Source organism: Podarcis liolepis, assembly GCF_965112155.1.
Source record: "Podarcis liolepis genome assembly, chromosome: 4".
Lineage (NCBI taxonomy): Eukaryota > Metazoa > Chordata > Lepidosauria > Squamata > Lacertidae > Podarcis > Podarcis liolepis.
This window is the reverse complement of record NC_139558.1, coordinates 89573162-89626081: the sequence shown is the minus strand read 5'-3', so window position 1 is coordinate 89626081 and position 52920 is coordinate 89573162. Positions and strand designations below refer to the sequence as shown.

The 52920-nt window shown below is 46.8% G+C and overlaps 1 protein-coding gene and 1 long non-coding RNA gene across 3 annotated transcripts; both read right to left on the bottom strand.

Annotated features, from left to right (window-relative positions):
* Positions 1 to 243: 243 nt before the first annotated feature.
* On the bottom strand, positions 244 to 51780 carry SMCO4 (single-pass membrane protein with coiled-coil domains 4). Of its 2 annotated transcripts, none has more exons than XM_083500094.1 (2): positions 51669 to 51780; positions 244 to 1138 (listed from the first exon to the last, which is right to left on the bottom strand). In XM_083500094.1, exon 2 carries the CDS (start codon positions 992 to 994, stop codon positions 815 to 817), a length of 180 nt encoding a protein of 59 aa, XP_083356220.1. In that variant the 5' UTR covers positions 995 to 1138; positions 51669 to 51780; the 3' UTR covers positions 244 to 814. The 2 variants fall into 2 exon arrangements, with proteins under 2 accessions (XP_083356220.1, XP_083356219.1); XM_083500093.1 differs by lacking the exon at positions 51669 to 51780 and adding an exon at positions 51511 to 51662.
* Positions 26708 to 27210, bottom strand: LOC310705534. Its single transcript, XR_014525377.1, has 2 exons — positions 27092 to 27210; positions 26708 to 27032 (listed from the first exon to the last, which is right to left on the bottom strand). It is a non-coding gene; the product is annotated as an uncharacterized lncRNA (long non-coding RNA).
* Positions 51781 to 52920: the final 1140 nt, after the last annotated feature.

The following is a 52920-nucleotide window of genomic DNA, read 5'->3' as shown; positions in this document are numbered from 1 at the left end:
GACCACTTTCCAAAATGCTATTTCTTATTGCTTCTCAAACCATTCCAGCCACCACTTAAAGCTACGGTTATCACTGATTACAAGCAGTTTTGCAGGGACACCCTCAAAATCTTAAAACTATCTTAACACCAGTTTAGCCTCACGGGGAAGCCTTCTGTTTGCCTTCTGACGTGCGTTTGATGGAAAACGTTACATAACGGAGCTGGGTTTTGTGTTTTTTGAGGGTCAGGTAAAAAAGGAAGCTTTTATGCAAGACTCATCTTCTTTATTCCAAAAATAAATATATGTGTATATATATATATATTAGTCAAAGTTTTCCAAATGCCATTATAACATTCTGAAAGGGGGCTGGGGGGGGCAGTTTCGTTTCTTTGGAAAGTTGCGAAGCCAACGTACAACGACTCACGGTAACAACACTAGCAATGTTGCCGACAAATTGATAGGCTCAAACTCGATTTATAGAAATTTTCGAAAGCAACAGTGACCCGCCCGCCCCCCCTTATGACGAAAGGGTTCAAAAATGGGGAGGGGTCCCTGCGCTCCCCCCTCAAAGTCAAAAAGGCACATGAGCTGGGCGAGAAAAATTATTTTGTGCCATGGTGGCAAATACGTTCTGTGTTTACTGTGGAGTTTGGTTCAAGTCAAAGAAAGAAGATTCCTTTTTTCTGCAAAAGGATTATTATTATTATTATGAACTCGGAGATAGAGAAAAGGCTCTCTTTCTCTTCCTCCTTTCGGGGACTTTTCATTTTGGTTTGGTTTTGGCATTGGGCAGAAGAGGAGGCAAAAGTTGTGGCGGAGTTCGACAGCCGCATCATTCCGTTGTGTTTGGGCGGGTCGCCACGTACACAAAGACCACGATCAAAAGCACGACCACGGCCAGCGTAGGGAGCACCACAGTTGTGACCTGCTGTCGTGCTTCTTGCATGGCTTGTTTTCGCTCCTTTTTGTCTCTCGACGTCTCTTTTTTGGGCTTGCCTTTCAGCTGTCTCATTCTCCTCCTCCTCCGGGACTTGCCGTCAATCAGCCAAAACGAACAAACGTAAATCAAGGTTGTGCCGGGATGTGAACAAAGAAGCGCCTCTTAGAGCCAAAAGTTCTTTCCCTCCCAATTTTGAGGAATTATTGTATTTAAAACCTGGAAAAGAAACAGAAGAGAAAAAATTATTCTTAGGCAAGGACGGGAGTAGCTGCTGAACAAAGTTTTTTAAAAATTTCATTACGGTTTTCACAATACAATATCTGGAACAGATAGAATCAAAAGACAAGAAAGAGGGGAAAGAAAGAAAACAGAGGAAAAGAAGAACGGAGAGATAAGAAACATTAAAGATAAAAGGGGGGACTTCTGCTTTTCCATCTGCCGGTTACATTAGAAAATGATTATTTAAGATATTCAGTCCATCCATCTTTTCTACTTTCTGTTTAACTACAGTCAAAGTGCCATTCACTTCTTCTTCCACCGAGAAGCCCAAGAGGGAATCCCAAATTTTTCTTGTTATTAATTAGTTTATGTTAGTTCCCGGCACCGTTCCTCCATATTGGATAATAGTAGGTTCTTCCATCCATTGTGTTGGACAAGGAGTAAATGCTTTTATAGGCAAGAGTGGTGTACCTCAGGCCCAGATGCTGAATGCGGCCCTCAAAGCTGCTCTGTCTGGCCCTTGGAACTACCCCCCCAGTTCACATCCCACAAAGGCCCTGCACATTCCACAAGTGTCCCAGGGGAGGTCGCAACCATATAAAACACAGCATTACAATCACAACTAGACTGATTTTTTTTTCTACAGGAAGGTTGGGCAGACGTGAGGGTTGTGGAGATCAACATGAACCCTGAGTCACGTGAAAACTAGTGGCTTGGGAAGTAAGGGCAGAGAACCAGAATTAAGAAACTGAGCACATGTTCATCCCGAGAATTTGTTTTCTGCACCCAAACCAAGCTCATAATCGTTTAACACACAGAAAAATCTACTCCGGGTTTCCCATCCTCATGCCCCCCAAAATATTTCTTGGTTTTAGCAGCATAACTCTCGGGGAGGAAAGAGGGTAGACTTTTTGGTGCTCCTGTTGAACAACAGGGAGACAAAAGAAAGCCTTGCAACTTTGGAGCGTTTTCATTCATTAACCGTCTGCATTGCTTGCGTTCAGATTTTAAATTTCCTTTGCCTATACATCACTTATGAGCCACCTTCTCCCCCTAGGTGCACTCCTGGGACTACAACTCCCATCAGTCCCAGCCAGCAGAATTATGGGAGTTGCAGTATACAACATCAGGCTGGCAAAGGCTGGCTTTGTACAATATGCAAAACAAACAACTTACTTTATTTTGTAAAATAACGCTGGCTTTGTAAAATAAGTAAAAGTAAATAAAACCTGTCTTCCCAGATTATTATTATTATCCTACCCCGCCCATCTGGCTGGGTTTCCCCAGCCACTCTGGGCAGCTTCCAGTAAAATATAAAAACATAATAAAACGTCACAATAAAAAACTTCCTGATACAGTGGTACCTCAGGTTAAGTACTTAATTCGTTCCGGAGGTCTGTACTTAACCTGAAACTGTTCTTAACCTGCAGCACCACTTTAGCTAATGGGGCCTCCTGCTGCCGCTGTGCCGCCGGAGCACAAATTTCTGTTCACATCCTGAAGCAAAGTTCTTAACCTGAAGCACTATTTCTGGGTTAGCAGAGTCTGTAACCTGAAGCATATGCCACCTGAAGCGTATGTAACCTGAGGTACCACTGTACATGACTTTTCTTTTTAAGGAAATCATAGGAGCCCTGTGCTCCTTGCACCCGAATCCTCCCCCCCCCAACATTGTTGTGAATACCTAGAATAGCTCAAGAGCTTCTACCCAAAGCATTCCTAAAAAGCCAGGCCGTCTCTCTGGGAAACCAAGGCCCAGACAGCCTTAACAATGCTCTCCTTGTGGAAAAATTACAGCACTTCATCATGCGGCAGACACTTCTCCAAGGCCACCAAAGTTGTGGCCGAGTTTAATTCAGCTACAAGGCAGGACCCCATTCATTCCAGGCAGCCGGACAAACAAGATAACACCAGCTAAGGGCTTGATGGCAATAAGGAGAATTAAGTGTCCTGTCGATAACGGGGCCCTCGGCTGCCATCTTGAACAACAGGTCCCAGCCAGAGGTCCACAGCCTTCTGCTTATATGCAAGGCAGACAGTGCGAGGAGGAAACATGGATCTTTTCTCACTGCGTTCAGACCCAAGGGGTGCATTCATCATCTCTGCAAGGCAGCAGGAGCAAGAATCAAAGGGCTTTCTGTGGACGGCTCAAAACCCTACCTCCGAGAATTAAAGCTCGCTGCGAAAGAATGGTCACGCCTGGAGTTTCAAGAGAACAGGCTTTGTCAGGAAAATTTCACAGATGTAGACAGGGGATCGGGTATTCATTGGCCCACAGGTTCACACGGCATCCATAATTGTGTATCTGCAGAATGCACCATTGTACGCCCCACAATTTTCAGAAGTGTGTGGCCAAACAGATATATCGCGAGCTGTTCACGCACAGAATGGGTTCTCGGGACCCCATTGCAGAATGGGGACCCCTGGCAGTCCAAATTGCGGTGTTGAACAGTGTTGTGGTTTGGATCTGCAGCTTGCGGTTGGCTGTGAGAGCTTGCTCCCCACTCTCTTCTCCCCAAAGTGCCGGGTTTTGCAGTGCGTTGTTTTCAAAATTATGGAGCAGCATCAAAACAGCGAGGGAGGCCAAACGGAAGTGTTGTAAAGGAGTAAGCCAGGGGTCAGCAAACATTTTCAGCAGGGGGCCGGTCCACTGTCCCTCAGACCTTGTGGGGAGCCGGACTATATTTTGGAGGGGGGGAAATGAACGAATTCCTATGCCCCACAAATAACCCAGAGATGCATTTTAAATAAAAGGACACATTCTACTCATGTAAAAACACGCTGATTCCTGGACCGTCCGCGGACCGGGTTGAGAAGGCGATTGGGCCGGATCTGGCCCTCAGGCCTTAGTTTGTCTACCCATGGAGTAAGCAAATGTTCTGGACTCATATGGGGAAAGAACATACCAGGAAATAATCCCCACAATACAAAGCAAGCTCCTTCTGTCAGTGTTGGCAAGCTCTCCACATCTTCTGGGCTGGGTGCACCACCACCACCACCTTCTTCTTCTTCTTCTTCTTCTTCTTCTTCTTCTTCTTCTTCTTCTTCTTCTTCTATCACTCGTAGCCGAGTAAGATTGTCTTCCATGAACAAAGTCTTAACAGTGTGTCCATAAGTGACTATGGAGGCCAATTCTGGATCCACACGTCTTTCCACAGTGGGGACATAGGTTTCCAGGCAAGAGCTGATCACGGTGAGGGTTTGCCAAGCGTGCCTTCCTCTTCGCACCATTCTCCCTTTCATCTTGAGTTCAAGCACCTTCAAAGCCCATGACAGCTTTGGTAAAGGCTGTTCTCCAACTGGGGCGCTCGCAGGCAAGTGTTTCCCAGTTGTCTGTGTAAGGTCCACCACCACCAGGGAGCCGATCCCTTCAGAGCCTCTTGCCATACCAAACTTGGAATGTTTACAGCGCAGCACGTACAGGTGTCTATGCTCGTTCCTGTATCAAACAGGTATGCATTCTCCCTTCCTCTCAGTCTTGGAATGGAGAAGGGGTTTGTCCTCAGTTCAACCAAGGGTTTTGGAGGGAACTGTGCGTACTGTCAAAATTCCTCTATCTTTTCCCCACCCCTGGCAGCATATTATGGGAGACAGTGTCACTCTTACCACCAGCGGATGCCTGATGGTTGCGCAGAAATCTACACCAGGTGAGAGAATATGGCTGAATTACTTTTCTTTTCAAAAAATCATTGTTTTAGAGAAAGCTTCTTTAAAACAAAAAACAAATCTCAGTTGGCGCATGGCTGTTATCTAGACAGCAGAAAGCAAACCAAGGGATGGAAAGGAGGGATCTGCGTGAGGAAAAGAGACCGTGAAAGGATCTGCTTCGTAAGTAGAGCGAAGCCAGTTTCTGTGGAGTTTGCACACATGTGCACCAAGACTTGCAATATGGTTGTTCCCAGTCAGCTGCGGTGTTGCTATACTTATTTTGCAATGTATGGAAACACAACACAAGCTTAATGTGAGTCCACAGTGTGATGCAGCAGCAAAAAAAAAGCTAATGTTATTCTAGGCTGCATCTAGTGTCCAGATCAAGGGAAGTAATAGTACCACTCTATTCTGCCTTGGTCAGACCACACTTGGAATACTGTGTCCAGTTCTGGGCACCATAATTTAAGAAGGATATTCACAAGCTGGAATGTGTTTAGAGGAGGGTCAAGGATCTGAAAACCAGTCCTTATGAGAAACGCTTCAAGGAGCTGCGTATGTTTAGATTGGAAAAGAGGCGACTGAGAGGAGATAGCCTTCTTCAAATATCTTAAGGGCTGTCAAATGGAGGAGGGAGCATGCGTGTTTTCTCCTGTTCTGGAGGGTAGGACTCGAACCAATGGCTTCAAGTTGCAAGAAAGGAGATTCCAACTAAACATTCGGAACAACTTTTGACAGTAAGAGCTGTTTTGCAGTGGAACGGACTCCCTCGTGAGGTTGTGGATTCTCCTTCTTTGGAGGTTTCTAAGCTGAGGTTGGATGGCCACCCACCATGCATGCTTGAGCTGAGATTCCTGAACTGCTGGGGGTTGGACTAGATGACCCTGGGGTCCCTTCCAACTCTAAGACTCTATGATTCCAACACACATAGTGGAAATCAGATTGGAGAAGAAAATGAAGCAGTCAAAACATAGGAACAGAAGACGACAACTTAGATTGCTCCATCAAGCTTAGAGTCTCAGACTGGGAACATTTCCTATTCCTACTTTGGAGATATCAAAGACTGAACCTGGGGTCTTCTACATGCAAGCCAGATGTTCTAGCACTAAGCTATGGACCTTCCTATGTACACTGGGGGGAAACCTGCCTTATGCAGCTCAGTACTGTCTACAGTACACCAATGTCTCTCTAACTTGAGGTCCATAACTTGAGGTCTTTCCCTCCAGAACTACTGGAGCACCCAAGACCATGCATAGAATTTGCCATCATAAGACCTAGTGGTGGTCACCAACTTGGAAGGCTTTAGAAAGAGGGTTATAAGCCCCACACAATAGGGATGCGGGTGGCGCTGTGGGTTAAACCACAGAACCTAGGACTTGCCGATCAGAAGGTCGTGGTTCGAATCCCCGCGACAGGGTGAGCTCCCGTTGCTTGGTCCCTGCTCCTGCCAACCTAGCAGTTTGAAAGCATGTCAAAGTGCAAGTAGATAAATAGGTACCGCTCTGGTGGGAAGGTAAATGGCATTTCCGTGTGCTGCACTGGTTTACCAGAAGCGGCTTAGTCATGCTGGCCACATGACCGAAGCTGTACACCGGCTCCCTTGGCCAATAAAACTAGATGAGCGCCGCAACCCCAGAGTCCTGGACCTAATGGTCAGGGGTCCCTTTACCTTTTAAGTCCCACAATGGATGAAATTCACCACTTTTGAACGTATTGCAAAGTGCCAATAAGCCCTGGAATTGTCAGAATGGCAGCTTTTTTGGTGTGTCTTGTCTCTTATAAGGTTGGTGGTGATGAAGCCTACTTCTAAGCTAGACGTTCCTTCGCTTTATTAAGTGCTCACAACCCAGAAAGGAACTTTTGATGCCAGCGGCTCCATTTTATCCCCAAAGCTGGCTCAGTCTACAAGCAAATGCTGAAAGGAAATACATGACCAGGAAAATAAAGAACTGTCCTTGAGTAGTTCCACTAAGCATTTTTAAAAGACCAGATACTTGTAATTTTCAAGACACTGCATTGAAAGCTACTGAACTTTTTCTTTCTTTCTTTAAAAAAAAAAAACTTAAACATTCTTGTTTATCAAGGTCAGTAGGGTTTGGATTTAAAAAATATATCTGAAGCATCATTTAAAAATAATGTACTGAAGAATTATACCTACAAGAGGTGGGGGTAGGAAAACCTATTCTCAAAAGCCATTTATGTTGTGCCCTTTCACATTTGGTTCAGGTGTAATAATAATGCACCACACTTAACAAAGGGAATTTGTAAGAATAATAATTTTATGCTTTATATGCTGCCCATCTGACCGGGTTGCCCCAGCCACTGTGAGCTGCTACCAACAAATTATAAAACCACAGTAAAACAACAACCATTAAAAGTTGACACATGACTCGGACTACAAGAATTTGCTGAAATGGCGCAGTTAAGAAATACCCTGAGAGGCAACTCAAAACAAAAATTTATGGAAAAATGGGATAGATATAGAACGTATGTTCAAAAATACAGGAAAGGTTTGCTATCTATGCTAGCATTTGACTGACGTTGGAGTGACACTGAGTTGAGAAATAAGACTAAGAGCACATGTTGATACAGGAATGAATTAGATAATATGTAAAGAAATATACAATAATAAGAGTACATTCACTTGTAAAAAAGGAATATACAACAGGAAAGACAGGAAGTCTAGTGTGTATATGATTTGGGGGGGTTGTTTTTGTTTTTCCTCTTTGTTCTTTTTTTTGTTTCATTTTCTTTCTAGGTATATAAAATTTGTATATAATTTTTGTATACATGTTGGAAATTATATTATAGTAAGTCCTGTAATGTAATATAACAACGTTTACCGATGTAATCTAAGAATGTTAACAAATAAATAAAATGCAAATTTTTTTAAAAAAAGTTGACACATGATACAGATGTCTACGGAAAGTCCTATAATTGTTTATCTCCTTGACATCTGGTGGGAGGGGGTTTCACAGGGAGGGTGCCACCACCGAGAAGGCCCTCTCCCTGATTCCCTGTCACTTCGCTTCTTGCAGTGAGGGAACCACAAAGGAAGTAGGAGGGAGCGGAGGACCCCATAACACACTCCCCAATTCCTAAAAATGGCTGAGTGGCTGTTAGTATTCTGTCTGCACTGCAACACAGAGCAGAAACTTTCCTCTAGTGCAAGAAGATAAATTTTCTAGCATATCACAGAAATTTCCGGCAGCCCATTACATACCACTGAAGTATTATGATCTGTTCGTCCCCTCCACCCTCCCCGGTTCCGTTATTTTCAAGGGTAAAAAGCTTTTAGTTATATGCACGGCAATTCTAAGAGTATTAGGAGAGCACATGAAATTGCCATCCTTCAGACGGGAGATAGGTATCCCCCCCCCACCGCCCCCGCCAAATTACAGGCCTAAATCAAAATTGACCTGCCATTAACAAAAACATCGCTTTTTACAGTTAAGTGCGGTTCGGAAAGTTTCCGGGCTTTCCGATTGCATTTGGAAGAAATGAAAATAATCTCCACATTCTGCCAGAATGACAGGAAGTAAAAAAAAAGAAAGAAAGAAAAAGGGAGGAAAAAGCTATTTCAATGAGGTTTTAATAATTCCAAGTGTCTCGGGACTGCCTTGTAGGTGACATCTCTTCTATAGCAGGGGATGAAGGAAGAATATATTTTTTTGCCCTGATCACTGCCTGCGGCCATCACATATGCAGTAACCCTACTTAGCATTCACATTACAGCTTTCTGGCTGCTCAAAGTACTTTCACATATATTATCTCAATTACCCTTACAACGCCCCTGTAAGGTATGCCAGGTAAGCCGCTATTATAGTGGTCTGCATATTACAGGTGGGGGAGAAAGAGGCTGCGAAGCAGTTACCGTATTTTTTGCTCTATAAGACACACCCACCCATAAGATGCACCTAGTTTTTAGAGGAGGAAAACAAGGGGGGGGGGAAATCTCTCCATCTCTGCGCAGCACCATTCGCTCCACAAGACGCACACACATTTCCCCATACTTTTTAGGAGAAAAAAGTGTGTCTTATGGAGCAAAAAATACGGTAGCTTGTAATATCCATGAGTCGCCATTCTTTTTTAGTTGGGACCTCGCTCCTTTTCCATTTTTGGGCTAACAAAACACGGGCTGCAGTGGTGGCATTCATAAATAGCCTTTTTTGACACCTGGGAATTTCTATCTGAATTATCCCCAACGAAAAGGACTCTGGGGGTTTTTGGGGGGGGGGTTGGGGTTGGAAAAGTACATTTAAACATTTTTTTCCAATTCATTATACATTATTTCCCAATACTCTTTTAAAAGTCCACAGGGGTCATCTAGTCCAACCCCACCCCCTGCAACCCAGGAATCTTTTTCCTCCAAGGAAATACTCCATGGCGTATGTGGTTCCTCTCTGCTGTTGAAACTGTCTGTTTACAGGGAACAGTTTGAGAATGGCACAGGGAAGGAGCCACTCTAAGAAAACCTTTTTTCTGTTGAGTATGGCAAAATTCCGCCCGGACGCCATTTTTGACAGATGGATCCCAGCTCTATCCAGGAAATTCTGGACGTATGACAGAACCTAGTACAGTGGTACCTCGGATTAAGAACTTAATTCGTTCTGGAGGTCCGTTCTTAACCTGAAACTGTTCTTAACCTGAGGTACCACTTTAGCTAATGGGGCCTCCTCCTGCTGCCACGCTGCTGGAGCACGATTTCTGTTCTCATCCTGAAGTAAAGTTCTTAACCCGAGGTATTATTTCTGGGTTAGCGGAGTCTGTAACCTGAAGCGTCTGTAACCCGAGGTACCACTGTATTATGAAAAGTGAAAAGCAATAGAACTTTCCCGCTCTTTCCTTCCCAGTTTGAACAAGCAGAGTTAGGTTTATGGTAAGCAAAATTTGTCAGGAAAAAAAGCACAGGACTGCTCCTATCCCCACCCTACTCTCTACATGGATCCAACAGAACAGTGTTAGAAATTAGCCAGGTGCCAGGCGCGTTTTGCATCTGGCAGGGTGTCCAATTGCGACCATGTGGAGATCTCTGAATGCCAAGTAGGCGACTGACATCTCCACCTGGCTGGCCGCTCCAGCTTTCTTAAGCAGGTAAGCCAGCCATCCCCCAAATGTGGCCCTCCAGCTATTTTGGGACTACAATTCCCATCACCCGTGACCACTGGTCCGGTTAGCTAGGGATGATGGGAGTTGTATTCCCAAAACATCTGGAGGGCCGAGTTTGGGGGTGCCTGAGGTAAGCAGAAGAGCTTATTTTCATGGCATTTATCTCCCAGCTTTTTCTCCAAGGAGTCCATGGTTCACCCCCTCCTCAGTTAATCCCTACAACGGCCCTGTGAGGTTAACAAGCTACGACTGGCTCCAAGGTCACCCAGGGAGCTTCCTGACTGAGTGGGGATTTGAACCCAGGTCCTGGTCTGATACTCTAACCATTACAGCACCCGGGTTCCCTAGCCTAGAGTACTTCTGCTCTGGGGCAGCTACAGATAAAACAAATATGGGGAAAGCAAAACGTCCCTCAGAGAAGGATCTGAAATATTTTCCTTGAAGTCTGACTTTGTTTTATTCTGGACTGTTTTATTTGATGTTTTAAAGCAAAGCTCTCCAAACTTTTCATGTCGGTGACGCACTTTGTAGACACGCATCATTTCGTGGTGCGGTAATTTCAGTTTTACCAGCAAAACGGAGATTAAACTAGCCCCTACTAGCAACACAAGGTTGGGAAAGCTCTGTTTTAATGCATTGCAAACCACTTTGATATTATGTTCTTTAAAATATAAAGCGGTATAGAAATGAACTGAACAATAACAACACTGTGATAAATTTCATTTATTAGAACACCTAGGCATTCCGCTGTAGCGACGGTAACCTAGGTTTAAAGTGCCATTTGGTTATTCCCTTATAAATCTGAAATGTGGTTATTGGCTAATAAATCTGAAACTGCCTGTGAAATGTGGGAAAGGGCTTCTGAATGCTTCAGGTATGGTCAGCCACATGAAACAGAACCAAATTTCTCCACCCTGACCTACATTTCTAACCCCCATTGAATTCTCACTGGTTGACTGGATGCATGTATTGAAGGCATGCTGTGATTTCTTTCTAAGGAATAATTTAATAACTTATAACTATGTATGTCTCACGATTAATCTCAAGGCCACCCTTTATCAACTCCTGCAAATTAGGCTCTCTTCCTTTTTTTTAAAAAAAGAAGCTTGCAGACAAACGGAACTTGCCAGAAAGCCGGCATTATCTGATAAAACCTTTGCATGTATTATCGAGGGTCCGAAGGCCTCTTGAGCAACGTATATCGTTTACAAATCCAAAGAACAGACAATAATCCGCTAATCAAACACAGAGATTTATGGGCTCACAGGCAGGGCATCAAAATAAGTCTCCAAGTAGGGATTTATAGGGGATGAATTTGCAATCCCCAACTGCCACAATTATAAAAAGGAAATTTCCATAAAATTTGGGGCTAGACGTTATTTAACGCCTGCAAAATCAGGGCAGATCAATAATGTAAGAAGTGTGCCTTGAGGAATGCAGAATACGGTAACTGCTTGTGGTCACATTTTTTTTAAAAAAAATCCCATATTTGGGGAGTTGAGGAGAAGAATATTATAGAAATAACAGGGAACCTTCTAACTATTCAAATATGTCTACAGCAGTTTCATAAAAAATATAACAAGGCAGCCTGTAACATAAAGCATAACATTTCAGTAACATAAATAAAAACATCAATAAACGTTAGTTGGTTCAAAGGGGGGGGGTCATGCTTCAAAGCCCTGTCTAAATAATACAGTTTTCAAAAGATATATAAAAGAAGGCAGGGATTAACTCTGGCCATACTTCCACTGGCAAGGAGTTCCACCTGCCACAAAAACAGGATCACCAAAAGTGCCCCATCAGAAGATCTCAGCGACTGAGGTGGAGCCCTAAAGAATCAGGTAACTCTTGAGATACTTTGGGTCCACGTTGCAGAATTAGTTATAGAATTGGAAGGAACCACGGGGTTCAATGCAGAAACCTTTTGCCTCGGTGTGGGGCTTGAACCCACGACCTTGAGATTTGTGAATTATACACAAGGAAATGGAACCTGGTCCAGAAGCCTATTGGGGGCCGGCACAGGTCTCTCAGCAACGGAGTGACGTGTCGCCAGTAAGCTGTTCATCAGTTACAGCTTCCAAGGGCAGCCCTACACAGTGTGTGTTACAGTAATCAAGTCTTGAAGCAACCAATGCATGGACCACGAAGATCAGGCAAGCCTGGACAAGGAATGGTTGCAGCTGGCAGGCCGGCGGAAGTTGGGAGAAGGCACTTCTTGACACAGAGGTCATTTGGGCCTCTAGTCACCAAATTGGATCAAGGAGCCCCCACCTCCCCAAGCTGTGAACCAAGAAGAGACTGGTGGATCAGCCCAGTGGCCTATCTGGTCCAGGATCCTGCGCTCACAGTGGCCAGAAAGATGCCACTGGGAAGCCCAAAACCAGGACTTTCATAAAACCATAGAATTGTAGAGTTGAAAGGAACTCCAAGGGTCATCCAGCCCAACCCCGTGCAATGAAGGGATCTCAGCTAAAATTTGCAGTTCCAAGCCACTGGCATTCAGATGCATACAGTGGTACCTCAGGTTAAGGACTTAATTCGTTCCGGAGGTCCGTTCTTAACCTGAAACTGTTCTTAACATGAAGCACCACTTTAGCTAATGGGGCCTCCCGCTGCTGCTGCCGCCACACCACCAGAGCACAATTTCTGTTCTCATCCTGAAGCAAAGCTCTTAACCCGAGGTACTATTTCTGGGTTAGCGGAGTCTGTAACCTGAAGCGTCTGTAACCCAAGGTACCACTGTACTGACTTCAACAGCTGAGGGGGAGCATAGCCCTCGTGGCTCATTCTGAATTCCGTGGTGATGCTGCTACGAGATCTGAAACGCTTGTCGGAAAGACGACATTGGCATGGGCTTGGAGACTGCCAGACTAGAATTGGCAAGTAGAACATTAAAAAGACCTTTCAGACTCCTTAAAAGATCTAAGGAGATGGCTAAAATTGAGCTGCACCGTTGAATTTGTGAAATAGATTTACCTTGCGAGCTTGCAGCTCTGTGATACCTTTCAGAGAAAAAAGGAACTCTCCGTTCCAACTGGGAATTTATTTGTGGAGCGTCAAGCTACTTCTGCGAAGCTTTCTTTCAACATCATTCCTTTTCTGCTCTGCAATGCAATGCACTCTGCAAATATGTTTTATTTGAAACGCATAGTGTGTGCATTGGTTCAAAGCACTGTTGTCATATTGCAGTTTGTTTTTTTAATTAACCCCCCCCCCCAAATCTTAGGGATGCCTTACTGTAATTCAACACGGATATCGTCTCTGTGATACAGCACTTGTGCGAAAAATTATGACATGGCTTACTCGCAAAATATGCAGGTTCCAATCCCTGGTGTCCCCAGGTATGGTTGGAAAAGACACCTTTGTCTGGAATTTCAGGACTGCTGCTACCAGTCAGTGCAAACAATATTTAGCTAGATTGCCTCCGTATAGTGCAGCTTCCTGGTGTTCCTATGCATTCTGATGAACGCACTGAAATAACCTTGCACAAGCCTAAGTGTGTGAAACACATTCACCATCAAATCTTTACCCAAGTCCAATGCAGAAACCGTACAGGACAGGTGCATCATCCAACCTCTGCTTAAAATCCTGCAAGGGAGGGGAGTCTACCACTACTGTTGTTGCCATACGACGACTTTTAAATTGTAAGCTCCTTGGGGCAGGAACCGGCAGACCGATGGGCCTATACAGAAAAATAATAACATGCCTTCCCTCTGTTCTGGACCCAGGCTAGGATGCAAGCAATTGCTCACCGTTCCACCCAAATCCCAGCACACCTGGTGCACGCATAGATCTCTACAGTCACGACCTGCACAGTCCTCGACCCCTGTGGGTTTTGGGGGACCCTTTAATAAATGGGGGGGGGCATTTTTTTCAAAAAACATCCCCCTATGTGTTCAAAAAACCCCTCTTTGGCCTATCTTTCCCCATCCCAGTTCTCCCACTCTGCACATTCACACGCAAGACACCTGTTCAAAAAACAGGGCAACGATCCTAAAAGCATGTTACTTCGCAACAAGCCACTCTGCTCTTCTAAAGGGGGAATGATGCGTAAGTCATGCGCTAATGATGTGCGCAGTTTCTACACAAATGCCACTTCTATGTAGAAAAACAGGTGCAGAGAAGCCACGAGGGACGTCTAAATGAGAATGGATATTGTTTGTTCCCTTGGAGACTGAGCCACTTCTACTGGAAATTCCTAAATGTGATGCTCGGAAGTCGTTAGAATGCGGAAGCCTGACAATCTATACTTTTTTAGGCTTCGGTGCAATTTTGCGCCAAATTAAAACCGCACGGCTTCATGGACAGCAGGCAGGGGGGGTGCAGATACCGTTGAGGGCAGGTTTAGCTTGGCTTTTAAACATTTTCCTTTCCTATATACCCCACAAAACCCTATGCATTTAAGGCGGGGGGGGGAGGTGTGCTTTAAGGGGGGGGGCTGCAAAGGAAAGGAAAACCATTTGCACTTTGCGATCGACCTGTGATGATTAAGTCTAAATCGCAAGGCATCACATTGACACCCACTACACGATGCAAACACAACTGGGGATCGCGTGTTTGTTCAGTGCTTCCCAGTTTAAAATCTACAACAACTGTGAAGGATTTTTTTGAAAACAGAGCAATTTGTCTCGATAGTGCAGTTATTTGCTCAAATTCACTCAGTGTCTCAAAAATAAGGGGGGGACGATGATCAACCACCAAAATACCACCAAACCACTGCACTTAACAAAAGACACTTAAACCCCTTACTGACAGAAAAAAAGGGGTGGTGGAAGAGACATGCCATCATTTAAAAGTATTTGTCTGCATAAAATGAGAATAGTGTGACCTGCCAAATAATTACACAATCATCTGCACTTGACCAATATATGGTAGGCAGGACTCAGGGGTCAGGAATCTTTTGCCCAACGTGGGGCTCAAACCGACAACCCCGATATTAAGAGTCCCATGCTCTACCAACTGAGCTACTACTACTAATAAATAATAATACATTTTATTTACACCCCCCCCCCAGCCACAGCCAGACTCAGGGCAGCTAACACCAGTAAAATTACAGTAAAAACTTAATGGGGGGGACGGGACCTCAGTTTAAAATACAGGTTAAAATGCAATTTAAAATGCAGCCTCATTTTAAAGGTAGCCCATAGATCAAAACCATAAGGGGAGGGAAACATAAGGGTCAGACTGAGTCCAAACCAAAGGTCAGGCGGAACAGCTCTGTCTTGCAGGCCCTGCGGAAAGATGTCAAGTCCCGCAGGGCCCTAGTCTCTTGTGACAGAGCATTCCACCAAGTCGGGGCCAGTACTGAAAAGACCCTGGCCCTAGTTGAGACCAATCTAACCACCTTGCAACTTGGGACCTCCAAAATGTTGTCATTTCTGGACCTTAAGGTCCTCCACGGGGCATACCAGGAGAGGTGGTCCCGTAGATACTACACAATGTACCAGTGGTCTGACTCCCTCCCTATAGGGCAGCTCCCTATGTTCCTGATTCCCTCTGAGGTTTTATAAGCCACAAGGAGGAATCTGAAAGCCTGCAGCCTCTCATCCGCTCCATCCTTGTCCACCTGCAGACCAGCTGAGCTGAGCTGATTATTGGTTGGGCTACTCGTGAGCAAGCTGCTGGCCCAGCAGCTTCCGCCTCACCCAAACAAAGACAACTGTTGTCCCAACAGCATTTATAGAAGCGGGCAAGGCATGCATGCAAACTGTAGCACATAGCTGGAGATCTGGATAACACACTTGATGGAAATGGGCATTGGAGATAAGGGAACAAACAGCCTAGACAATAATGCCCGTCTGTTTCCACATATCTGCAAAAATGCACACACACTCTTTCACAGCTATACCAGTTCTTTCATCCTATGCAATGCAGCATCTGTGCAAGGAATTTGTTGGCCTCGTTTGCCTTCATGGTTTTGCAAAAAGGGGGGAAAGCACAGATAAAGAACCATCGGCGTTTTTGATTCTGATCTCAGTTGGTCATTAAAATCCTGGCACAGCTATTCCCTTTCAGGCTCTGGACTTGGCAGGACCAGGCCCACAGCAGAAACGGGTTGTTAATTCTAAAACCACAAAACCAAAGGGGATTCTGGCATGGAAGAAAAGCAGTACGAAAACAAGCCCCAGGACTTTAGGCCAAGAGAGCCAGCAAAAGAGCTCTTGGGCTGTCCACCTTCTCCCCTGCCCTGCCTTTCTCTTGCTGCACACCACCCCAAACTCCCAAAATCCTATTCTACATAAATTCCGGTCAACAGATGCACATTTTAAGAAACTGCCCACTGCCAATTTAATCCAGGCAGCATGAAAAGAGTTGGACTCAGAGAACCAACTTAAGATGACCATCTATTTTTTGTGGGGTGGGTTGCGTGACTGCCCCAAGCTAATTATTTTATCCAAACCAACTGCACAGGTTGGTGAAACCGCTCCTGGATTGCACCACTGCCAACTGCAGGGCACAGAGTTTGCAAGCTTGAAGGCTTCCCCATGAAAAATGCACTAGAGAAGCCTTTCCTTACAGCCAAAAGGAACTAACCTGTTGCTCTCTGGATGACGTTTGAGTCCACCACCCGCCAGCCCCAGCCAGGTCATGAATGATGGGGAATTGAGTCGTGTATTTACTGCATTATGTGCCGACCTCCCTCCCAAAGGAGCCCAGGGTAGCAGGCAACAAGTGATAAAACAACTGTAAAAACCTCTTCAAAGCAATTCCAATACAGTTGCGGTCTGGGAAAGAGGTCAACTCATAAAAGCTGGCTGGAAGAGAGAGCTCTGCAGTCAACGGTGAAAACACAACCAAGACTATGTCTGCCTGATTTTCAAGGAGAGGGAATTGCAAAGGGTAGGTGGGTACCACAATGCTAGAGGCCCAACTCCGGGTATAAGGGCACCTGTTAAAAAGCAGAGACATCACCTTGCCAACAAAGGTCCGTATAGTTAAAGCCATGGTTTCCCCAGTAGTGATGTATGGAAGTGAGAGCTGGACCATAAAGAAGGCTGATTGCCGAAGAATTAATGCTTTTGAATTATGGTGCTGGAGGAGACTCTTGAGAGTCCCATGGACTGCAAGAAGATCAAACCTCTCCATTCTGAAGGAAATCAGCCCTGAGTGCTCACTAGAAGGACAGATCCTGAAGCTGAGGCTCCAATACCTTGGCCATCCCATGAGAAGAGAAGACTCCCTGGAAAAGACCCTGATGTTGGGAAAGATGGAGGGCACAAGGAGAAGGGGACGACAGAGGACGAGATGGTTGGACAGTGTTCTCGAAGCTACTAGCATGAGTTTGACCAAACTGCGGGAGGCAGTGGAAGACAGGAGTGCCTGGCGTGCTCTGGTCCATGGGGTCACGAAGAGTCAGACACAACTAAACAACTAAACAACAACAAGAGCACAATGACCGATTAGGTATAAAAGGGGTGAGACAACCTTTTAGGTATCCTAGTCCCAAATTGTGTACCAAAACCAGCACCTTGAACTTAGCCTGGTACCTAACTGGCAACTCAAATTGTCCAAAACATCTGCCTTATGGGGAAGATGTTCCCAACCTCCTTGATGATATTGGTTTCTGAAATCACTCTCTCTGCTGACATGCCAAGGGAAAAGGGTACACTGCGCAGTGTTAGAAACTCAGATATATAAGTTAGTCACCAAATGGCACCTTAAACCTAGGTTGCAGTCGCCAAAACAGAATGTCTACGCACCTTTTTAAAATAAAAATAATTAAATCAGTGAGGTTTATTAATTCTATTTTTATTATTCGTTTCATTTCTATGCCTCTTTGTATTTTAAAGAAAAAGTTTCAAGGTGGTCTACAACACATTCAAACATCAAATAAAACGATCCAGAATAAAACCAATTCCAAGCTTCAAGGAAAATATTTCGGCTCCTTCTCTATGACATTTTGCTTTCCCCGTATTTATTTGCCTACTTAATTTATAGTATAGACCTGGGAGATCAGGGTTCGAATCCCCACTCAGTCAGGACCTTGGAGCCAGTCGCAGCCTCCTAACCAGGCATAGGCAACCTCGGCCCTCCAGATGTTTTGAGACTACAATTCCCATCATCCCTGACCACTGGTCCTGTTAGCTAGGGATCATGGGAGTTGTAGTCCCAAAACATCTGGAGGGCCGAGGTTGCCTATGCCTGCTCTTAACGTACCTCACAGGGCTGTTGTAAGGATTAACGGGGGGGGGGGGGGTTGAACCATGGATTCCCTGGAGAAAAAGGTGGGAGATGCCGTATTTTTTGCTCTATAAGACGCACCAGACCACAAGACGCACCTAGTTTTTGGAGGAGGAAAACAAGAAGAAAAAATATTCTGAAGCCAGAACAACAAGAGGGATCCCTGTGCAGCGAAAGCAGGGATCCCTCTTGCTGTTCTGGCTTCTGCGAAAGCTGTGCAGCCTGCATTCGCTCCATAAGACGCACACACATTTCCCCTTACTTTTTAGGAGGGGAAAAGTGAGTCTTATAGAGCAAAAAATACGGTAAATGCAAGGAATAAGCTCTTCTGCTTACCTGTTTAAGAAAGCTGGGGGAACCAGCCAGGTGGAAATACATAACATCCAGAGATCTCCACAGTCGCAACTGGTCCTGCGCCGGTTGCAAAACACGCCTGTCTAATATCGAACACTGTACACGATGGAGGAGAATCTCATCCTTATTAATTCAAGTTTTATTTACCATGCACTCACGCCAAGGACAGCTCAGCACCATCTATGGATAAGGACTTTTGGAGACTGGCGCAGAAATGCAGGCCACCTGATTCCTGCTCCACACATAACAGGCTGGCGAGAGCAGAACTGAACAAGAAGAACGGTTAGATTCACCTGGATAGGAGTTTCCTCTGTGAGCAGACGGAGGAATTCAGCCCTAATTACCAAGCGATGCCTAGGCAGCTGCCTGCAGGGAGCTTCCCGACTGGAAGGAAAGCTTGTTTGATTAGTCTCTTCCAGCTTGTCAGATTGGCAGGGGAGATGTTGGGGTTTAGCTTTATTAAGGAGGAAGAGGTGAAGCTCATCTTTCTCCCCTGCCCCGAGCCTGTGTGGAAAGGACCTAATAAAAGTGTTTCTTTGGTTTAAGGCAAATTAAGCAGCCAATTTATCAGCAGGAAAGTAATGCAACTTCAAAGGCTGCAAATAGGTGTTTTTTGTTTCGTTTTTATACATGCCTATTATTGTATCGGCTGGTAAGGATGCTGATAATAAATGGGATCAGAGCAGGTGTGGAGGCCAGGGGCTTAAATTTACCCTTCCACACCTGTTGGATTCTGTTAATTACCAGTTCCACACATTATTAGACAGACAGACAGAGCAGGTTACATATATATCACACCTTAGGTTGCATATATATCACACGGCCTAGGACCCTCGTACCTACAGGACCGCCTCTCCCGGTATGCCCCACGGAGAGCCTCAAGGTCCATAAATAGCAACACCCTAGTGGTCCCAGGCCCTAAGGAAGTTAGATTAGCTTCACCCAGAGCCAGGGCCTTTTCAACACTGGCTCCGGCCTGGTGGAACGCTCTGCGTCATGAGACCAGGGCCCTGCAGGATCTGATTTCTTTCCGCAGGGCATGTAAGACAGAGTTGTTCTGCCTGGCCTTTGGCTTGGAGCCAATTTGATTCCCTCCCCCTCTTTCTTTTTTCTTTCTCCTCCTGTGATGAGGCTGCATTTTAATATTTTAATGTTTCAATATTTTAATGTTGTATTTTAATCTTGTTTTTAAGTTGTATTCATTCAACTTGTTTTTATTATTGCTTTTATTATTGCTTGTTAGCTGCCCTGAGCCCAGCCTTGGCTGGGGAGGGCGGGGTATAAATAATAATAATAATAATAATAATAATAATAATAATAATAATAATAATAATAATAAATTATTATTATTATTATTATTATTATTATTATTATTATTATTATTATTACCTTAGATCAGGATTTCCCAAACTTGGGTCTCCAGCTGTTTTTGGACTACAAGTCCAATCATCCCTGGCCTTGCTAGCTAGGGATGATGGGACTTGTAGTCCAAAAGCAGCTGGAGATAAAAGTTTGGGAAGCCCAGCTTTAGATGAGGCATTGGCAAACCCCGGCCCTCCAGATGTTTGGGACCACAATTCCCATCATCCCTGACCACTGGTCCTGTTAGCTAGGGGATGATGGGAATTGTAGTCCCAAACATCTGGAGGGCTAGAGTTTGCCTATGCCTGCTTCAGATACATCATGTGTAGCTTGGCTCTAAGCATCACTGACCCGGGAAAGAGAGCTGGGTCTCTGGGTTTGACATTTTATTATACGGGCTCGAAGCCACCCAGAGTGGCTGGGGAAACCCAGCCAGATGGGTGGGGTATAAATACTACTGTTATTGTCACTATTATTATATGAGCGAGGGACGTGAGTGGCGCTGTGGGTTAAACCACAGAGCCTAGGGCTTGCCGATCCAAAGGTCGGCGGTTCAAATCCCCGCAACGGGGTGAGCTCCCATTGCTTGGTCCCTGGCTCCTGCCAACCTAGCAGTTCGAAAGCACATCAAAGTGCAAGTAGATAAATAGGTACCGCTCCGGTGGGAAGGTAAACGGCATTTCCGTGCACTGCTCTGGTTCGCCAGAAGCGGCTTAGTCATGCTGGCCACATGACCCAGAAGCTGTACGCCGGCTCCCTCGGCCAATAAAGCGAGATGAGCGCCGCAACCCCAGAGTCGGCCACGACTGGACCTAATGGTCAGGGGTCTCTTTACCTTTACTTATTATATGAGCATCAGTGGGTGGTACCCAGTGCTGTCGTTCCGCTTGAGCATCAGAACTGCCCCCTTCTCTCCCTTGCAGCCCCCCCCCCTGCAAACCCCTCAAAATCTGCTCCAGAGGGTATGGGGACCCTGCAAAGTAGATTTTGGGGGCCTGCAGGGGGAGGAGAGGGAGCCCCGCCATGCAAGTGAAACTCCACACATACAGCACTGGAGACATGCCAATGCTTTAAAACTGGCTGGAGTGTTTCCAACCATGTCAACAGGTATACAGACCTCCACCTGTGCAACAAGATTTTCTTTCTTACTCTCTTCTCCCCTTGCCCCCTGCCCCACAAATCTGCTCCAGAGGTTTGGGGGATCCTCCAGCCCAGAACAGATGGGGGGGGCCACTGGGAGAGAAAAAAAGGGGGAGGTGGCCAATCAAATCCCTGCCAGTCTCTCTTAATCCTACACATAAAGACAGCATAGAACAAAATAAAAAACACCCCAAAAACTGAAACCGAATCCCCTTTGCTGAAGTTCATTCCTTTTTCTCAGAAGAAGAAAAAATAAGCAAGCAGCAGGACTCTGCCTGGTATAGACAGGTAAGGCAGAGACATAATTGCCCTTTAATAATAACGACAGGAGGCTTGGAACAAAATCCCGCAGCTCATTCTTCCGTCCGCCCTGTCGCTGTACCAATGAAAGAAAATTACCTCCCACTGGCTGTGCAGCAACGGCTCCTCGGCTCACAGATATTGAGACAGCTTTTGCCAACCTGGCTGTGCGCCAGGCGTTTCGGACTACAACTCCCACTGGTAGAGGGTGGTGGGAGTTCTAGCTCGGAGCCTCTGGAAGGAACCCTGTCGGCTACTCCAAACCTAAGGCATATCTTGCATGTGTATGTTAAGGCCATTAAAAGTGTTTTTGGACTACAATTCCCATCATCCCTGGTCCTGCTAGCTAGGGATGATGGGACTTGTAGTCCAAAAGCAGCTGGAAACACAAGTTTGGCAAACCCTGCACTAATGCAACTTCAGAGGAGCACATCGTTGGTTCCACATCATTCCTGGAATGCAACAATACATTCTCCAGGCCTCTTAACCTTTAAGGCAGGCACGGGGGACCTTTGTTGCTGAACTACAATTCCCATCATCCCTGGCCATTGGCTATGCTTGCCAGGCATGATGGAAGTTGTAGTTCAGCAATATCCAGAGGGACAAAGTTTCCCACAGTTGACCTAAGGATTTCTGCTCTGCTTTCTCACAGCATCACACTTGAATCACTTCACGGCCTGCGGCGACTTTTCTTGTTTCTATTCCGGCACAATCCTCGTTATAAGGAAAAACAAGGGCGCATTTATTAAGAGCTATAAATCCCCAGCACTTCAAAGGCTAAGCCAAGGCTGACAGGAAACATCTTCCTTGGGCTAGTGTGTCTTCCAAAAGCTTTGCGGCTTCAACCGCTGCGCCAGATATAGAACTCTCCCTCAACCTTGCCTTGCAAACTGGTTATATATCGAGGTGAAGGGAAATAATATTTTTAGTTCCTCGGGTGCTTGTGTCAAGGGCTGGAGCTACCTGGCACAGGGAACACTTCAAACCCTGCCAAATACAATGATATATTTAAAGGCAGATATATAGACTGACCTACAGCGAACATGAGGCCTGCGCGACTGATTTATCCTGAATTTGAATGAAGAGACTCTTAACGGATGCGGTTCTCTGGTGCAAAAAAGACTGAGCTATGGATAGTTGGTTGCTGAGGGAATCTGTTGCCAGGATTGGAATTTCCAGGTGGAATCCTGTGCTTGATAGGGAAGAGGCATCAGAACAGCTCCATCCAATTGGCTTCATGTATGGAAATGAGGCTGCCTTTCTCCTCCTTTTTTAAAATGCAATAGATCTTCCGCATCACACACGCACGTTTCTGATCTGGCTCTCTGTGGCAACGTGCTAAAAAGTAAGCTGCTTTTAGATAGTGCAGTTATCTGAAATGGCTGCAATCGTCACCCAGGTGGGAGTACCAATATGCCTTCTAAAAAAATAAAATTAAAAAATCCAAATCAATAGGTTCTTGCACAGCAAATGTATTTGGAAAGGGTGGGGAGTGTAACAACAACAACAACAACATTCCACCCATCATTTGTGATCACTCTCCAACAACACGCTGGACACGGCCTCGGTCCAGTATATCTGAAGGAGCGTCTCCACCCCCTTCGTTCTGCCCGGACATTGAGGTCCAGCGCCCAGGGCCTTCTGGTGATTCCCTCACTGCGAGAAGCCAAGCTACAGGGAACCAGGCAGAGGGCCTTCTCGGTAGTGGCACCCGCCCTGGGGAACACCCTCCCACCAGATGTCAAAAAGAAGAAGAACTACCAGACTTTTAGAAGACATCTGAAGGCAACCCTGTTTAGGGAAGCTATTAATGTTTGATGCATTACTGTATTTTAATATTTTGTTGGAAGCCGCCCAGAGTGGCCGGGGAAGCCCAGCCAGATGTTCAGGGTATAAATTATTATTGTTGTTGTTGTTACTGTTATTTAGTTGACTAGAGCTGGTTCCTCTACTGAAGTGGAAAAGCAAGCAAAAGTCAGTGTGCCAATATTTCACCTGATCAAAATTATCCCGCAGCTAACACTTAAGACTTTCATCATTTCCAGGTCACACCCAGATTAGATTACTATAGCATGCGCTCAGTCGCAGGGCTATGTTCAGGCGCTGCAGCCAGTGTTTTTTTTCAGCCAGAGCGCACCAGAACGCAGTCGCGGCACCTCACTGGTGGGTGCCATTGCAAGCAGGTGCTTCCCCCATCCGCTTCTTGCCTTTACGTACTTCTGAGAAGCCCAAAACGAACACTCCAGTCAAAACGGGCAGCGTGTGTGAGTCTACACTTTTTCAAGATCAAGGACTCCACTTCGCTCCTGGCTGCTCCTTTCCAAGCTACAGGACGGGGCCAATTCATATTTCCTTTTCTTCCACCCGTCTCCTGTGTAGCGGCGGTGGGCCTGAAGCTTTCTAGCCAAGCCTCTGCTGTTGCATGTGTGCGCACTGGCGCAATGGCCATTCTGAGCTGCCCATGCCATCCGCCCAATCTAAGAGAATGAGAGAGTCGGGGATGCATTGATTTGGCCTTCACAAGAACCAGGGGCGACTTCCAAACCTGCTAGGCGGTGAACATGGCTGTTGTCAAACCGGCATCTGTTCAAGGTCTGCCCCAAATCGGCCACCGGCTTACTGCAACAACTTCACAGTGGGTTCCTGCACCTGTTTTTTCTTGAAAAACAGCACTGGCTGAGGTGTATTGATCCAGTTTTGTTCAACACACCACTGGCTTTCAGTTCATTTCCAAGAACTGGTTACTATCCACAAATCCCTAAACGGCTTGGCACCAGGATATCTAAAGGACCACTTCTCCTTCATATGAGCTTTCCTACTCACTGCAGTTTTCCCAGTAGGGATGTATGGAAGTGAGAGCTGGACCATAAAGAAGGCTGATCGCCGAAGAATTGATGCTTTTGAATTATGGTGCTGGAGGAGACTCTTGAGAGTCCCATGGACTGCAAGAAGATCAAACCTCTCCATTCTGAAGGAAATCAGCCCTGAGTGCTCACTGGAAGGACAGATCCTGAAGCTGAGGCTCCAATACTTTGCCTACCTCATGAGAAGAGAAGACTCCCTGGAAAAGACCCTGATGTTGGGAAAGATGGAGGGCACAAGGAAAAGGGGACGACAGAGGACGAGATGGTTGGACAGTGTTCTCGAAGCGACCAGCATGAGATTGACCAAACTGGAAGTGGCAGTGGAAGACAGGAGTGCCTGGCGTGCTCTGGTCCATAGGGTCATAAAGAGTTAGACACGACTAAACAACTAAACAACAACCCACTGCATTCTGCATTTGAGACTTTTATTGTTGCCTTCAGAGGCACAGTGGGCTGGGACTCAGAACAGGGCCTGTTCTGTTGTGAGACCCAAGATGGTTCAACTTCCTTCCTCGCAAGATCCAGCTAGCTTCAGCCTTGATGGTTTTTGGGCAGGTTTACTATTCTGCCGGGACACGGGTGGCGCTGTGGGTTAAACCACAGAGCCTAGGGCTTGCCGATCAGAAGGTCGGCAGTTCGAATCCCCACGATGGAGTGAGCTCCTGTTGCTCGGTCCCTGCTCCTGCCAACCTAGCAGTTCGAAAGCATGTCAAAGTGCAAGTAGATAAATAGGTACCACTCCGGTGGGAAGGTAAACAGCGTTTCTGTGCGCTGCTCTGGTTCGCCAGAAGCGGCTTAGTCATGCTGGCCACATGACCCGGAAGCTGTACGCCGGCTCCCTCAGCCAGTAAAGCGAGATGAGCGCCGCAACCCCAGAGTCGGCCACGACTGGACCTAATGGTCGGGGTCCCTTGACCTTTACCTTTTACTATTCTGCCAGGCATTTGATCTGAATCAAATTTCTGTTCTCCTTCTGAGTGTGTATTAAATGGCTCTATCATAATGCCGTGTGTGTGTGTGAGAGTGTGTGTGTGTGTGTGTGTTTATCTTTGTTTATAATTGAAAGACAACAGAGGGACTTTTGGGGGCTGAACAAAAAAAAGGAGATATTATAAACAAAGGAAACAATTAAAATTCCAACAGAACTTATTTCTAAGGGCGAGTCATGACACCTGTCAGCTTATTACTCAATAAATATCCACAAGTGATATCCCGAATATGTGAAAATAGCTACTACAGGCAGATTTTGAATATCACGACTATCACAGGCTATGACTCACGGCTTTCAGAACACATTTTAAAACAGAAGGTAGGTTAGGAACTCTGGGCGATTTGAAGTAGGCTGGCAAGGACCTGATTCCAAACTGCTTCGCAACGAGAACAATAGCACTTCCTCCAATTATTCAGCCGAGATGGAGAAAGCTCTGGCGAGGAAGTTTTTGTGTAGAAAGGATTGCGAAGTTCAGTTCTGGTCCTCAAAAGAAATTCCTGGGCTCCGGGTTCTTTGATGCTGAGAGCATGTCTTTTCCACAGCTGGCTCAGGTAAGATCCCACGAGCCTGACAGCTGCCGCTCTCCCCTGCTCAAAAAAACATCCATACCTACAAAGCACGCGAAATAACACAAATAAAAGGCGCAAGGCTCTTCCAAGCAAGCGGCAATTTGCATGCACAGCTACACCTTGTTGCGCTACATGCACATGTGAAATCAGTTCCCCGTAACTACCTCTTGGCTCCACAAAAGCATATCCGGGTCTTTTCCAGTTCGTACTTTTGAAAGCCAGCACTGCAGAGATGACGCGCCGAGCGCGGGACGACTTGAGACGGCAAACACTTGCTCTCGCCTAGCCCTCCATAAATCAGGACTGACAACAGTAGATTATTACTCATTCAGCGTAGAGCATTCTTGGGGCCCGGGGAGTGCTGGCATCCTTCCAAGAGCTGGTGAACGTTGGTTCATATACATGTAAATGCTTTATTTTTCTCCGCATAGGCAATTTCACAAAATGAAACACCAAATTAGAGAAAAGCCTGGTATGTGTGTGTTTATAAAAGGATCTCATCCCTTCTCCACCCCCCTGTTCCCCCCAACACCCCCCCCACCCAGATTCAACAGGGAAAAGTCACCACTTCCTTTGATAGAAAGACAATTTTGCTGTGGAAACATGAAAGCATTCCGTATAAATATTAATCATGGGCACTGTTCTGGAGTTAAAGGAGGACAGGCTTATCCCAGGCTCCTGTGGCGATTTCAGCTGCCCAGTGTATACTGATGAGGTTTTCCGACGCAGGGAGCCAGCGTTCTAAATTAAGGTGCTTTTCAGCAAAAAAAAGCAGCCACCAGCATCGGGGGGTGGGTTAAGGTCCATAAATCCCACTTGCAAAACAAAACGCCATGGCGCCCTCCGGTTTCTGTCTGCCCCTCTCATTTTTCTACAACTGCATTTTTTATTTTTTGGGAAGGTTGCCTGTTTTAAGGGATGCTGCTTGCTTTTTGGGTCTGTTTCATCTGTTTTCAAGTGTGGTATAGTAGATGTGTTGCCTGTTTGGAGGCAAGGCTTCTGAGCACCACCCGCTTTTCCTTCTGCGGAATGGGTATTTTTTTTGGGGGGGGGTGCCCACAACTCATTCCACATGCAAACCGTGTGCTTTGTCCCACAGAGCTAGGATCCCTTCCCAAAAGGGCAGCTCCAGCTAAACAGAACAGGGCTGGTCCAAGGCATTTTGATACCTGAGGTGAAAGATACCAACGCCCAACTATCTGGAGCAAACTGGACGGACATCTGGACCTTACTTCAACACTGGTGGCAAGACAACATCCTCTGCTTGTGAGGCATGGGGCAAGCTATGTGACACATACACACCAACCCCTCACCTGCGCTTCTCCCCTCCTGCATTCGCCACCTGAGGCGCCTCGTTCGACCCACTGTTAGGACTGGCCTTGCCAGAACGAAGGAAACAGCAGTCTTCTAGCTGTTGCTCCAGATTAGCAACCCACAGCCGCATGTGCACCCACGCATTTAAAGTGTGTAGCTTTCCTGCAAAGAATCCTGGGAACTGCAGTTTGTAAAGGGTGCTGGGAACTGTAGCTCCGTGAGGGGGAAACTACAGTTCCCATGATTCTTTGGGGGGGGGAATCCTCTTGCACGAGTGTTAGTACTCGCCCTACTAATGCAATAATTTATTTGAATACTGCCCTTAGTTGTTTGCCCGATTTTTCACTTTAACTTTTCCCAAAGAGGGCCAGATTTGATGAAGTGAACATACGTGAGGGCCGACTAAGGTTGCTGAGCTTTTTTTTAGGATTGAACTTCTTGAGCTTTTGGGGGGATTTAACCCCAATAAATACCGTATTTTTCGCTCTATAACACGCACCTGACCATAACACGCACATCGTTTTTAGAGGAGGAAAACAAGGGAAAAAATATTCTGAATGAAACAGTGGACGTATCATTTTTGTGATTCATGCTGTGGCCACAGACATGTGATCTGATGGTGAATTTGGGGTGACCCAATGCAAAAATCCTGAGAATCCCTGTGGATCCATGCTTTGTAACCACGTTTTTGCACCATTGCAGCCCCAGGCAACAGTGGGTGCGTGATTTGGGGGGGGGGACAGGCTGTAGCCATGGACATGCTATGTGCTCTGATGGTGAATTTTGGCTGACCCAATGCAAAGATCCTGAGGATCCCTGTGGATCCATGCTTTGTAACCACGTTTTTGCACCATTGCAGCCCCAGGCAACAATGGGTGTGTGATTTTTTTGGGGGGGGACAGGCTGTAGCCATGGACATGCTGTGTGCTCTGATGGTGAATTTGGGGTGACCCAATGCAAAGATCCTGAGGATCCATGTGGATCCATGCTTTGTAACCACATTTTAAGTGGGGAGGGAAGGAAAAACACAGAAGGCTAAGAATGCAGGAGAGGGCTATAACGTGAGGAAAGGAAGGCAAAAGTTTTTCCCCACCCACCCACACAAGCCAGCCACTGTTTAAGGATTTCATCCTTTTAAATGGAAGAAAGCATATTTGAATGCTGTGTGTCTCCAAAAACAAAAAGCAGGAAGTCAAATCAGAATTTTAAGCCGAACCTGTAATCTCTCTTCCCTTCACGAACATTGTTCCCTCCGGAGCAGGGAGAGGATAGAAGGAAGGACGCTCTGCTCTCCCCTCTACTTGCCTGGAGGGGAGGGGCTTTCCCTGCTCTTTGTTCCGTTTGAGCAAACACAGTAACAAACAGAAGCGGGTGGGCAGTAAGACCCTGAGGCAGAATGCAGGGAAGCTGCCACTTCCTCTCTTCAGGCTTCCCTTCTCCCTGAAGCGCGGTTTGATTTTTGCCTTATTTTTCGGCTACAGGGACACACATTCGCTGCATAACACGCACAGACATTTCCCCTTCCTTTTTAGGAGAAAAAATCTGCGTGTTATAGAGCGAAAAATACGGTAAACTGCCACAGGGGCTGGATAAAACCGGCCAGAGGGCCGAATTAGGCCCTCATAGCGGACTTTGAGCATGCCTGCTTTAAGGGTTTTAATTTGCTTTTGTCTTCTTGCACTTTGTTAAAAGTTATTTGCTGGTTTTAAATTACATTAATATGCTGCAGAGGGGGGCGGGATTACTTTTTATTCGTGCTTTCGTACACCACCCTGCATTCTTTCAATAAGAAGCAGTTAATGAACACTCTATATAAATGTTTGATCAAGACACAAATCCTCTTCACAAATCTTATTTAATAAGGAGCCGTTGTTCAAGTGTTTCTTATTTTGTCTACGATACGAATTCTACCTCTTTATTTCATTTTACTAGGCAATTGGTATTTCAAGGCTCATTGCAGCTGAAGAAACAATGTTCTCTCGGTAGCAAGCGCTGGTCAAACTTTGAGAGTTTCATCTTCTAGCAATTCACCCAGCTGTGTCATCGTAATACAACAGACAACACCATCTCCCCTCCTTTATTTCTGCACTAAACTCAGGAGTTTTGGCTGAATGGAAGGTCGATAACAGCTGAACGGAGTCTCCAAATGATCTGAAACCCATTGCACAAGTTATCACTTGACCGCTCAAGCTTGTGCCCGGCAGGACCAAAGGCCACTTTTTCTCCCAGAGAAAGTGTTTCTCTCAATCTAGTGTTCTTACAAGAGAAGCCACAGATCATTCAACGCAACTGATCTCTGTGTGAAGCTGCCCTTGTCGATTTGGTCTGGGAACGGCAACCAGGGCAGAATGCCACAGCTGGGCTACTTACTGCAGAATAGCTCAGTTGGCAGAGCACAAGGCTCTTAATCTTAGGGTCGTGGGTTCCAACCCCACGCTGGGCAAAAAGATTGCCGAGGGTTAGACTAGATGACCCTCCGGTCCCCTTCCAATTCTACAATTCTACGGTTCTTTGACCCATTCACACACAGGTAGGTAGCCGTGTTGGTCTGCTGTAGTCGAAACAAAATAAAAAAAATCCTTCCAGTAGCACCTTAGAGACCAACTAAGTTTGTTATTGGTATGAGCTTTCGTCTGCATGCACACTTCTTCAGATACCACAAAAGCTCATACCAATAACAAACTTAGTTGGTCTCTAAGGTGCTACTGGAAGGATTTTTTTTATTTTCCATTCACACACCTTTCCACCTTTCCTGCAAACCCCAGCTGACTTTAAGGTTCTGTTACAAGTTGCTGCAAACTTCAGGAGCAGGGAGTGCTCTTGTGCTTGAGGCCTTCTCCTTCCCCCACATGCTGTTCTGGGGGTTCCCCCGACCCCGCCAAGCCAATTTCAGGGGTGCAAGGGCCACATGCAAAGGAGAAGGGGGAAGTCACATTGTACAAGCAGAAGTCCTTGCACGGGATTTACAATGATGGGGGTGGCTAGGCGAATCCCACCCCAGGACTGTTAAAAGTGGCATAACTGAGTTTTTAAAATATGGGGTGGCTGTGACCTTAGGTATGATGGCTGAAAGAGAAATATTTCCATTTCCTAAGCATCAGTTTCACAGCTTCTGCAGATCACTGGCTGCCTGGGATTCTCTTGCTAGAAAGCTGCCATAGTCCACATTTCTTAGAAAAGAATAACCCTGGGGTCCCCAAACTAAGGTCCGCGGGCTGGATAAGGCCCGAAGGACTTGTTTATCCATCCCGCGGCAACTCCCGCGGCCCGCTCTTACTGGCGATGCGCGGCTGACCACTTCCGGGTCGGAGGAGCACCGGAAATAGCTTGTGCACATGTGCAAGTTTGTGAGCATGCAAATTATTTCCGGTGCACATCTGGGTCGGAGGAGGCCCGTGCACATGCGCACAAGCTATTTCCGATGCTCCTCCGACCCGGAAGTGCGCCGGAAATAGCGTGTGCGCACGTGTACGGGCACGCGCTCCAATGCCCTCCGCGTGATCGGCGCTGGAGACACTGGCCCGAGGCGCAGTAAGTTTGCTGACCCCTGGAATAACCTGTGCAAGTTTCTAGGGTGGCAGGAAATGATATGGGTTTTCAAATAAAAATAAAAATCAAATTGAAAATCTTCTCTGCAAATTAGGGCAATTTGCATTGGATAATTTTCCATTTATATTGGAAAATGTTCCGATGCCCTAATGAGTGATCTAATTTGGTGTATTAATTCAGCTTGTAATCTGTAAACGAAGCTTTCAAAAGAAGTACCCCCATGTTAATTTTATTTTGCCTCCCTACACTGTTAATGCGGTTTAACTGTAGCATGCTCTTCTTGAAATAGGTGCAAAAATCCAGGGACAATAGCAAAGGGGTAATCACCTGAGAAACATTAATTACTCAATATTTTTTTTAATCGGCGGCTAGCAAGTTTGTCTAATATTGTATTTGCAACTGGTATCCGTTTCATGGAGAGACAGACACTGCCATGTTCACGGACCACAATAAACTAGGGTTTATCTTCATTTGTTGTGAACTGGCATGGTATAAGGCTGGGTAGTGATCCTGGTTTTTTTAAAGGGAGCAACAAACAACTACCGTATTTTTCGCTCTATAACACGCACCAGACCATAACACGCACATAGTTTTTAGAGGAGGAAAACAAGAAAAAAAATATTCTAAACAAAATAGTGGATATATGATTTTTGTGGTTCATGCTGTGGCCACAGACATGTGATCTGACAGTGAGTTTGGAGTAGCCCAATGCAAAAATCCTAAGGATCCATGTGGATCCATGCTTTGTAACCACGGAGGAGGGAAGGAAGGGGAACCATGGATCCTCTGCTCACGACTGCAGCAGATCCCCCCCGCCACCTGCATGCATTCGCTCCATAACACGCACAGACATTTCCCCTTACTTTCTAGGAGGAAAAAAGTGAGTGTTATGGTGCAAAAAATACGGTATCCTAGGCTCAGACATCAAAGGAAGACAAGCTTAATTGTGGCTTCCTGCATAGAATCACAGAACTGCAGAGTTGGAAAAGACCACCTTGGTCATCGAGTCCAACCCCCTGCAATGAAGAGATCTTTTTGCCCAATGTGGGGCTCAAACCCACAACTCTGAGATTAAGAGTCTCATGCTCCACTCACTGAGCTATCCATTGTCAGTTTATTCCACTTGTGCCACAGGAAGAGCCAAGCAGGGTCCACCAGTAGGCAGGGTTCGAAATTAGCAGGGCGCCAGGCGCATTTCGCGCCTAAAGATTCTCCATTTGCGAAAGTCAGGGTGCCCTTTTTTTGCGCCTAGATGACACTCAAGGATTACTGAAATGTATGTGCTCTGAAGCCCCAAAGTATATGTTAAGGATAGACAATATGTTAAGGAGTTTAAGAATAAAGAGTAAGTGTGTTTTGAAAACTGAAGTACAGTGGTACCTCTGGTTGCGAACGGGATCCGTTCCAGAGGCGCATTTGCAACATGAAAAGAATGCAACCCACAGCGGTGCATCTGCGCACGTGCAGGTTGCGATTTGCCACCTCTGCGCATGCGTGTGACATCATTTTGCGCTTCTGTACATGTGCGAGTGGCGAAACCCGGAAGTAACCCTTTCCGGTACTTCCGGGTTACCGCGGGACATATCCTGAAAGAACGTAACATGAAGCGGACGTAACATGAGGTATGACTGTATGGTACCAATTTTTTCTATTGCAAACACCAAATTAAACATATATTAACAAATTCTGTTTAAAATGTGATATGAACAATTTGTCACTTGTGTTAATTGTGTATTAGTTCATGCTTATCAAAATAATAAATAAAAAGTCTTTTGCCAACTTCCCCCCAAAATTGGCAACTAGATATTCTGTTTTGGTGCCCACAACCCAGGTCTCAGGAGCCATTTCGCTCCTCGCTTTTCTATCCCAGCTTCTTGTCAGCATCGCCCTAGAGCCAGTGCACCAACTGGACTCATGCACCTCAACCCCAACTGGGCTAGGCGAGCTGGGAAGCACCGCCAGAGACCTCCTTTCTCACAGGAACAAGTCACAGTGCTGTGGACTCACAGCTTAGAGCTGAGAGCACCGGATTCACTGTCTCAATAATACAGTCGTTGCGCAGCAGAGTTTTGCAGAGTATAAACCACTCGGAGAGCAGCTCTGTAGAATATCTTCCTTTTATTCTGTAACTACAACTATGATACAAAACTATATACAGAGCTGAATATTCTAAGCATAAATCAATGCTACACTGAGAGTCTGCAGCTGCTCTTAGCAGCAATCTTATCTCTAGAATCTCTGACACTCTCACTTTCTCCGATACACTGACTGATTGTCTCTCACTCACACACACACACTGATATGTTGCTGGGCAGAATAAGTAGATAGGCAGGACACGCCTCCTCCTCTCTGGAGAGTCAGCAGAGACCATCAGGAGATCATCAGGAGATTCTTCGGTATGGGAGGGGTGAAATCTCCTCACTTCTAACACTGCCTGTATGTTTGCTCATAACCAGAAAACCATGGTTAGCCAGTAACCATGGTTTATTGTGCTGTGCAAACATGGCCACTCTGCCACACGTATGAATCTGTACTTTTAGAGCAGCAGGAATGTCCACATTATTCATACAGGTACATTCCACACCAGAAAATATCTACAGTGGATGCTTGGGTTGTGCACGTCCGCAACCCGCAGCGGCGCATCTGCGCACATGCGGATTGCGATTCAGTGCTTCTGCGCGTGCGCAAAGTGCAATTTAGTGCTTCTGCGCATGTGCGACCGCTGAAACCCAGAAGTAACCCATTCTGGTACTTCCATGTTTCGGCGGTCCGTATCTCGAAAAAATGCAACCTGAAGCATCTGTAACCCGAGGTATGACTGTAAGAGGAAGTGTGTCTCTCAAGGAGCCTCGTGGCCATGTGCCAGAAATCACTAATGCCAGAAGCACAACTGCCGCACATTTAGAAACATGAACCTCTGCATCATGCTTGCAAACAAGCAACTAGGGTATGAATCAGCCCAGCAAAACACATCTTTTCTCACCTTAGGCACTTGAAGATGTTAAAGTTAGCACTTCTTTCTCCAAAATACTTTATAACGCAACAGCACGGACAGCGAGTGGCACAGACAGTGGAGTTAGCAAGATTGTAATTTGATTGCCCCGTACCGGAGCCTGTCGCTGACTGAGCCACACAAGACGAAGGCAAACAAGAGAATCTGACTGATTATAAGGAAAATACCTATTGATCAACGATTGCCTACAATTCAACACCGGTAATTGCATTCTGCTCCTCTAAATTCCCCTGGTGAGTAGGAACTGGAAAGGGCCGAGAAGCACACAGCCACTCTCTGACAAAGCAATTGGGCTGGAATATAGTAATAGACAGTGGTACCTCAGGTTAAGTACTTAATTCGTTCCAGAGGTCCGTACTTAACCTGAAACTGTTCTTAACCTGAAGCACCACTTTAGCTAATGGGGCCTGCTGCTGCTGCCGCGCCGCCAGAGCACGATTTCTGTTCTCATCCTGAAGCAAAGTTCTTAACCTGAGGTAATATTTCTGGGTTAGCAGAGTCTGTAACCTGAAGTGTATGTAACCTGAAATGTATGTAACCTGAAATGTATGTAACCCGAGGTACCACTGTATTATATTACTATATACCAGCCCAATCTCTTTGTCAGAGAGCGGCTGAGACATCACCTTGCCGGCCAAGGTCTGTATAGTTAAAGCTATGGAAGTGAGAGCTGGACCATCAAGGCGGCTAATTGCCGAAAGAATTGATGCTTTTGAATTATGGTGCTGGAGGAGACTCTTGAGAGTCCCATGGACTGCAAGAAGAGCAAACCTCTCCATTCTGAAGGAAATCAGCCCTGAGTGCTCACTGGAAGGACAGGTCCTGAAGCTGAGGCTCCGATACTTTGGCCACCCCATGAGAAGAGAAGACTCCCTGGAAAAGACCCTGATGTTGGGAAAGATGGAGGGCACAAGGAGAAGGGAACGACAGACGACGAGATGGTTGGACAGTGTTCTCGAAGCTACTAACATGAGTCTGATCAAACTGCGGGAGGCAGTGGAAGACATTAGTGCCTGGCGTGCTCTGGTCCATGGGGTCACAAAGAGTCGGACGACAACAACAATATAGTAATAACTCCACTTTTCCCATACACACATTGCAAACATGCGAAATATGAGGCCAAAGTCAACAACTACAGTGGTACCTCAGGTTAAGTACTTAATTCGTTCCAGAGGTCTGTTCTTAACCTGAAACTGTTCTTAACCTGAAGCACCATTTTAGCTAATGGAGCCTCCTGCTGCCACCACACCGCCAGAGCACGATTTCTGTTCACATCCTGAAGCAAAGTTCTTAACCCGAGGTACTATTTCTGGGTTAGCGGAGTCTGTAACCTGAAGCGTATGTAACCCGAGGTACCACTGTATTGACTTCAAAATAGGGAAAGACGCAGTTACATCAATTATCCCAAATTTTACCACTCTCCAAACCAAAACTTTCACCACTCTCCAAACCCAAACTCAGGATGAAAACACGGAAGCCAAAACTGGGGGGGGGGGATTCCTGCATTGCTCCCACCCCTATCAAATCATTTGGGGAGCAGGCAGACCGAGAGTTATTGCATTCCTACTTTCCCAGTGACAAAGCTTCCAGCACATTGATTGAGGCGGAAGACCGCTCCTCCTCCTTACCCTTTTGAAAATAAGATAAATAAAATCTAGTACCGCTCTTTATTCTTTGCGATTTCTTTGTGCAAACAGAGAAAAATTTGAGCAAAGCCTTCGGAGGGCGCGAGGTGTCGAGAGAGAGAAAAGGGAACGCTTTATTCGGAAATGACTAGTCCTCTGCCATAAACAATGAGTCTCAAGAATGCAAATGAGTTTCACTAAAAGCAAAGAGGTACAAGCGCCTTCCCTGGAAGAAGGATGAAAGTTGAAAGTGGGAGGGAGGGTCAAAATATATATATGAAGGAGATGAAAGGCAAGAAATCGAAGTCTAAAATCGAAGTCTAAACAAAATTAAGACAGGGAGAGTCTACGCTGGGCGGGAGCCGCAGAAACTGTGAGATTAGCCGTTTCAAAAAAAATTGAGGAAGGCAGGCTAATAGGCAGCACTTGGGGAAGGGGGACAACTTAACATGAAACCAAGGTGGGGAGTGAGGGGGTGGAAATACAATTAGCGGGCAGAAAATGGAATTTTATAAGAAAACTGAGCGGGGAAACAATTTAATCCACGCTGAAAGAAAAGCTCAAGAGGCATTCAAGATATTTCAGAAGGATCTTGGGCAAGGAGGTGCATGTAGCTTAGTGGTAAAACACCTGGTTTGCATGCAAGAGGTCTCAGGTTCGTATCACTCATACCATGAGTTGAAAGGAGCTCAGATGGGAGAAGTGGGGAAGTCCTCTGTCAATATCCATGGAAAGATGCCCTCAAAATGAGCTAGGTTGGACCTGGTGAAGGGACCTTTCTCAAGCTCACGCAGCTTTTTTTCAAACTTGCATGTCATGTCCTTAGAGGCAACCCATGCATACAGATTGCGCTGTGGCTGGATAGCTCAGTCAATAGAGCAGGAGAACTCTTCATCTCCGGGTTGTGGGTTCAAGTCCCACTTTGGACAGGAGATTCCTGTATTGTGGGGGTTTGGACTAGATGGCCCTTGGGGTCTCTTGCAACTCTACAATTCTATGATCAGGCGCACCGGTCAGCTGGTCACAGCCCTCCCTGCAATGGTGAAATAACAGTCCACATTTCAAGTTTTTGTTATTAATATTATTTATTGAATTTGTATCCAATGTTCTCACGGAAGTTATACTGTCATGGGAGATATGGTGAGGGGTTGGGCTCTCTATAGCCATTTTCTCAGAAGAAAAAAGGCAATACATCAAATTTGTACTGCAAATGAAGAAATTAAGACATTTAAGAGTCAACTAAATTTGCTAGGAGACATCTCGGGTGAATACAAGCTACACATTTTATTTACCTGTGACTCAAAATGGCTGATTTATTCAATTCCGTAATAGCACAAGACAATATATTCTTTAAATATGTCTAACACTTAAACAGAAAGCTACTGACTACCTATATCATCTGAGGTCTCTGCCTGTGTCTGGCTGTTCCCTCAGTGCACAAAGAGTTCAGAGGCTTTCACTTCTGCATTCAATTGACCGCAGCTTTATGATGCTGGATTCCCTGATCATGTAGGAAATCCATGTTGTAGAATCCCTGGCTGACAGCCAGTATTAAAAACTCAAGATATAGGAGCTGGGTGCCAAATGGCTTTTTCAACCAAGGTTATAATTGCCAAAACAGAATGTCTAGTTCAGGGGTCAGCAAGGTTTACCTCGCCTGGACCGGTTCACTCCAGCGGCGATCCCTCTGTGGGCCGGATTTCGCACGTGTGGCCGCGATTTCCGGCGTCTGCGCAGATGCAATTTCTGGCACCGCGGAAGCGAGTCGTGGGCCGGTTAAACAACCCATGTGGGCCGCTTGTGGCCCATGGGCCTTAGGTTGCCTACTCCTGGTCTAGTTGCCATTTTGGGGCTGGATGGCTTGAAATGATGGACCGACTGTGATTGATTCCTAGTGAAACATCTGGCTGGTTCAGAGGACTAACTTGAGCTAGGTTAAGAGCTTTGAGAACTTAAAGAAGAAAATTTACTTGATCCAGAGACAGTCCACATATAGATTGGCCTATTCCGACCTCTTTTTCTTAATGGTGACTGCTCCTGCTGAGGATGCACAGAAAAAGCATTTTGGTTCCAGAAATTCATCCCGACTGGGCAGATAAAACAGAACTGATAGATTTCTACAGGATGGGGGTGTTAGTATGTGAAAACAGTGCGGATCCAATGATCATAGAATCATAGAGTTGGAAGAGACCACAAGGGCCATCGAGTCCAACCCCCTGCCAAGCAGGAAACACCATCAGAGCACTCCTGACATATGGTTGTCAAGCCTCTGCTTAAAGACCTCCAAAGTAGGAGACTCCACCACACTCCTTGGCAGCAAATTCCACTGTCGAACAGCTCTTACTGTCAGGAAGTTCTTCCTAATGTTTAGGTGGAATCTTCTTTCTTGTAGTTTGGATCCATTACTCCGTGTCCGCTTCTCTGGAGCAGCAGAAAACAACTTTTCTCCCTCCTCTATGTGACATCCTTTTATATATTTGAACATGGCTATCATATCACCCCTTAACCTCCTCTTCTCCAGGCTAAACATGCCCAGCTCCCTTAGCCGTTCCTCATAAGGCATCGTTTCCAGACCTTTGACCATTTTGGTTGCCCTCCTCTGGACACGTTCCAGTTTGTCAGTGTCCTTCTTGAACTGTGGTGCCCAGAACTGGACACAGTACTCCAGGTGAGGTCTGACCAGAGCAGAATACAGTGGCACTGCATGATCCTTAGGCATGCGCCACCAAATGGTGGTGATGTCAGGGGCAGCATATTCACTTGGTCACAAGTACAGTGGTACCTCCGGTTGCAGACAGGATCCATTCCAGAGCTCCAGTCGGATCCCGAGGTTTTCGCAACCAGAGGTGCCTGTTCTGCGCATGTGTGCGGCACAGAACAGTGCTTCTGCGCATGCGGCAAAACCTGGAAAAATACTTCCGGGTTTGCCACATGCGTATCCCGAAGGATACGTAACCAGAGATGCTCATAAGCAGAGGTACCACTGTAGTCAGGCAGGTGCAAAATTTGCCTGGTGCCTGCTGACAGCCATCCAGAATCCGCTAAAAAAAATCTATAGAAGAATAGTCTGCCGCTTTCAGAGGCAATACACTCTAATGAGCTACTCATGCAATCAGAGAGTTCTTGTCATTTGAACATGGTGGTTTGGTTCCTACCCAGTGCCGGATTTACGTATAGTGGTACCTCGGGTTACAGACGCTTCAGGTTACAGACTCTGCTAACCCAGAAATAGTACCTCGGGTTAAGAACTTTGCTTCAGGATGAGAACAGAAATCGTGCAGCAGCGCAGCGGCAGCGGGAGGCCCCATTAGCTAAAGTGGTGCTTCAGGTTAAGAACAGTTTCAGGTTAAGAACGGACCTCCGGTATGAATTAAGTTCTTAACCCAAGGTTCCACTGTATAAGCTAAACAAGCTATAGCTTAGGGCCCCACTCTCTTGGGGCCCCCCAAAAAAATTAAAGGAAAAAACCTGGATGTACATTTCCAAAATATAAGATAAAAAACAAATTACTTTGATAAAATACATATTTTGTTATGTGCAAATGGCTTTAGAGACCTATTAGGTCCATAAATTAAGGGACGCGGGTGGCACTGTGGGTAAAACCTCACTGCCTAGGACTTGCCGATCATATGGTCGGCGGTTCGAATCCCCGTGGCGGGGTGAGCTCCCGTCGTTCGGTCCTAGCTCCTGCCCACCTAGCAGTTCAAAAGCACCCCTAAAGTGCAAGTAGATAAATAGGTACCGCTTTATAGCGGGAAGGTAACGGCGTTTCCATGCGCTGCGCTGGTGCTGGCTCGCCAGAGCAGCTTCGTCACATTGGCCACGTGACCCGGAAGTGTCTTCGGACAGCTCTGTCTTCGGGCAGCGCTGGCTCCCGGCCTCTTAAGTGAGATGAGCACGCAACCCCAGAGTCGGACACGACTGGCCCGTACGGGCAGGGGTACCTTTACCTTTAGGCCCATAAATTACCATATAGCATATATTCCACACACAAAACAGCAACAATTTGTTGTTGACAAAGGACAGCTGGAGATATAAAGGGCCCCATTACCTTCAGTAGCATAGGGCCTCATCAAACCTAAATATGGCCGTGTTCCTACCCATGACAGAAAACAAGATTTGCTCCACCTTCTGAGCCAGGCTTTCACATACATAAGAAACACTATCTTCTGACCTCTTCACCAGACTAAACATATCCAGTGCTCCTCATGGAACTCCCATCTCCTGATCCATCACCAACTACCGGTATGTCAAACTCTCCTGCACATGTTCCAGTGCGTCGATATTTTTATGAAACAGCAGCACCCAGAAGAGGGGGCAATACCCCAGGTGGCAGGTGGTTTTAACAAAACATAATTAAGACTAGACACGACTTAGGGTTTCATCCAGACCCTAAACGGCAGGAAGTGGAAGCTTCCAATTTCCTCCTTGCGGCCAAGCAGCACAAAAGCTGAAGGGGCACTTCTGATTTCATAGAATTGTGGGGTTGGAAGGGACACCTTGGGTCATCTAGTCTGACCCCCTGCAAGGCATGAATCTTCGGTATATGCAAAAATCCACAGCAGGCTTACCAAGAAGATGATGTATGTCTGTACGTGCACAAAATATGTGCACCAGCTCTGCCTAAGTTTAAATTAGACCATTGGCCCACAGATCCCAGAGATACTTACATTAACAGGTAGTGGCTATTCAAGGTGCCAGGATGTTTTCCAGCCTTGTTGCTTGGGATCTCACCACAAATGTTAAAGCATTTCCCTTAAGGCTTTTTTTGCAAAACGCACCCGCACACACAGTCCCCATGTACTTTGCTTAAACCTGCCACAGAATTTATCCCTCCTCCCTGCCAGTCTCTGATAATCTTATCCGTTTAGAAAGAAACTTTTTAAGCCTGCAGATTAAGGATTTATTTGATAATTCCATGCAGCTGGTTCTATGAAGTTTGTTAGCAGAAGGGGGGAGCGGAGAGGAACTGCAGACTTTGGCTCATTGTAGAACGGAGTTTGATGGGCCAATAGTCTGAAAATACATAAGGCAGCTTCCTGGTGTTCTAAGAGCAACTAAAATGATAGAAAGATTGGAGTGTCTTCCCTAAGGGAAAGACTGTAAAGCATTGTGAGCTTTTAAGGGGGGGGGGGGAATGCGTCCGAAAGAAGATATGGCAAAGATCTATAAGATTAACAATGGCACTGAACGCAGGAATTATTTCTCCCTTCTCTAACCGTAAAAAATTGGTTCACTCATTGAAGCTGGTCGACAATGGACTCAGGACTTAATGGATGACTTTCACATTATGGGTGGGGGACCTACGGCACTCACTGCCACAAGATGCAGTTGGTGATCTCCCTGACAACTCTTGGCACCCTTAACAAACTAGAGTTCTCAGCATTCCCAGGGGAGAAGCCACGACTTTCCAAAGTATATAATGCCTGGAAACTTGCCATTTGTCCCCCTTCCTCTGCCCGTAGATTCTGATGGCTCTCCTGCGATCGCTTCTCGCTATAGGCATGATGACAGCCATCGAGAGGCTAATTTATTTCCAAAATAACTCATAAGCTCAAGCCAGTCTGGAAGCCCTCAGCGCTGCAGGCAACCGCAACAGCTCTCGGCACAATTGGTTTTGGCACGGCATCCCAGAACAGCACGCGAGGAGCTCCGTGACGTGCCGAGGGAAATGTTCTTGCGCAGAGAGGAATGATTGAATCTAAACAAAGAGGGAGACCCATGGGAGGGGGGATTGCCAGACGCTTTTACCCACGTAGGAACCAACTGCTAGGCACCGCATCCTGGGCAGTCCCCACTCGGAGAGTTTACAATCCACACTAAACAGAAGGCAGGGGAGAGGAGTTAACAAAATGTGTTAACCAGATGGCTACGGAGGTGCGGGCAAGCTGCAGATGGCTGAAACACAGCCTCGCTGAAGAACTGGGCCAAGTTGGTCTTAATTAACTTATCTAATTTGCTACGGTAGCAATGGTCATTGGTCTCGATGTTTTGTTTTTTAAGAAAGCCATGAGGCTCGTGCTTATTTGTCTATCAGTGGCTACAGGCCAAGAAATCTGAACAGAGAGTGTGCACTCCTTTTGCCAAGATCCTGGCCACTGTGAGAACACGATTCTGGAGAATGTGGGCCACTGGCCTGATCCAGAACAGAACTCTACTTACATTCTAAAGTTAAGCAGTATCCACCAGCCGCTTCGGATATCTCTGAGACATCTCTTTCCTTGACCCACAAGACTCGCCCCTGTCACTGATGCTTTGATAATACTATTTGTGTTTGGATCTCTGCTTTTCTCCAGCGTCCTCTCCAGAACTAATTTCGGGGGGGGAGGGTACAGGGGGAGGATGGGGGGAAGCCCCCATTGCACAAGCAAAAGTCCTTGGGCAGGGGTTCCACTGTCCTTAGTCAGGGATTCAGCTGATGCACAAAGCTAAGAGGCCCACCTGTTGCCCTGCCCACTATGGCCTCTGGCCATGCCTGCCTCTGACAAGTAGCCTCTAGAAGATAGGTAAAGGTAAAGGGGCCACTGACCATTAGGTCCAGTCGTGACCGACTCTGGGGTTGCGGCGCTCATCTTGCTTTATTGGCCGAGGGAGCCGGCGTACAGCTTCCGGGTCATGTGGCCAGCGTGACTAAGCCGCTTCTGGCGAACCAGAGCAGCGCACTGAAACACCGTTTACCTTCCCGCCAGAGTGGTACCTATTTATCTACTTGCACTTTGATGTGCTTTCGAACTGCTGGGTTGGGAGGAGCAGGGACCAAGCAACGGGATTCGAATCACGGGGATTCGAACCGCCGACCTTCTGATCGGCAAGCCCTAGGCTCTGTGGTTTAACCCTTAGTGGCCCTAAATCTTACTGCACCCTCGATAAATCTAGCAGCCTTTGCTGTTGTCTGATCATTTTGATCTGATCAAAGAAAGAACAATGTGGCCTCAGATGGGCGGCCTGGGATGGTAAGTTAAGAGTGGGGTAATGATCTCATGTGAGGTAATGTGAGGGCGATCTGGCTGCGACATCTGTCACCCCATTGATCGCCAGGGTTGATTCGGCTCATCTGGCTGGCTAGGCGGGTGCCCCCTTCCTCCCTCACCGCGCTGTGTGTGTACCTCCCGAAGCTGTGCGCTCAGTGGAAGAGAACAACCATCCCAGATAGAAGGAGTGGCCTCTAGAAGGTTGCCCACAAGGGAATGCAGCCCTCAGCCTGGAAAATGGTTCCCGTGTTTTAATGGCACTCACCACCTGAGTTTGCTGATAGGACTGTCTCAGACTGGTTGGACGCAGAGTTATGTTGGGAGGAACCAGCTGGGAAACCTCCAAGGGGAGAAGGTTGCGATCCTGGGAAGTGGTGGTGGGGTGATGATGAGTGGTCAGAGGGAGAAGGCTGGGGAGTGGAGGTGTCGGAAGCTGAAGAGGTAACGGGGTTTAGTGAGCAGGAAGAGGCTGTGGCAGAGGGAAGTGCAGAATCAGAGGTAGAAAAGGAAGCAGAAGAGGAGGGAGGCCAAGAAGCAGAGATGGGTCCGGCTGGTGAAGAAGACAGGGTGTCTCCCCTTCCTGCTGTAACAAGCTCCCCTCCCACCTGGTCTCGCAGAACCAGAAGAGGCATGAAACGAAAGGAGCAAAGGCATCATCAATATCATCAGAAGGCATACCAAAATTCATCGGAACAGGACTTTGGGTTTGGAGCTTGGCTACCAAATGGTGGTGAGCAGGGCAATCCTGACATCTCCACTGCCCGGATTTACCTGCCTGGGGATGCTTGGATCCGGGCCGTTTTCACAAACTAGCAGCACATCCTGTAGAATTCTACCCGTGATATTTTACTTGCACAATCAGAACGAATGTCAGGAACCAAATAGTCGCATTGAAAAATCTGACTTCCGAGTCGTCTGGCCCCAAAGCGGCAACTAGTAACCCTGACTGTAACCCTGGTTTAAGGAGCCATTTGGTGCCTATACCTGAGTTTCTAACGCTGAACACACTTCTTTGCTGCAACGCCTGCTGCCCTATTGTAGATACAGAGTCCAGAAGAATGAGTTCAGCAACTCCAATACGGCAACTACAGAAGCACAGGTATTGTCCTTATCTGGGATGCCTACAGCAAAGGGGAGAGGATGCACTTCATTGCGTCTACCTGAGCACAGCACCTCATTTGCATGCCTCTTTCATCTAGGGGCAAGAAGATCCCATTTCGTCGTCTCAGAGCCTGACGCATGACAAACACTTCTAGGTATGTTCCCGCCAGCAAGCTAACCGGGGCCTTGAGTGTTTGGAAAAGTAATTACATTGCTTAGCCCACATCTTGTTTTGCTCATTCCAGCACAATAACAGTGCTTGCATTTCCAAGCTAACACAAGCAGCGCCCGACTAAGTGACTGGGAGGGTAGATCAGGCACATTCCACTTATGCCTTCCCTCTCGGATGCTTCAGTAACACACTGCGGTCCAAAGGCAACAGAAACACAAGGCTGGGCTGGTTAGAACTACTCCCCGTTTTTAGTACAGGGAAAAAAACACATTTGGGTTCCTGAAATTCATTCTGATAAAACATCGCAGGCAGAATTCCACAGGATGTGGTATTAGTTCCAAGCTGGCGCCCAACATCCCCATCATCTGGAGGTTCATGCATACCAAGATCCTTGGATCTTGACTGTTGCAAGTTGCCTACAGCCAGGTGCAAAAGGCGCCAGGCTAATTTCCAACACTGAATGCAGCCTACGGGAGCCTTCTGGCGGCTCCATCGCTGCGAGAAGTGAGGTTACAGGGAACCGGGCACAGGGCCTTCTCGGTAGTGGCACCCGCCCTGTGGAACGCCCTCTGGGTCAAGGAGATAAACAATTATTAGGACCTTCTGTAGATATCTGTATCAGGAGGTTTTTAATGGCTGATGTTTTACTGTGGTTTTATAATTTGTTGGGAGCAGCCCAGAGTGGCTGGGGCAACCCAGTCAGATGAGCAGCATATAAATGATGTATATTATTATTATTATTATTATTATTATTATTATTACACAGGCTGTGCATGTGTTGTCATACACCTGGCAGTCAACGCTAGACAGCTGCTGCATTCAACTTAGAATCATAGAATCATAGAGTTGGAAGAGACCACAAGGGCCATCGAGTCCAACCCCCTGCCAAGCAGGAAACACCATCAGAGCACTCCTGACATATGGTTGTCAAGCCTCTGCTTAAAGACCTCCAAAGTAGGAGACTCCACCACACTCCTTGGCAGCAAATTCCACTGTCAAACAGCTCTTACTGTCAGGAAGTTCTTCCTAATGTTTAGGTGGAATCTTCTTTCTTGTAGTTTGGATCCATTGCTCCGTGTCCGCTTCTCTGGAGCAGCAGAAAACAACCTTTCTCCCTCCTCTATGTGACATCCTTTTATATATTTGAACATGGCTATCTTGTTCAACTTGATGGGCCGCAAGTTGTGTAAGTCAAATCCTAAGCCACTATGTAACCCAAGTGGACCAAATCATATTTCCTTTTCAGATCTAAAGCACTGAGCCACATCTTTCAAGTTTATGAGTTCAAGAGACACTTAATCTCCCGGATAGTATCAACCTCCAGTTCAAAGGAAGCATCCAAGAACAGATGGAATTGGCGCTACTGAAAATATCACTCCTTCAGACATTAAAAGCTACAAGGGCTCATATTCACCCAACAGGCCGGATGTTTTGCGATGGGCTTTTGGCACAACTGAAGTATTATTGGGGTGGGTGGGTAAGATCTGTTAATATTAAGGAAGTGTGCGATTTACAAAAAGAAAAAAGATGGGCTCTTTTTTCATTTGTGCAGGTAGCTGTCAAACTCGGAATCTTTTTTAAAAGGAGGGCAAGTTGTAAATTAAACTTGGCTCAATAAACAATTCACATCTGTGCCCCCTTCGAACTGCCAAACTGTGCCTAGAAACTCAAGCAAAGCTGCACTGCTCACATTCAGAGCGGATTATCCTGCCAATTATTAGGGTTCTCCTTTTAATAATCTCCCGACATTCTTTAGTAGGCTGTGTTAATATGAGCCTTCTGATTCCCCCCCCCTTCCTTTTCAATTACAACAATTCTGGCGGTTTAGGACATTTAATTCTTAAAGCCTAACAATGAAGCTCTCTTTTTCTTTCCCAAGTACGCCCTGCTTAATCTCTTCAAAGCACTTAAGAACTATTTTCGGACGACGGCAACTGTACCGCCAAACAGCTAAAGAGCAGATCTACGCACGCTTGCTGGATTAGCAACCTCATCATAGGCAACGGGTCTGGAACACAGGATGCTATCTTAGACAGAGTTGGACCTTTAGTCCATCTGGCTCAGTACTGTCCACACCGACTGGCAGTGACTCTCCTGAGTTTCCAGCCACAGCTGAAAAGGCTAAGGAATGAGCCTAGGTCCTTCCGCTTGCAAGAAAAATGCTTTGCCACCAACGTTCTCCAACATCTAGAAGTTCTCCAACATCTTCACCAATCTGGGGCTCTCCGGTTGCTTTATTAGACTACAATCCCCAGGCTGGGTGGGCCTGATGAGAGGTGTAGTCCAAAACAGCTGGAAGAACTCACTGCCCCCTTGGCCATGAGGTGCCTACATTTTTTTCTCCCTTGAAAATTACATAGTGCTGAAACAGGAAGTTGGAAGAGTGACCCTCTTTCCCACTTCCTTTTACAACTCTATGTGCTTTCCAAGGCTCAGGTTAATTCTACGGGATCTTATCCTCTTGAAAAAGCAAAGGGAGCACGTACACATATTCTCTGTCTTTGGGGAGGAGCGGGGAGAGAAGTGAACCAAGGGGGTGGTGCCCACAAACCTTAAATGTTTGGAAACCCCTGAAGCACTGAGCACAATAAGCCAATGATCTGACTCCGTTGCAATGTTCAAAATGCAATTACAGTGGTACCTTAGTTTACAACCATAATCCGTTCTGGAGGTCCGGTTGTAAACCAAAACTGGTTGTGACCCAAGGTGCGCTTTCACCAACGGAGCCTCCGAAAAAAATTTGGTCGTAATCCAAAAAAAAATGGGTCGTAATCCAAAAAAAGGTACACACACTTCAGGGATGGAAATGGTTGTAATCCAAAACGGTTGTAATCCAAAAGGGTTGCAAACCAAGAAACCACTGTATGTGAAATTCTCTTCCGCTTCCAGGCCATAATTAGCTCCTTAGGATCACAATGCCTCAATAAAGGTATAGAAGCAACAGAGTTCCCCTTATACGCAATATTTAAAGAGGGAAACCAACCACATCGGCCAACTGTGCAGCTGCCCAGGTTGCCAAATGTTTACGGGTGCTGGATTCAGCAGCTAGGTAAATGTTTTTGGGAGGGAGTACCTGCCTGCCTCTTAGATTTGCCCACTCCCCCCCCCCATATTCTCATTAGCAAATTGTGAGGTTTTTAATCTGTGTTAGTGACGGCAGCCAAGAATCCGAGGGTACTGTTTTCTCCACGCTCCGTAATGCGGAGCCCTACGGGGTGCTAGCCGAATTACTGAAATTAAAAAAGGAAGTGAGAAAATAGGGTTTGATTAAATCCTGGATCATGGTTAAGGTGCTGTTGTCAAGCTGCCCAGCATCCAATAAAACCAGGGCAAGGGAGCCAAGAACCTTAGACTCACACTGGTCTTAAACGCACCACGGCCACATCATCAGCTCTAGAACATCGTCAATGCAGCACCCTCCAGATGTTTTGGACTGCGGTTCCCATCAGCACCAGCCACGGCAAGTTCAAAACATCTGGAGCAGCGATTGTAATTCACCCGGTGACAGGCGCACTTTGCACCTGGCTGTTGGCCATTTGCGACCAAGTGAAGATGCCCAGTATGGCAGCTGACGTCTCCACCATTGGAGGTGAATGCCTGGAGATCCTTGGACCCGGACTGTTTCCACAGGCTAGAGCAACACAGCCTGTAGAATTCTACAGTGGTACCTCAGGTTAAGTACTTAATTCATTCCGAAGGTCTGTACTTAACCTGAAACTGTTCTTAACCTGAAGCACCACTTTAGCTAATGGGGCCTCCTGGAGCCGCTGTGCCACCAGAGCACGATTTCTGTTTTTATCTTGTAGCAAAGTTCTTAACATGAAGCACTATTTCTGGGTTAGCAGAGTGTGTAACCTGAAGCATATGTAACCTGAAGCGTGTGTAACCCGAGGTACCACTGTATCTGTTGTATTTTATCTGCACAATCAGAATGAATTTCAGGAACCCAAATTCACCTTGAAAAACACAACTTTCTAGCCGTCTGATCCCGGCCCGGCCCTCTCGAACAACAGGAAGCAAAAGTCTGCTCCGCCTTCAGATGTTGAAAAGAGTCTGTGTCTTGGCTCCCTGGCCAATCATTCCCAGATCTCTGAAACTCCCCTGCCCGTCAGCTTCCTTCCTGCTGCCAGCTCAGAGCCCTGCCTGTACTTAAAAGCTTTGTAAAGTATTCGGTGCCAGGTTTACATTCTCTCTGCCTGCCTCCCACACCTTTCCCACACACAGCCTGAGAAACAGGGACCTGGAGAAGCAATGTCCCACCACACTTTCAGCAAAGGATGGAGAACGTTCGGTCTTCCAGATGCTGAATTTTCCCCCTTGAAGCTTGCATTTGTTTTCGTGGATGCTTTAATGAAAAGCACGGTTGAAAAAGGAAGTGATATGCCCTTCATCCCTGACTGTTTGCTTGGTCATGCTTAGCTGAGGCTGATGGGAGTTGTAGTTCAGCAGCACCTGGAAGGCCAAAGGTTCCTCACACCTGGCCTGTAGGGAGAGGAGGCAGGTGGAACTTCCATCATGGCTGTGCAAAGAGAGATGGGGGGGCCTGCTTCCACCTCCCCAGACGAAACCAGTCCTGAGCACAATGCAATACAGGTTCCCCAACTGAAAAACACAACGTTGGCACAAAAACACAGGCGGCACATTAAAAATAACTCTTAGGTCAATGGGAACGCACAAATTCCCTTCTCTTTTCCAGCTGCAGGCTCCCCTCCTTCAAACCAGAATGAGGCAATGCTCAGAGAAGGGGTTGCCTTCTCTACACTGGCTCCCAGTACGTTTCCGAGCACAGTTCAAAGTGTTGGTGCTGACCTTTAAAGCCCTAAACGGCCTCGGTCCAGTATATCTGAAGGAGCGTCTCCACCCCCATCGTTCTGCCCGGACACTGAGGTCCAGCTCCAAGGGCCTTCTGGCGGTTCCCTCCCTGAGAGAAGTGAGGTTACAAGGAACCAGGCAGAGGGCCTTCTCGGTAGTGGCACCCACCCTGTGGAACTCCCTCCCATCAGATGTCATAGAGATAAACAACTACCTGACGTTTAGAAGACATCTGAAGGCAGCCCTGTTCAGGGAAGTGTTTAATGTGTGACATTTTAATGTATTTTTAATCTTTGTTGGAAGCCGCCCAGAGTGGCTGGGGAAACCCAGCCAGATGGGCAGGGTACAAATAATAAATTATTATTGTTGTTATTATTATTATTCCAGTTACAGATAGGTAGCCATGTTGGTCTGCCATAGTCAAAATAAAAAAAAATTTCCAGTAGCACCTTAAAGACCAACTGAGTTAGTTCTAGGTATGAGCTTTCGTGTGCATGCACACTTCTTCAGATACGGTATCTGAAGAAGTGTGCATGCACACAAAAGCTCATACCTAGAACTAACTCAGTTGGTCTTTAAGGTGCTACTGGAAGAAATTTTGTTGTTGTTATTATTATTATTATTATTATTATTATTACCAACATAGCACCTATGTGCCCACTGAGGCCTAATGCCCTCTTGGTACCCCCCCCCACCAGTTGACCAGGAAAGTTTTGAAAGAAGCATTACATTACTGTAAAACAGGTTGCAGCACCTGTCTAGGTGTGTGAGAGAAGTGGGGTGCATCCACAACAGATTCTCTGGTGTGCAAATGGGCCCATGGGCCGAAAAAGGGTGGTAATGCCCGGATTCAAATCCACACCACGGGAACAATACCTTTAGCACAATAAGTTGATGTAAAGTTAAGCTGGCAGATCCAAACTCTGTTCAGCAGCAGGGTTGCTTTAGGGTGGCAGAGCCTGGCAGAGGCAAAACAAGCCTTTAAAATAGCGTTTGAATGACACTGCCCTTTTTGCCGGCTTAAAATTATTATTATTATTATTACTAGTACTACTACTACTACATCTGACTGAGTTGCCCCAGCCGCTCTGGGCGGCTTCCGACATAATATAAAAACACAACTAAACATCAAACATTAAAAACTTCCCTACACAGGGCTGCCTCCAGATGTATTCTAAAAGTCAGATAGTTGTTTATCTCTATGACATCTGATGGGAGGGAGTTCCACAGGGTGGGTGCCACTACCGAGAAGGCCCTCTGCCTGGTTCCCTGTAACCTCACTTCTCACAGTGAGGGAACCGCCAGAAGGCCCTCGGAGCTGGACCTGTGTCCAGGCCGAACAATGGGGCTGGAGACGCGTCTTCAGGTATACTGGACTGAAGCCATTTAGGGCTTTAAAGGGTTTGAATTGTGTTCAGAAATGTACTGGCAGGCAGCATAGGTCTTTCAGGACTGGCATTATATGGTCCCAGCAGCCAGACCCAGTCACCAGTCTGGCAGCCGTATTCTGGATTACTTGTAGTTTCTGAGTCACCTTCAAAGGTAGCTGGGGTTGCCAGGTCATGTGACCAAGATGAAGTGGCGTGGGATCCTGCCTAAGATCCCTCTCTGTTCCTGCCACCACCTCACATCCCCGAACGCCCCCTTTTTTCAGAACTGGCTTAAACTCAGCTGGGATGGGGGACGATAAAGCCCAGCTATGCCAGGAACTTCCTGGCTCAACACCAAACCCACTCATCCAGGTGGAGTTTGCTATAGGATCGCATCCTAAACCACAAAGCTCACTGCAGGAGTTCAGACCAGTCGCTCTTTCGCAGCATAGCCCACCTCACAGGGCTGTTGTTTGGATAAAACAGTAGGAACCATGTGCATTGCCTTGACCTCCTCAGAAGAAAGGGCAGGATATAAATGCAATAAATAAAATCATACACCTTGAGCATGATATCAACCGAAGAAATGTGTGCCTGACGAATGTCACTGTGTCCAAAGATCAAAAGCAGTCGCCAATTTCACAGCTACTGGAGCGAAAATGATAAAACTGCCTTTGGTGTCCCACTAACCTCAACTTATTGGGCTGTTACGCTACGACTTCTTCCCCTTTACTCATATTTCTCAGGGCCAGGCTAAATTTAATTTTAAAAGAACTACAGCTCCCATAGTCTCATGCAGCGCAGCTCTATTCATCACCTCTCTTGTTTTAAGTTCTACTCCCCAAAACTGCACTAAATCTTAAAGGTGCTTAGGATTGCAACGCGACTAGGCGTAACATATGTCGCTGAACATAGCTGAGTTTACTTCCGAGGAAAACATGGTGCAGTCCTGATCTCCGCTCCCCCAAAACGCAGCCAAGTCCTACTTTAAAAGGGACCGGGAAAATCGCCCCAGACATGCAACAGAGTCCAAAACACGCTGGCGGGGGTCGAAAGGAGAGAGGGACGGCTCCTTGTTGGATCGGCAGCAAAGCGGCGTTACGTGGACGGATCCTCCTCTCTCCCACAATCGGGGCTGGGGAAGTCCTGGCCAAGTTGCGCAGGAAGTTGCAGCCTGCACGACTCCCCATTTCGATCCACACAGCAACTCGTCTCTTGGAGATCCGCTTACTAGGGCGCTTACAAAGCCGAGCAGCTGCGCGTCTGGAAACTGACTTTAAGGGGGGGTGGGTGGAGGGAAGGACTAGTCTCCGGGTCGCGATCAGGGCAGCAACTTGATCCGCGACCCCCTTTTAACCCTCTCCTCCCCTCCTCCCAGCTTTAAACACGCCTCTTCCCTTTGCTTTGCAAAGTTTCCAACGGGACTCCCGCCTCTCGCCTTCCTTGCGACCCGAAAGAGGCCTCATGCCGCCCAGACGCACTCAACTCTTTCTCTGCCCCCCGATTTCCACGCGTTTTGAAACCTCGCGCCACTTTTCCTGCGCCCCCTAGTCTCCCCCCTCCAAAAAAAGGAGCTTCAATCCTACCTAACGCACGCTTTTCTTCGCCGGCACCGCGGAACTCTCCGCCGAGTAAACACCGGGGTGAAATCCCACGCGCGCGCCCTATGCACGAGTTCAGACGACCTTCTACTCTCGAGTAAAGCGCGCCACGTAGTCTCGGGCTACAAACCCAGGCAACACTTTCTTCCTCCAACCCTCCTCCCGGGGCCCCGACTTGGACCTCCTTTGGCGCAAAGGCTTTGGGGAGGCTTGCAATCGGGTTGTTTTTACGCAGGGCGCAAAGTGCGCTGCTGGGCTCGGCGCGGCTCCTACTCGTGAGTAACCACCATGCACACGCGCTCTCCCCCCCCCCCACGACTTACGCCGCCTGCGGAATCTACAGCTGGGAAAGAAAGTCCCGGGCAGGCAGCGATCGGGGCTGCGGGTGTCGGGTCGTTGGCTCCTTTTTAAATTTTTGGAGGAGGAGAGAAGAACGGAGATCGCCGCGCTCCTGCAACTTGGCCGCCCCGCCTGGACTCACCCCCGGCGCGCACGTGCGGGCGCTCCAGCCGCTTCCCGGCTCGGCTCAGCCCGATGGACGTGGCACAAGCGGCGGCGGCGGCGGTGGCGCAGCTCCTCCCCGGCCCAGGCGCGCAACGCACGAGGCTCCTCCCGGCTCCGCTCGAAGCCGCAAGCGGGACGCCCTCTGCCGAGCGAGCGCCGCCTGCGCCCCCTGCCCAAGCGAGTCCAGCGCAGCGCTGAGCGGCCGCCTGCTCTGGTCTGGCAAGCTTCGCCGCCTCCTGGTTTCCTTGTTGCTCCAAGCGCACGATCGCCAAGTCTCTTTACTGGGAAGCCTCCGGCGGAAAACGCGTTTGCGCTCCCCACCAAGATTTAAACTTGCAGGCGATCGATCGCGGTGTGTTAGGCAGAGAGGTATGGAGAAGAAGAAACACGCAGGGATTTGATTTGATTTTTTTAGATTCCTGACCCGTCTCTGGTCCCCTCTCACCCACTGGTCTCTATTAAGGCATTTCGCGTGAAATGTTAAAGAGGAGGAATAGATTTATTTGTTTTTTGAAGTCCACCCCGCACATTTGAACACAGAACCAACATCAAAAAGGAACCTGTGAGCAGAGGAAATCAAACGGGGGATCTAAAAATACTTCTGTTCCTTTCTAATTATTTATATCTCGCGTTTTGCCCAAGCAATCAAAGCAGCCTGGCACATCCAAATAAAAATATACTAGTAATAAACATATTTAAAAATATAGCGAGGTTTTTTGCGGGGGGGGGGAGAGAGACAGCCACCCACAGCTTCAGTAAAAAAAAAAAAGCCTGTTAAAACCACAGAAATTGCTTATAAAATTCTCACTGTAATAAAACGAGCTTTCTTCTTCTTCTTCGTTGGCGAACGCTCATAGCCAAGTAAGATTGTCTTCCATGAACACCGTCTCAGCGGTGTGTTCAGTAGGAGCAACATGAATCAAAAACTGGGAAGAAAGGGAGCTTGTTAGACCTTCCTGGGAAGAGAAGTCACCTTTAAGTATTCTCTCTTGCTGGTACCTCACATTTATTTTATTTACATCCCAGCATTCTTCCCAAAAGTCAAGGTAATGGCCATGCTTCTACAGTGGTACCTCGGGTTAAGAACTTAATTCATTCTGGAGGTCCATTCCTAACATGAAACTGGGGCCTCCTGCTGCTGCCGCTGCGCCACCGCTGCACGATTTCTGTTCTCATCCTGAAGCAAAGTTCTTAACCCGAGGTACTATACTATATCTGGGTTAGCAGAG

What these genes read in the sequence shown, in the direction of transcription:
- SMCO4 (XM_083500094.1), bottom strand. Translation starts at nt 994, where the DNA reads ATGAGACAGCTGAAAGGCAAGCCCAAAAAAGAGACGTCGAGAGACAAA.